This window comes from Hibiscus syriacus, unplaced genomic scaffold (genome assembly GCF_006381635.1).
Source record: "Hibiscus syriacus cultivar Baekdansim isolate YM2019G1 unplaced genomic scaffold, ASM638163v2 tig00111495_pilon, whole genome shotgun sequence".
Classification (NCBI taxonomy): domain Eukaryota; kingdom Viridiplantae; phylum Streptophyta; class Magnoliopsida; order Malvales; family Malvaceae; genus Hibiscus; species Hibiscus syriacus.
Window position 1 is genome coordinate 712,279 of NW_024063103.1, and position 72,089 is coordinate 784,367.

Genomic DNA, 72,089 nt, shown 5'->3' on the forward strand with positions numbered 1-72,089 from the left:
AGAGGAGTCCAAACTAGATAGCAAGGCAACTTTGCATTCCTTTGAATCAATTTCATCTAATGGCCACAGTTCATGCTGAATGTTAGAAGTAGAAATCAAAAGTTCAACATCATAAGCTTGTTTTAAATCCATTGGAAGTCTTCCTCGTGACGTACGGATAGTTGCAGTTCTTGATGATGAACTATCACCATTTCAAGCGGCACCCTCAGAAGATAATGGCAACATTCTACTCGTACAGATGATAGTATCATTCTACAAAAAGGAAAAATGTTACCTTAGATTATAACATCAAAATTAGATATATACGACTATCTCCGAATACATGGAAAAAGCTCTTAAATCCAACCCGCTGTTGACACATATCCGACACTGGATAACGGGCGCTGAATAACATAGAATCTAAGCATACATATCGATTCTTGGTGTATAGTCTATCAATAACCGAAAAACAATCTACAGCCTAAATGAAAATTCATTCAATTCCTAAATTCTGAAATCCTTTCTTTAAAATGATCACCTGGGTTCTGGGAAAATATCAAAGAGCAGAGAGGGGTAAAAACAAACATATCAATATCTGTAATTATCCAAATAATATAATCTATTTCATAGCATGCTTTCGATTTCCTGTGCATCAGATCCTGTTCCTTCAGCCAAAATAATCATATTTAAACACTAAAGCGCTCTATTATCGTTACTGCAAAATCAGCAAAATACAGCTTTCTTACTACCATTTTCTCTACCTAACAGTCATGAATTCAAACTACCCGAAAATACTAATCTAAATTCAATTCCCATATGTTCAGATTAACTTTTCAGCCAAAACAAGCAGGACCCAGAAAAAGTATCATAATGCATTAAAACAAAACAAAATCTTTAACTCCATGTAATGCGTATTCAATCAAGAAAAAGAACAGATCGAAGCATTAGGGGGGGAACTGTAAAATTTGGACAAATGATGAAAGCTGATAGTTTCACTAACCTAAAGCTTATTGCTTTGAAAAAAAAAGTAAAAGAAAATAAAATCGAAAGTTGAACAAAAGGAAATGATAAATGATTTGCTTGAGGGTTTTGAATGCTGTTGGTGTTGTTCAATTTGAAGAAGCAAGCAAAGAAGTGATTTATATATTGTGAGAGAAGTAGAAGAAAATAAATTAGGGAAAAATCAAAAGAAAAGTAAATATGATTAATTAGATTGTTACGTGATTCTAATTGTATGGGCGATTTGACCTAAATATCACTCTACCACCCTAATATGCCCTAAATAACATTGTTTGACTAATATTTCTCTAACTAACACACTTTCGTCTGAGGTGATAATAAGGCGCTCTGCCGATAACGTGTTTTAAAGAAATTTTAGCTGACTGGGTTGACATGCGAGTAAGGCGTATTTCCAGAAACGCACCTTACATGGGTTTCTGCTAAATGAGATGCCAAACAGGCAAGGCGCGTTTCAGGGGGAGCAATTTCACGGGATTCGGTGACACGTGGGTAAGGTGCGTTGCAGGGAACACGCCTTCCATTAAAAGTTATTAAATTCCCACATGTTTTCCCACCTAACACTCTCCTCCTCCCCCTATATAAACCCCTTCAACCCCCTACATTCTTCACACCAAAATAATTTTTTCTCTCTAATATAACTCAAATTCGTCCCTTATTTGAGTTTAAAATTTTTTATTAGTTAGTAAGAAATTTATTTTTAAATTAGTATATTTTTTAAAAAGTTGTTATATTTTTTTATAAATATTTTTTATAAATAATATTATTTTTTATAAAATAATATTTATATAATTATTATTTTTTTAAATATATTAATTATTTATTATTTGTGCTAATTATATTTGTTTGCCTATAATTATAAAGAAAATGAAAATGTCGTTGCGATTAGATGCAAATCATATCTCAAGACATTTTAGTGATATGGTAATATTTTTTTTAATTTATGTTAATGTTTATATTTTTTTAATTTAAATTTATCATGAATTCATATTAATTTTAATTTTTTGGAATGTTTATTAATTAGGAAAATGAACGTATTTTGGAGATATTTATTCGAAACACGAAGATACCGACACTAACACATATTTTACCGTATCTGTCTTCCGCCGGGTTCGGATATATTACGAAAGTTGTTGGCAGTTGCAAACTCGAACCCACCCTAATTTCTGCATTAGTTGAGAGGAGGAGACCGGAGACACACACATTTCATCTTCCATGTGGAGAGTGTACAATTACATTGGAGGATGTCTCAATGCATTTGGGGCTTCCTGTTGATGGAAATATTATGTGTGGTGTGACCGATCGTGATTGGCATTCAATATGCATGGAGTATCTTGGAGCTGCTCCGACAGATTTCAATGGAGGTAGAATATTGTTCGCGTGTTGTGAGTACTATAAAATATACGCAAATAATGTGCAAGTATACACAATCGCTCAAGTAATATAATGATGAGTGAGTATCGTCTCCACAGGGATTGGGTGAAATTACAAAAGTCTAACCAAAGCAATGTACTATTCTATCTAAGTATAGTTAGTCTTGATATATACAAATGTCACGACAATGTAAATGTGTATGCTGGTGGATATGGAGTGATGGTCTGATGGTGTAGCAAATGGAAATGCAATGGCAATGATGGATGTTTAATGTTGAGTATGGTAAAATGTCAAGGCAATGAAAAATGGTAAAAACAGTAAATAAAAAGAGAATAGAATGTAAAGAAAATAATCCTCACGTGACAAGCTTCCAAGAGAATGAATGGTAGGGATTGATCTACGGATGCTAAACTTATTTCTCAAGTATATTTAAGCTAACTGGTCTTTACTTACTCGACAGGGCTTTCCTAAAGTGTTCTAAAGAACCTAACAGAATAGGATGCCAAGGCATCTGCTCTCACATAACGATGTTGGACAGCCTACCCTATTGATAAAGACACCATTTTTAGTCGTTGAAATCCTATCCTAGTCTCTTCCGAGATCTAAGGGATTAAGTTATAATATTCCTAGGCCGGTTCAAAGCCTCATGAAAATACTATAACCATTGCTTATGAGGATCTTATCTTGCGTTTCTTCCGAATACTTACAAGTATTTTTAGTCTAGGATTCTTCCGAATACCTAACCTTCATCTAAGAAATGGACATTTCCATGCCTCTTACAAGCCTAGATGGTGAAGCATTCATAAGCAAAGAAATAAAGAACCAAAATAAACTTAAATATACCATTAAAAATAAAGTTTAAACATCCATTAAACCAACCACCACCAAATAAGTTAGTTCATGGTGGGGTTCAAAATATCCAAACACAAAGTCATGAAAATATTTGTTCCAACAACCCACAAATAAATATAAAATAGCAGCAAAAAGGGAAGTTGAGAAGAAGCCTTCGACGCGCCACCGGAGGTCTCCTCTCGGCCACCGTGAACCACCTAGCTCGCTAGCTCCTTTCGGCTCCTAGCTCGCCACTCCTTGGAGCTTTATCAACGGAGGAATATCCAAGGAAGAAGAAAGGAAGAGAGAAAATAAAAATGTGATTTTTGCTACCGTATGTGTCCTTCTCTTTTTTCTCCCCCATGAGGTGTCAAATATAATAAAAAATATCTAGGGGTAATGATGAGGTTGTTGGGTGCAAAATACCCCTCATACCCCTAGAATCACATGTTGGGTGTGAACCTTATCCTCCAAGTGGCAATGATCATTTGGTAGCTCTGGCAGGCGGTTACAACAGTCCTTCACGTGCAGAGACAGCTGTGCAGTGCCAGCTGTCCTTATGCAGAAATATTTTTTTATCTTTTTTCTACGCCGAAAATGCCAAGGCATTTCAATCTGCTTTAGCAACGTGTGATGCCTTGGCATTACTTCCTAAAGAATCCTTTTTTCTTGCTATTCCATGCACACCACAAACAAACTGCACCTTTCCCTCAAACAGCACCATTAAGAAATAAAATAACACAACCACCACAAATGCACTATATACAACTACATGATCCTAAAATGCCTAAAATGAGCTTTTAAACAAACAATAACTTAAGTGAAAAAGGCCTTAAAAGTAGCCTTTGTAGGAAGTTAACACACCCCCAAACTTAAGCTATTGCTTGTCCTCAAGCAATGGATAGCAGTTACATAAGCAGAATGTCATGACAATTTTCTACAATAGGGGCGTAGGACAAAATTGAATTTCAACCCTCAGAGAAAAAAAATAAGCTTCAACATGCTAGACTTATCAAGAATTCAAGTACTTTTCCCTAGGTCAAGATCCCTTGTGGTAGTGTGTGTGCGTGATTGTATCCAATCTATACTTAGCAAACTTAGACTATTTCTAATCAAGCCCCCTAGTTTTTTCCAAGGCATTTACTTATTCATCAAGCACATTTTTACTCCCATTTCTTTGATTTTTTTTAAATGCTGTTACGAAGGGAGTCAGCTCATCACACCTACTCTCCCACACTCTAGATGAAAGGGAGCATACCTTCCACCCCCGAGCTAGTTAAGTAGAGTCATCCCGTGACTACTTTTATTCACTCATATGCACAAGGCTGCCATTTATTAAAGAAAGTTCCAGGAAATGCCACATCAAAGAGGAGTGCTCCTCTACAACTATGCCTAAGTATTTATTCACAGTTTCATTTTTAAGGGAGTTTGTTTTTTATTTTTCTTTTAAGCACAAAACTATATTTCAATGCCAAAACTAACTAGTGTTCTTTCATAAAAATTTTCTAAATTTTCTAAGTATAGATAACATACAAATCGTGTAAAAGTTTTTCACAAAGAATCAAACCCTAGAGTGAGTTCTATCATTCTCAACAGTCATTTACATTCAGATTCTAGCCTAACATTATCATCATCGGGTATCCTCAAAACATTTCATCTAACTGTCCTACCATTTTCTGATGCCATGGCATAAACATATGCTAATGCTATCATGCATATGACCTACCAAGAACCATACCTCCCCCAAACTTAAGGGAAGCATTGTCCTCAATGCTGAAAGAGAACTATACTAAATATAAACTATATGCCATGCAATGAAATGCAACTAAATGAGAATGGATGTAAAAGAGGTACCTCAATGAGTGCGTGGTGTTACCTTGGAGATGCTAGCAGCTCCTCGTCGAGTGCGCTTGCGTATACGTGCTGGGCTGGACTCGGACGAAGTGGAGTAATAATGCGCAATATTGGAGCGTCCAGCCGTGGTTTTGATGCATTTGCCACGACGTGGTGCAGGAGAAGGTTTGGGTGCTGGGACAGGGTTGGGTGTTTCTTCGACAGGGACAGTGACTGGATACTCAGGAGTTTCAGAACGGTGCGGAGTAGGACTCGGATCATCAGTGGGAGGATTGGCTGCATCTTGTTCGGGCTCTAGAGATGCCTCGGCATTAAATGCCGACAGAATTTCGTCTGGGAAGCCAGGGAAATTTTGTTGACCGTGGGGAATAATTTCTTGAAATATTGATTCCACCTCAGCATCTCTATGCTTCACGTATCCAAAGAAGTTACGGATGTCACCGTGTAAAGCATGCAGGTGTGTCTGAGTCTGCATCACAGCTTCCTCGAGAGCAAGTAACCTTGCCTCGGCATTTGATTGTGTAGTACCTGCAGATTGCTCATGAACAGATTCTTTAGATTTAGGATTTTCAAGTCCTAATAGCAGTGGGAGTCTGGCTTTAGTGATGCCCGATAAACCAGGTAAAATTTCATCAAAAGCATTTTCCTCAACTTTTTTCTTACGACATAAAGCGGTAATTAAGTTAGGAAACACCAAAGCACTTGCCTTTTTACCCAAATAGTCGTTAACTTGCTGAACAATAATACGACCCACATCGATCGGACGAGATTCCATTATAGAATGTAAAAGTAATAAGCGTGAAAGTGATACCGTCGTGTTGTGAGAAGTAGGCATGAGTTTATGCTTAAGGAAGTGATTCCATAACGGTTGACCGAGTATCGACTCGTTTGACGCCCATTCCACTCAGTGTTTTCAAAACAAAGGTCCTCCAAGACCCCATCGTATGTGTTGCTATCAGCCTCCTCTTCGAACTTGGCATGGTTATCCATAACATCCTGCAAATGAAAATAACGATTAATAGCAGAAGGTGTAAAACATATCTGCTTACCTCGAACGAAGATGGAGTATTGGTTGGGCTTGGAAATATTTGCGTAGAACTCCTTAACCACCGAGGCATTAACCGAACCAGGATGACGGGTAAATTTCTTCCACTTGAGCGGTGTTACGATGTCCATAACATCGGGTCCAAAACCACCATCAGTTTCCTCGGTAAAAATAAATCCTAACTCAAAAAAGAGTTTCCGGTTCTTGAAGTTTTGGAACCGAGCCTTGGCCTCGTCATCTTCTAACTGTTGCCAAGCGGTAGTGTCGGTTGGAGCCGGTATTTAACGAATCGTTTTCGTGTGTATATGAAGCAAGAAAAATGATAAAGGAAGAAACTTTTGAAAGCTTTAAAAACTTGGATGTATTTTGGCTATGGAGAGAGAATAAAAAAAGAAAAAGATGAATGAAGGAAAGAGAAAAAGTAAAAGTAAAAATGAAAGAGAAAAAAAAATTAATAAAGAAAGAGAAAAGAAAAAGTTAAAAATTTAAGAGGGAAAATGTGTGATAGGATGGGTAAGAGAGGAGTGAGTTGGTGGGGGTTTGTGCGTGCATGGGGAAGGAAAAAAACTGCCAAAAGGTAATGATGGTGATAGGACAAGTCTGTGGAAAGAGAAAAAGAAATGTCAGAAATTAAATTAAATAAAAAGAAACAAATCAAAAGAATATCTCTCCAATTAATGCATTGTCCTTTCCTCCCTTTGGTAACCGCTCCTTGCACAGTTTTCAGCACTGTGGTCCCTACAAATCATATCAAAAATTAATTACAAAATAAAATAAAAATAAAAATAAAGAAAAACTTAAATTTTAAATTTTTATTTATGCACAGACACAAATTCAATGCCGTGGCATCGAATTTTGGTTCTCCTCTGGGCACGCTTCAGTATTGTGCAGACGTAACACGTCCTTGTTGTGTGGTGGTGGAGCTCCATTTTAGGCTTTCAGACGCTGGCCATTGACCTTGAAGATCGTCCCATTGTCTATTCTCTTGATGTCAATAGCTCCATGGGGATAGACATAATGCACCTCAAATGGTACTGACAATAGAGATTTGAGTTTCCCAGGAAAGAGTTTGAGTCTGGAGTTGTAAAGCAAGACTTATTGTCCCTCATGAAAATGCCGTGGCATCAATTTATGGTCATGCCACTTCTTGGTTTTCTCCTTGTATATCCGAGCATTCTCATATGCTTATGCTCTAAACTCTTCCATTTCGTTAAGTTTAAGTATTCTCTGCTCCCCAGCTAGTTGAGCATCGAAATTCAATCGCTTGATGGCCCAATAAGCTTTGTGTTCAAGCTCAACCGGGAGATGACAAGCTTTACCATACACCAACTTAAAGGGTGACATCCCCAAAGGAGTCTTGAATGCAGTTCTGTACGCCCAAAGTGCTTCATCCAACTTTGACGACCAATCCTTACGCCTTGGGTTCACCACTTTCTCTAAAATCTGCTTGATCTCTCGATTAGATATCTCTGCTTGGCCATTTGTCTGCGGATGATATGCCGTGGCAATCTTATGTCGAACTCCATATCTCTTCAATGCCTTGGCAATCAACTTGTTATCAAAGTGGGTTCCCACATCACTAATGATAGCACGAGGTACTCCAAACCGAGTGAAAATATACTTGTGCAAAAACTTGAGTACGGTCTTGGAGTCATTCCTTGATGTTGCTATTGCTTCCACCCATTTTGACACATAATCCACAACAAGCAATATATATAATTTTCCTTCAGAAGATGGGAATGGTCCCATGAATCGATACCCCACACATCAAACAGCTCTATCTCCAAAATATTTTACAGCGGCATTTCATGTCGTCTGGAGATGTTTCCAATCCGTTGGCATCGATCACATCCTTTGTAAAATGCTTGGGCATCTTTGTAACACCTCCAACCCGTATCCAACCCGGATACGAGTCCGAAGTGTTACATTGACTTTTCAAACCTTGACTCTTAAGAAAAATCCCGGGAAATTTAAAACTTTATTTAAACCAAAATATAGACTTTATTAGAGTGCTCGTACTTAATGACTTATTACATGCCAACACTTTATACATAACCAAATACATACTTTGTCAAATATTTCTGATATGATCTTTTGGTAAGGAAAACTGACCTGTCTTGCTCCGCATTACTCTTTACTCTTTTTGAAACCTACGTGTGAAACAATCACACGCTAAGTCGAAGACTTAGTGAGGCATAACAACTTATAATGCACTTTATAACATATACCGATACATGCATGTTCTGTTCTATCATGTTATAGAAATTCCATGCATTTTTCATATCATATAAAATCATATCAGATTAATTACAGTAAATACATACATACACATAATTCATCATTAACAGTTTATCATGTAATCACATACTTTGTCAATCAAACACTATACACACACAACATCATATCATTTCTATAGCATTTATCATACCACTAACATATATTTGTTCATATCTCTGGATTAGCCCATGTACATATGTGAGAACTATCGATATGTGAGTATAGAGGTTGTGCACTGATGCTGTCACCACAGCTCGTATAATTGCACCGAAGTGCCGCGTAGAATTGCACCGTAGTGCCATATAATGATGTCCATAAGGACCACATAGAATTCCTTAAGAATCATATACATATGCTAGGGATCATATATGTGTCTTTCCAGACTTCACACTTGTTCCAAAGAATATACATATGTCCCGAAGGACCGCGTAGAATTACACCGTAGTGCCATATAATGATGTCCATAAGGACCACATAGAATTCCTTAAGAATCATATACATATGCTAGGGATCATATATGTGTCTTTCCAGACTTCACACATGTTCCAAAGAATATACATATGTCCCGAAGGACCGCGTAGACCCTCGACTCTTGGCATGCCAACTATACCCCTAGCTCTCATGACACATAACATGGGCGTTATCATTTATTTCATTTCAAATATTCACATAAACTTGTAATTCACTTTCACATATCACGTATCACATAGCTTCTTTTCATATTATCACATAGTCACGTATTTCACTTACACGTAGATCATTTCCATATAATTCACATGTCACATATATCATGTTTTCATATAATTTCTATCATTTCTCACCCAATCACCTTTATTCATATAACCATACTTATCATATCTTGTTCACATAAGATCATATACTTCATATAATATATAGAAACACCTAGAACACTTTCACGTAGCTTATAGTCATAGGTCTTATCTCATAACATATACTTGTTTTCACATATATATTTCATATCATTTCTTATACCATCACATAATTCATTTAACATACATAACATATTATGTAACATTATAATAGAAATACCTATAAGTCATATCACTTAGAGCACATATATACTTATAGTCACATTGCTTATATCTTAATCTTATGCCTTCTCTTAGACATATATATTCACATGTTCAGGTAATCCACCATTTCATCACATAATTATGTATTCATATAACTCATTTCATTTCATTTCATATTTATCTATATATATATCCTCAAGATTTATCCTAATATAAATCATATAGCACTCTTATAATTCATATTCATATTCATCTAGGGCAGACTTATAAACATATCTCACTTCTATTATTTCTTTATATATAATCTAATCTGTTTACTTAATTCAATTTCATATAACTCCTATAATCTTCTCATATAACTTCATAAATTTCTATCATACAACCCATGTGTTATAGTTTTATTTAAACATATGAATCTTTCCCATCTAGCTTATCTTATATGTTCATCTTATCATTTATGTTCAAATCTCCTAGTTAGTGTACTATTCTCACTTCATCCTATAGATCAATATTATCCAGCTTATTTCACTTATCATATAATAATAATTATATTTTACTATGATCACATAGTTTATATCTCATATAATTCATAACCTTTCTTATGTAATTACTTATACTTTATCATCTAACACATAAAAGAACAGATCAATCCATATAATCAAGCATACATACATGCATATTCAACTCATGCCTTTAATCATGCATTCATGTGTAACACTTCAGGAAATAGACTCATCGCAAGTCTTATTCCCATCGCACATCATATACTATTGAATATGCACTCACCTGGTCTCACTAGTCAATTCCAATCTCTTATCTTTCCCTTGATCGATCTTACTTGCCAAACGTTCCGGAATTGCTTTATGCGTAGAATCTACATAAATGTACATTTCGAGGCAATCATTAGATACCTACACCTTGTAATTGGATACTAGCAACTTAAACGAACTTATTAAACCCATATTCCCAATTTCCTTTAGGGGGAATCGGTTCCCTACTATGGGGGTATCGATTCCCTAATGACATTCTGGAAATGTTGTTCGTTTGAAGGGGTATCGGTTCCCCTTGAATGGGTACCGATTCCCCTTGCCCAGAAATCATATTTTCAACCCGAAAATTACTTCATTTCCACTCAAACACTTCATATATCATCCCCTTTTTATTCTTAACTCTAGTACACATACTTAAACCAATATATATTCATTTATTTCATCTTAAACCTAAAAATCCTATCTTTCATATGAGATTCAAAAATCATACCAAATTTTCAATGTGTTCAAATTCCAATTCTAACACTTCATACTTCTTAATTAGATTGATGACAAGTCAAATTCATCCATAAAACTTCAACAACCATACCATATCAAAATTTCATCTTAAAACTCATATTGCAAATTCCTTCATAATTCCTTTATCTTATTGTTTAAATCCCATATAAGCTTTCCTTAAGCTTATTTAATACCCAAAGAATCAAAACTAAGCTTAAAACTCCAGAATTAACCAACTAAAATTAAACTTACCTTTGCCTTGCTCTCCCACGTATGAAGAAGAAGAAAGGAGCAGAGAACTCTGGATACTTCTCAAATTTCCCACGTTTATATTACCTTAAAAAAATTTATAAAAATCTTTCTGATCAAATGACCATAATACCCTTAATTTCCTTTAATAATTACCAAATAACCTTCAATATATATTCAAATAATCATTGAATTCTTTCATTCTTCTACTTTAGTCACCAAATTCTGAAACTTTACAATTTGGTCACTAACCCGGTATTGCGGATGTTACAAATCTCCCCTCCTTTTAAGAAAATTCATCCTCGAATTTTCACTGCACCTCTTAATAAGAACATATCTTCTAATGTTCTTATGTTGCTTTTCCTGACTTATTCTTTCTTATCATCATCAGAACTTACTTTTCAATCCTTTAGTTTTCCGACTATCTTTTTCGTTTATACATTCATCCTCTGTTGCTTATCATATCAACAATAACCAGTAATACCAATCCATTGTTGTCTTTTCTCTCATTCGATTATGCATCTTTCCTTTGACCTTTCTAAAATTCAATATAATATCACTCATCATGTTGACAGTAACATCCATCTCTATATCATAAATCCATCTATTTCTTCATAACTCTCTAATTACCTTATAATCATACCAAACTTGTATTTCGTCATCATTTGACCAAAACACAACTTTAAATCTTCTTCAATGTGATTAAACATATACTTTAAGGAGTCAAACAATATTTTCACATCACCTTGCACACTTGTCTTATTTCTATATCAAAATTGTCCTCTGTACTTCCATATTTATCGGATCTGATCCTTTTAAATCAATCCCTTTCATTTCTTTATTCCTTATACATAAATCATATATTTCCTTTCATGTTCACATACTCTTGTCTTATCACTTATACTCATCTTTATGTACCAATCTTCATTGCATCCTCATTACTCTAATAACCCATTTCTTATACCTAACTTAATTCTTCATCATTCTTATACTTGTATTTTTCTTCCTGAAGGTTCCATGAAAATACTTATCTCAGTTTCTACATCATAGCTATCTGCTCAGAATATACAACCATATTCAAATTCACATCATAATCAATTAACTCAACTTTATCTTTTCCTTCAATCTTATAACTCTATCACCTTTACTCTGACAGCTAGTCAATAACATATGTTCAATCTAGGGTACAAACCCTAATCAACCAAACACATACATCCTTTCAAATCGAAATTATCTTAAAATTTGCTTACTCAACTTATCAATTTCACCTTTATTCTCATACATCCTGAAATTTCTTTTACTCAAACTCAACATTCTGACTTCCTGTGTCCTATCATCTGATCATCGATATACATATTCTCAAACTCTTCTTATCAATCCTCAGCTTTACTTAAATGTACAAATTCTTACTTCCTTTTCCTTTACTATACCACATTACTATGATCCAAATATGCAACTGTATCCAGATCCATTGCAGATCTGGTTATCATATCCTGACAATATCTTATAATCTTATAATTCCAGTACATTTTTATCACATACTCTAGTTAGCCAATGCTAACTCCTTCCATCTTAACTGCAAACCCTTATCATAAACATACTCTTGTTTATGCGCAATACTATCACTTCGTTTCAAACTCATAAGCTCTGACTTTATACATCTTATACACTTGTCACTGATGCTCTTATCCTTGAGTTCTTCTATACGTACTCATCACGTACTTAGATCTTTTTAACCTTCTTATGGTGACACCTGTTCACCATATTATATCTTATCCACATAATAACAAAACTACTCTATATCATTTTTCCGATTCCAAACGATGAAAACTTTCTATCATTATTCAGATATGATTTCAGCTTTCTGAAATCAACTTTTGATCTTACTAGGCATTTCCTGAGGTGTCCGCTCTTCATCCTACCTGGCCAGGGCAGGTGAATAGCTATCACAATCAGGAATATCACCTTTCACTTACTTCAAAATTATCACGATCGGATTCCTACTGTATTAAACTATTCTTATTCTATTAGCAAGACAACATATTCCTTACACTATCAGATCAGAATTTTTTTTTTCAATCTATGTTGGCATGTACACCTTTTATGACACTTTGGACTTCGGTTTATGCCGAGAATCGGCTAAACCTTAGCTCTGATACCATTAAATGTAACACCTCCAACCCGTATCCAACCCGGATACGAGTCCAAAGTGTCACATTGACTTTTCAAACCTTGACTCTTAAGAAAAATCTCGGGAAATTTAAAACTTTATTTAAAACAAAATACAGACTTTTTTAGAGTGCTCGTACTTAATGACTTATTACATGCCAACACTTTATACATAACCAAATACATACTTTGTCAAATATTTCTGATCTGATCTTTTGGTAAGGAAAACTGACCTGTCTTGCTCCGCATTACTCTTTACTCTTTTTGAAACCTACGTGTGAAACAATCACACGCTAAGTCGAAGACTTAGTGAGGCATAACAACTTATAATGCACTTTATAACATATACCGATACATGCATGTTCTGTTCTATCATGTTATAGCAATTCCATGGATTTTTCATATCATATAAAATCATATCAGATTAATTACAGTAAATACATACATACACATAATTCATCATTAACAGTTTATCATGTAATCACATACTTTGTCAATCAAACACTATACACACACAACATCATATCATTTCTATAGCATTTATCATACCACTAACATATATTTGTTCATATCTCTGGATTAGCCCATGTACATATGTGAGAACTATCGATATGTGAGTATAGAGGTTGTGCACTGATGCTGTCACCACAGCTCGTATAGTTGCACCGAAGTGCCGCGTAGAATTGCACCGTAGTGCCATATAATGATGTCCATAAGGACCACATAGAATTCCTTAAGAATCATATACATATGCTAGGGATCATATATGTGTCTTTCCAGACTTCACACATGTTCCAAAGAATATACATATGTCCCGAAGGACCGCGTAGAATTGCACTGTAGTGCCATATAATGATGTCCATAAGGACCACATAGAATTCCTTAAGAATCATATACATATGCTAGGGATAATATATGTGTCTTTCCAGACTTCACACATGTTCCAAAGAATATACATATGTCCCGAAGGACCGCGTAGACCCTCGACTCTTGGCATGCCAACTATACCCCTAGCTCTCATGACACATAACATGGGCGTTATCATTTATTTCATTTCAAATATTCACATAAACTTGTAATTCACTTTCACATATCACGTATCACATAGCTTCTTTTCATATTATCACATAGTCACGTAGTTCACTTACACGTAGATCATTTCCATATAATTCACATGTCACATATATCATGTTTTCATATAATTTCTATCATTTCTCACCCAATCACCTTTATTCATATAACCATACTTATCATATCTTGTTCACATAAGATCATATACTTCATATAATATATAGAAACACCTAGAACACTTTCACGTAGCTTATAGTCATAGGTCTTATCTCATAACATATACTTGTTTTCACATATATATATTTCATATCATTTCTTATACCATCACATAATTCATTTAACATACATAACATATTATGTAACATTATAATAGAAATACCTATAAGTCATATCACTTAGAGCACATATATACTTATAGTCACATTGCTTATATCTTAATCTTATGCCTTCTCTTAGACATATATTCACATGTTCAGGTAATCCACCATTTCATCACATAATTATGTATTCATATAACTCATTTCATTTCATTTCATATTTATCTATATATATATATCCTCAAGATTTATCCTAATATAAATCATATAGTACTCTTATAATTCATATTCATATTCATCTAGGGCAGACTTATAAACATATCTCACTTCTATTATTTCTTTATATATATAATCTAATCTGTTTACTTAATTCAATTTCATATAACTCCTATAATCTTCTCATATAACTTCATAAATTTCTATCATACAACCCATGTGTTATAGTTTTATTTAAACATATGAATCTTTCCCATCTAGCTTATCTTATATGTTCATCTTATCATTTATGTTCAAATCTCCTAGTTAGTGTACTATTCTCACTTCATCCTATAGATCAATATTATCCAGCTTATTTCACTTATCATAATAATAATTATATTTTACTATGATCACATAGTTTATATCTCATATAATTCATAACCTTTCTTATGTAATTACTTATACTTTATCATCTAACACATAAAAGAACAGATCAATCCATATAATCAAGCATACATACATGCATATTCAACTCATGCCTTTAATCATGCATTCATGTGTAACACTTCAGGAAATAGACTCATCGCAAGTCTTATTCCCATCGCACATCATATACTATTGAATATGCACTCACCTGGTCTCACTAGTCAATTCCAATCTCTTATCTTTCCCTTGATCGATCTTACTTGCCAAACGTTCCGGAATTGCTTTATGCGTAGAATCTACATAAATGTACATTTCGAGGCAATCATTAGATACCTACACCTTGTAATTGGATACTAGCAACTTAAACGAACTTATTAAACCCATATTCCCAATTTCCTTTAGGGGGAATCGGTTCCCTACTATGGGGGTATCGATTCCCTAATGACATTCTGGAAATGTTGTTCGTTTGAAGGGGTATCGGTTCCCCTTGAATGGGTACCGATTCCCCTTGCCCAGAAATCATATTTTCAACCCGAAAATTACTTCACTCAAACACTTCATATATCATCCCCTTTTTATTCTTAACTCTAGTACACATACTTAAACCAATCTATATTCATTTATTTCATCTTAAACCTAAAAATCCTATCTTCCATATGAGATTCAAAAATCATACCAAATTTTCAATGTGTTCAAATTCCAATTCTAACACTTCATACTTCTTAATTAGATTGATGACAAGTCAAATTCATCCATAAAACTTCAACAACCATACCATATCAAAATTTCATCTTAAAACTCATATTGCAAATTCCTTCATAATTCCTTTATCTTATTGTTTAAATCCCATATAAGCTTTCCTTAAGCTTATTTAATACCCAAAGAATCAAAACTAAGCTTAAAACTCCAGAATTAACCAACTAAAATTAAACTTACCTTTGCCTTGCTCTCCCACGTATAAAGAAGAAGAAAGGAGCAGAGAACTCTGGATACTTCTCAAATTTCCCACGTTTATATTACCTTAAAAAAATTATAAAAATCTTTCTGATCAAATGACCATAATACCCTTAATTTCCTTTAATAATTACCAAATAACCTTCAATATATATTCAAATAATCATTGAATTCTTTCATTCTTCTACTTTAGTCACCAAATTCTGAAACTTTACAATTTGGTCACTAACCCGGTATTGCGGATGTTACAATCTTTAAATAGAGTTGGCCAGTAAAAGCCTGATTGCAGGACCTTAGCAGCAGTTCTTGCTCCACCAAAATGGCCTCCAGTTGGGGCCAAATGACAATGGTACAAAATATCACTTTGCTCCTCTTCAGGTACACATCGTCTAATGAGCTGATCGGCACAATGCTTGAACAGATATGGCTCATTCCAAAAATAGTGCATTGCATTGTGCTTTAACTTATTTTTAGCCTGACTATTTAAATCAAAAGGCACAATTCCACTAACAAGAAAATTAACAAGGTCAGCGTACCACGGGAATTCCGTGACATATAAAATTTTCTCATAAGGAAATTCCTCTTGGATATCTACAGTGTCATGGCATTTAGAATTGTATTCTAGCCTAGATAAGTGATCATCAACTTGATTCTCAGTTCCTTTTCTATCTACCACCTCTAATTCAAATTCTTGCAAAAGTAAGATCCACCTAATAAGTCTAGGCTTAGCATTCTTTTTGTTCACTAAGTATTTTATAGCCGAATGATCGGTGTGAACAATAACTTTAGTGCCTATTAGGTAGGGTCTAAATTTATCAAAAGAAAATACCACGTCAAGTAATTCTTTCTCAGTGGTGGTGTAGTTCAATTGTGCTTCATTTAAAGTGCGACTAGAGTAATAAATAACATGAAACATTTTACCTCGGCGTTGCCCCAAAACAGCTCCTACGGCATAATCGCTTGCATCAAACATTAGCTCAAATGGTGATGTCCAATCGGGAGGGACTACAATGGGTGCCGAGATCAGTTGTCGTTTCAGCTCAGTAAATGCGCCGAGGCATAATTCGTCAAACACAAAGAGTTGGTTTTGTTGAAGCATTGTGCACAAGGGCTTAGAATTCCTGGAGAAGTCTTTGATAAACCTTCTATAGAATCTAGCATGTCCAAGAAAACTTCTTATGCCCTTGACCGAAGTTGGTGGTGGTAACTTTTCCATCACTTCAATCTTCGCCTTATCAACCTCAATACCCTTGTGAGAAATTTTGTGCCTAATACAATGCCTTCAGTCATCATGAAGTGACATTTTTCCCAATTTAAGACCAACTCAGCCTCCTTGTATCTCTTGAGAACTTTTGCTAAATTGCCGCGGCATCGTTCAAAATCGTTACCACAAACAGAAAAGTTGTCCATGCAAATCTCCAGAAAATCCTCAACCATGTCTGAAAATATGGCTTGCATACAAAGCTGAAATGTTGTCGGGGCATTACAGAGTCCAAAAGGCATCCTCCTAAAGGCAAAAGTGCCATAGGGACAAGTAATTGTAGTATTTTCCTGGTCCTCTGGTGCGATGGCAATTTGATTGTACCCCGAGTACCCATCCAAAAAGCAATAGAATGCTTTACCGGCTAATCGATCGAACATTTGGTCGATGAAAGGTAGAGGAAAATGGTCATTCTTTGTAGCTTTGTTAAGTTTTCTATAGTCCATGCATATCCTCCATCCGGTCACAGTGCGAGTGGGTAATAGCTCATTATCCTCATTAGAACCACCGTCGTGCCTTCTTTCTTCGGAACACATTGAACAAGGCTCACCCATGAGCTATTTGAGATATGGTAGATCACTCCAGCATCAAGCCATTTCAAAATTTCTTTCATCACCACTTGCTTTATAACAGGGTTGAGTCTTCTTTGTGGTTCTATTGAATTGTCGTGGCAATCTTCAAGCAGAATCTTGTGCATGCAGATCGTGGGACTTATACCTTTTAAATCGGCCATAGTCCAACCAATTGCTTTTTTATACTGCATCAACACACTTAACAAACTTTGCTCTTGATTAGCAGTAAGGTTAGCGGAAATAATCACCGGTAAAGTCTCATTGCTACCTAAATATACATATTTAAGATGCCCTGGCAAAGCCTTAAGCTCTAGAGTGGGTGCATGTATTAATGAAGGCTTAGGAGGAATAAATTCATCAAAATTTAAAGGTTCAAAATTCATACCTGATCTAGCTTGTAGTAAGCTAGATTGTTCCTCCAACATTGGAAAGTTTTCGGACTCCACTAAGCTTTCATCATCCACCCAATATTCATTTTCTGCTAGCTGAATAAAATTGTTCTGGCAAAGATGTTCAGTCTCTTATTCAATCACTGAGTTCAATTTAGAAATGCCTTGACATTCTTCAGTGTCATCAACATATTTGAGCATTCAAAAAACATTGACAATCACACACTGATCAGCCACTCTCATGGCGAGTTCACCTTTTTCACAGTCTATCAAGAAACGTCCAGTGGCTAGGAAAGGTCTTCCCAGAATGATTGGTGCCTTGGCATCAACTTCGCAGTCCAGAATTAAGAAGTCGACTGGAAACACAAACTTATCCACCCTTACTATGACATCCTCGACTCTCCCTTCAGGTTTCACATGGGATCTGTCGGCAAGTTGTAAAATAACTGAGGTGGGTCTTGCATCTCCTATGCCAAGCTTCAAGAATATCGATTTCGGCATTAAGTTGACACTTGAACCAAGATCACACAGAGCCTTTCCAATGAAATTAGCTCCAATTGAACAAGGAATAATGAAGCTGCCCGGATCATTTCTCTTTAGCGGCAACTTACTCAATAAAGAACAAAATTCTGTTGCCGTGGCAACAGTCTCTACTTTCCTCTTCTTGGTACATATTTCCTTCAGAAATTTGGCATACATCGGCATCTGTTCAACAGCTTCCAAGAGAGGTATGTTGATATGGAGCTGATCAAGAATGTCCACAAACTTCTTGAACTGAACTTCATCATTATGCTTCTTCAATCTTTGTGGGAAATGTGGGGGACGTCTAGCTTCTTTAGCTGCAGGAATAGAATTTGCTTTTGCCTTGGCATCAGAATCTGGTATCTTAGTAGAATCCTCCTCCTTGTTCTTCTCAGTAACTCTATCATCATGTAATTCAACTTCAGTAGTGGGATTAGAATCATCATGTTGTGGCCCACTATCCTTGACTTGTCGATTGATTTGTGTTCCACTCCTAAGAGTTAACACATTGCAGTGCTATTTTCCAGGTGCTCTAGTGACTTCAGTATCACTTGGAACTCGTCCTTGCTGACGCTCTTGTAATGCCGTAGCAATCTGAACAACTTGACCTTCCAAAGCTCTCAGAGACGAGCTATGGCTTTAAAGTAAGGCGCCTTGACTATGAAGTAAAGCTCCTTGATTCTTAATTGAAGTAGAATGGTCTTGCAGCATTATCTTCGTAGTGGATATGAACTCTTGAATTGTAGCTTCCAATGAACTCATACTTGCTGAAGATGAAGCTCCTTTGTTGGAATTATGCCATGGCATAGCATTTTGGTAACCTTGAGGCTCATTGTGATTCTGCTGCCGAGTAGGTTGATTAACATTGTGGGCTCCTTGATTTCCCTATGAAAAATTAGGATGCTGACGCCATCCAGCATTATAAGTGTTAGAATAAGGATTGTTGTTGCCTCGATTGTAATTACCTACAAAGTTGATGGACTCATGGTTGGTTGGGCATTCGCTCTCATGATGATTGCCTTGGCATAACAGACATGCCAGGCTAGTTGCTTTCACTTCCTTCACATCAGTGGAACGTTGTAAGTTCTTCAACATATTAGTGATGGCTGAGAGTTGAGCGGACACCGAATCTTTGGTATCTAACTCAAATGCTCCAGGTGTTCTCCTTCCACTCCCAAGCCTTGAGAAAGGAAACTGATAATCATTATTAGCAATTCTGTCCAATATAACAAATGCCTCAGTAGGTGATTTATCCAGCAATGTCCCATTTGCCGAGGCATCCAGTAACATCCTCGTGGGTGCATTGACTCCATTATAGAACATGACTACTTGAGTCCAATCATGAAAACCATGATTTGAACACTTCCGAAGCAAACTCTTGTAACGATCCCAACACTCATACATGGATTCGTCGTCGCCATGGCGAAAAGAAGATATTTCATTCCTTAGCTGCGTATTCATGTTTGGTGGGTTGTACCTCAATAAGAAACTCTTGCAAAGATCAGCCCATGATTCTATAGAACCGACTGGTACACCACTCAACCAAGCCCTTGCTCGGTCACACAATGAATACGGAAAAATCTTTAATTTCAGAAAATCCTCATGCACTCCTTCTTGGAGAAAAGAATCACAAACATCCAGAAAATTGCGAATATGCAGCCTGGCATCTTCAGTTGGCATACCCCCAAACTGCCCAATAGAATTCAACATGTTGAACATTACAGGTTTTAGCTCGAAATGTGCAGCTTGAATTTCAGGTGACACAATCCCAGGATTCATATCATCCAGCATCGGATTTAAGTGATCGCGAATAACGCACAGCCTAACAACATGATCAACATTGTCTAATGCTGCGGCATTATGATTTCCATCATCCTGACCAATGCCTTGGTTTCCAATCTGATACATATTTCTTTGAGCACGTCTTTTTCTTCTAAAGAGTCTTTCAATCTCAGGTTCTATTGGTTCCAAAGGCTCTTTAGAATTTCTTCTAGGCATACACTAGATAAACCTGAAAATAAAACAAAAATATCAAGTAAACTATACACAAATAAAAATGCAAAACAAAATAAAATGCTCTGGCAAAACTAAATAACTTCAGGCTGCCAATCCCTGGAAATGGCGCCAAAAACTTGTTCGCGTGTTGTGAGTACTATAAAATATATGCAAATAATGTGCAAGTATACACAATCGCTCAAGTAATATAATGATGAGTGAGTATCGTCTCCACAGGGATTGGGTGAAATTACAAAAGTCTAACCAAAGCAATGCACTATTCTATCTAAGTATAGTTAGTCTTGATATATACAAATGTCACGACAATATAAATATGTATGCTGGTGGATATGGAGTGATGGTCTGATGGTGTAGCAAATGGAAATGCAATGGCAATGATGGATGTTTAATGTTGAGTATGGTGAAATATCAAGGCAATGAAAAATACTAAAAACAGTAAATAAAAAGAGAATAGAATGTAAAGAAAATAATCCTCACGTGACAAGCTTCTAAGAGAATGAATGGTAGGGATTGATCTACGGATGCTAAACTTATTTCTCAAGTATATTTAAGCTAATTGGTCTTTACTTACTCGACAGGGCTTTCCTAAAGTGTTCTAAAGAACCTAACATAATATGATGCCAAGGCATCTGCTCTCACTCAACGATGTTGGACAGCCTACCCTATTGATAAAGACACCCTTTTTAGTCGTTGAAATCCTATCCTAGTCTCTTCCGAGATCTAAGGGATTAAGTTATAATATTTCTAGGCCGGTTCAAAGCCCCTTGAAAATAATATAACCCATTGCTTATGAGGATCTTATCTTGCGTTTCTTCCGAATACTTACAAGTATTTTTAGTCTAGGATTCTTTCGAATACCTAACCTTCATCTAAGAAATGGACATTTCCATGCCTCTTACAAGCCTAGATGGTGAAGCATTCATAAGCAAAGCAAATAAAGAACCAAAATAAACTTAAATATACCATTAAAAATAAAGTTTAAACATCCATTAAACCAACCACCACCAAATAAGTTAGTTCATGGTGGGGTTCAAAATATCCAAAAACAAAGTCATGAAAATATTTGTTCCAACAACTCACAAATAAATATAAAATAGTAGCAAAAAGGGAAGTTGAGAAGAAGCCTTCGATGCACCACCGGAGGCCTCCTCTCGGCCACCGTGAACCACTAGTTTGCTAGCTCCTTTCGGCTCCTAGCTCGCCACTCCTTGGAGCTTTATCAATGGAGGAATATCCAAGGAAGAAGAAAGGAAAAGAGAAAATAAAAATGTGATTTTTGCTACCGTATGTGTCCTCCTCTTTTTTCTCCCCATGAGGTGTCATATATAATAAAAAATATCTACGGGGTAATGATGAGGTTGTTGGGTGCAAAATACCCCTCATACCCCTAGAATCACATGTTGGGTGTGAATCTTATCCTCCAAGTGGCAGTGGTCCTTTGGCAGCTCTGGCAGGCGGTTACAATAGTCCTTCACGTGCAGAGACAGTTGTCCAGTGCCAGCTGTCCTTATGCAGAAATATTTTTTATCTTTTTTCTGCGCCGGAAATGCCAAGGTATTTCAATCTGCTTTAGCAACGTGTGATGCTGCGACATTACTTCCCAAAGAATCCTTTTTTCTTGCTATTCCCTGCACACCACAAGCAAACTGCACCTTTCCCTCAAACAGCACCATTAAGAAATAAAATAGCACAACCACCACAAATGCACTATATGCAACTACATGATCCTAAAATTCCTAAAATGAGCTTTTAAACAAACAATAACTTAAGTGAAAAAGGCCTTAAAAGTAGCCTTTTTAGGAAGTTAACAAATATATTTATCATTGCTAAAAGCCAATTTTGATGTTTTGAATGAAAATGCTTCTAAGGATAAAGCAAAGGCATGTGCTCGAGCTTATATACTACGAATCATTGGAGGAATATTGATTCCCGACAAATATCACAACCAGGTGCATTGTATGTGGTTGCATCATTTTATTGATTTTGATGAAGCAGGAAGATTCAGTTGGGGGGCCGCAGTTTTGGCATTTCTCTTTAGAGAAATATGTCGTGCAACGAATTATAAAAAAAACTACTATCGGTGGATGTCTCCTACTTCTCCAATCATGGGCATGGTTTCACATGCCTTTCTTATGCATGATCGTTAATGAGCCATATGTATTCCCGTTATTATTGAGGTAATTTCAGAACTAAATTTTGATTTAAATATTTTTAATTAATTAGGGTGATATTTAGTTTATATTATATTTCATAGGTGGTCGATGAAAAGAAAGAATCATAGAGATATCCCTAGTTAACTAGAGGAAATCCGTTTAATTATTGATAAAAAAACTGGGTCTAAGGTACGTCTTTAAATATGAATAATTTAATTTAAAATGCTTGATATAATTAGAATATTATATTTATTAGAATTATATATTTATGTTTCAGTTTCAGTGGATACCTTATGCGAGCGATGAAGTAAAGGCTTGCATCCCACTCCACCTGAGTGGGTTATTAGATGTTTGGATGTCAGTGGTACCTCTGATATGTTATGCTATTGTTGAGTGGCATCCGGTTGATCGTGTGCTCCGTCAGTTTTGTTGTACGCAATATATTCCTGGAGCACCTATTAATTTAGACAACATGCATAACATAGACAGACGAGGAAAGAAAGCGGTCAACTGGGTGGTGAAACACAGAGATTGGATTGCGATTTGGGAGAACCGGTATGAAAGCTTGCCCCTCGACAGTTTTACGCTGAAATTGTTCATATGGTTATGGATAACTATCTGAAGTGGTTTAATGAAAATAAAAAGCCATTTCTACTTTAGGAGGAATCACGAGGGGTGAGCATTCATAGGTTTTGAGATAGAAGTCCACCGTCATAATATCATCGCCCCCGACTCGTGGATGGAGAGAAGCCACTACCGATATGGCATCAGTCGCACCACCAGAACCATCACAACGTCCATCATATCCACCGATGATGATGCCACAGGGGTACATGCCCAGTCCACCAGTTCAGATGCCATTTCCGCAAGGGTATATGCCAAGTCCACCAGTTCATATGTCATCTCCGCAGGGTTACATTCCTAGCTCACAGGGGTACAAACTCAGCCGCAAGGTTACATGCCTAGGCCGCAGGGTTTTGTGACACCCCATGGAAGTGCATATACGACTATGCTTAATGATCCAATATATAGTTCATATGCATCTTATTTGACTGGTGGTGATTCTCCACAAACACCTCCAACTCCATGTGGATCACAAACATCGATGCCAATATTTTAATAGTTTTCTCAATTCTCTATGAGCGGTGGGATTGTTAGTAACACTCCTCCATGGTTGTTATTTTATACAGGCCCTTCATCATCATCAATGCCAAATGAACAAAATGTCGATGATGATGATAGTGAAGATGAGAAGAATGAAGAGCAAGTTATACGACGAAATCGTCAGCGAAATAGACAACCACCGCCATGTGGAACTCATTCGAGAAGACGACATCATTGATCCAGTTGTATTTAAATGTTATTTAAATAGTTGTATTTCAAATTTTATGTAATTTTGCAATGTTATTTAAATGTTTAATGGTTGTTACAACAATATTTTTTAAATTTTAAATTCAAAATTCAACATTAAATGTTTGTTAAATGTTTTTAAAATACAAATCCAAATTCAACTTAATATTCCAATTAAAATTTAAAAGTGTATTTGAAATTCAAAGTCAACTTCATATTCCAATTATAGTTCACCAAGAAAGTGACATTACAACTGATGGTATCGGTACCTCTCAAGGGGTATCAATACTACTATGTAAAGAGGTATCGATACCTGTCATGGTAGCGGTACCCATTTTGCATTCTGTTATTTCTCGGTGTCAAAATCAAATGAGGGATATCGATACCTTTTGGCTAGGTATTTGTACTACTATATAAAGGGGTTGAAATTTATAACTTCAAAATTTATAATTTAATGATGTGTAATATACTTTAACCTATAATATTCATGGTCAAGAGTTGAAAATAAATAAATAAATAATAATAACTAAAGAAAGAAAATTTAAAAAAAATAAAAACTAAGGGATGGCTAAATAAGGGGTATATTGTATATGAAAACAAATTAGAGAAATATATATCATGAAAAAATATTTAGGAAAATAGATGAATGCTACAATGATCGATAAAGTTGTTAGTAACTTCGTCGATTTTGCTTCAATATTTTTTTAATTTTGGGATTAAATTATATAGAAATGAAAGTGTAATTGCTAAAATAAGAAATTTCATAAATCAACTCATTAAGTGAGACTCTGAGTTTGCGGAATTAATTTGTGTTTGAACTATAATGTAAAATTTTGACATCTCAAGATCTATGTGCCGAAAAAGAGTGAAAGCCACCTTGTCACCATTTACATATTAAAAGATATTATTTTTATTTAATTTTAATTTTTTATATTTTTATTGCACGAACCAACTTACCTTAGTGGTTAAAGGAATCGTTGTTATTTCTAGAGGGGTTCGAGCACTGCTGATTGTAGCAGGTGATTGAGAGGGTCAATATCAAATGGTTGAGAATATTTAGAACATATATTACTTTGTAATCACCTTAACTTAATAAAAAAACATTTTTATTAATAATTTTAAATCTTTGATTTCATTTTTTTAATTTGTTGGATTTAAAATTTTGAGTTATTTATATAAAAGTGTATCATTATCTATAAGAATTTGAAACATATAATTTTTCTATAAAAATACTAATTTTTTTATTTTTAGTTTCTATAATTTTAATTTTTTTTTAATTTGGTTCCTACTATGTATAATTTGGTTCACATATTTATTACCTAGCTATCAGTTTTGGTCTGTTTTAGTACCTAAATTTTTGTCTTGTTCCAAAATCATATCTAACATTTAGTTTTTATTTCATTTTAGTACATTGTCGTTAAAAGCTTAACGTGTTTAGTACCTAAACTATTAGTTTTCATGTTATGATACTAAACTTTAATTTTTTAAAATCATATCTAACGTATAGTTTAAGTATATGTGTCACACCCCAATTTAGGGGCTAGATTTTAATAAATTAAAGTCGTAACAAGGGAAATTTTGATGACCAAATTGTAATGAAGTTTTTGGGTCAATTTTAGAAAATCTAGGAAGTTTAGGAACTTGAACCCTGATTTTACCCATATTATCTGGTTGGTAAAGATAAAAAGAAAAGGCCATTTTGTAATGGGGGAACCATAACCCATTTCCCCAGTGAACCTGTGTTACGCCAAACCAAACCACCTCGTCGCTCCGTCCGACCGTCGTTCAACACTCTGTAACCATCATTCGGCTCACCAGCAGTCAATAACCAAAACCCCTTAAACCCTTCACTGTGAAACGACGCCTAACGTCGTAATTTTTTGACATAAAGTTTCGTCGGTTTCAACCCCAGTCCCCACAAATTTTTGTGATTTCGGGTGATCCGACGATCGTCTCACCTCACCACCGCACCCATCAGCCTCACCATCGTTGTGCGCACAAAACTCGCCCAATACGATGAGCCGTCGTTGCCTCTATCACCGTTCATCATCTAGGTAAGTTCCTGATTTAATTTCAAAACTTTGGCATATTATTGCTGCAAATTGGGAATAATCTTGCTAAATTAAAGTGTGTAGAAGATTGGGAAGAATCGGCCGGTCAAAACAACCCTTGGAGCAGCCGCATGCGTCACCCCTTGCTCGTGGGCGTCGTTTGTCATCTAGGGGAGTTGATGATCGAGTCGACCGGCCCGACTGAATCGCTCGATCGTGTCGACGAGCCACTTGATTGGGTCGACTAAGCCGATCGAGTCACCCGATCGAGCCAGGTTGACCGAGCTGACCCGCGTTGGCCGTTGACCGCCGTTAACATTTTTTGGGAACATCTATCCTGATATTTTTCAACATTCTGAGTTCGTTTTTGAGGTTTGTTTTGCTAAAATCAAACCTGATAAGTTGTTTTCACGGATTAATCTCCATATTCGATTCGTTTTTCGCAATTAAGTTTCATTTCTGATGTAATTTCTGTTTGTATGCATTCGAAATATTTTTGGACATTGGATTTAAGTTCGAGATTGATCGAATGGAGTTTAATGTTCGATCGGCGGAGCACGAAAATGGAGGTAATACATTACTACCTTATGCATGCTTTATGAAACATGTCGAAATTGGTAAATACAAGGATGAATATGATTGGTCTCATCTGTATAGCAAATTATTTCTAAACCCGATCCAAATACGACAAAAAGTCAGTAACCGAATATGATTCAGATAACTCGTATAATAAATTGATAGATCGATCAAAAATAAATCTAAGTTCAGTGAATTAATCAGTAAATTAATAAATCTCAGGACTCGTAAATTTTGATTTATTTCGTTAAAGGTTAAATATCGAAAATAATTGGATACGAAACTACGAAAATACCATATTTTGTAAAAGATAAGGTTTTTCCCCGAAAGTGAAAATAAACATGTTAATTGATCATGATCTTGAGATGGTAAAGGGCTTAAAATTACTAATTCCTGAGCGAACACTCAGAGGCTAAATTATCTAAGGTACCTTACACGTCTGAATTACTCGAAATGACAAAGTTGAATCGAATGGAAGTACTGTATTTATTCAAATTTACGGAAACAACCGAATTACTCTGGAAACTCCGAAGTGACCGGAATAAACTTAACTAATAAATGAACTAGTAACCTCAAAGACCTATAATTAAAGGAATGACTTGGATAAGTCTAGAAACACTGACGATCTTATATATTTATCGTCCCTAAGGGTTTTGAACCACAAATCAAGCACGTCGACTTTTCCTGATATAGTTGCAATGTAGAAATAAAATAAAGACTATTGGAATATTTGTTCATCTCCCTATGATCCATTTAGCAATTGTTTTGAAGATGATTAATTCGACAAGAGTTGTTTGTAGTAAAGAGTGAATACCTAATACCCTTGAAGTACAACGATTTGACCGGCTGACAGGTATCATTGCTGAGATGTGTACAATTCAAGTTAACTCGATATTCCGATATATCAGCACAAATCTTAAATGACATGAATCTTCGTTTGTCCCTTATTAGATCAAATCACTAAGAATTCTCCAAGAACCTAATGCCGAAAATGCCTCTGATTTATGGGATAATGGAATCACATCTGTCATATCTGAAAATACAAGTACCTTTGATGCAAAGGATTCTGAATACCTTTCTGATTACATAGTGCCTCCGAAAAATATCTGAATAATATATGATTATGATAAACCACGTTCTGAATAACTGATGATTCCATCAGCTAATGAACTATTTTGATAGTAATTCTAATTTTCGGTATTTTATCGGTATATTGAAGATACGTGTTTCCCTTCCCGATAAGATTAACAAGTACATCCGAATAATATCTAGAAACTCTAGTGTGTTCCTTTATCATAAGTATGTTTTCTATGATTTTAAAAGTATGTCTCTGTTACTTGACATACAGTCTGATCTCTGATTTCTACTCTGAACTTTGATATTTGTTCTGATCTCTGCTCTGATTTCTGATATCACTATTTACTGACTGAAATTATTTTTATACGGGGTACTATAGGACTCTGGTATAACTGAAGAGACTGTCAGGTTCAGTCGCTGTTGGTAATTCATTGTATAGGTTCAACACCAACTGGTAATTTCTTATGGATCTAAGGCGACACTTGGGTGGGCTCCTGGGCTTAATGGGCCTAGTGGTAAGACCTTATGGACCCTAAGGCACTCCCTTAGGGATGGCACCACTGTTATGTACTTTTGGGTAAGGCCTTATGGACCCGAGGGCACTCCCTTCATGTGGGCACCTACGTTTCGGCTAGGGTAAGACCTTATGGACCCAAGGTGCTCCCTTAGGTTGACACCTACGCCTTTTGGGCCTAGGGTAAGTTCTTATAGATATAGTTATGGGGAACTGAATATTGGCGTTCAGTTGGAGGGTTTTACTATTGTTTTTGAAAAATACATTTTAAATTGCTAATGTTTTAAAAAGATATGTATATTTTCACTAGTTTTGTAGGAACACACTAGACATCCTATTATGATCTACTGAACCTAGTCCTCCGAAACATTTACTCTGAAATGGAAGTTTCCTGTCCTTAACTACCTGAAATATTAGTAGGACCTTCGCTCAACATAAAAATCTGTAGATGTCTTAACCAATAAGAAAATTATGCTTACATATTATCTGCATGTCCTTCAGCATCTTTTGGCAGTACTGTATTACTGAGTTTTCAAAGCTCACTCTGTTACTCACTATTTCAGGTCAAAAGGATTGAACAGTGCATCTATTGACATTAATAAAGGAGTTACACCGGTGTTGTTTGCGGAGTACGGTGCATGTGATTAGGGGCACGTAACTTGTATTTTGTTTTTTTATCCGAGTTTGGAATCTGTTTTATTTCTGAATATTGTTAAATTTTACTTTTGTATTTATAAATTGTTTTATGATTTTACATGTTTTAATAAAAAAAATTAAATTTTATGGGATTTTTCAGTGGGTCGCTCTGGTGGCCCTAATGTGACACCCTAGATGGGATCGGGTCACCTGCATCAGTCTGTGGGTGTTACAATCCGTCTTTAGAAAATTATCAAAACTACTGAAATTTGTTTGATGATGACGTGATATTATCTTATGGTGACACGTCAACATCACAATTAAGCTTCTATCGGTGGGTACTAAAATGAATCCCAAACTAAATGTTAAGTAAGATTTTGGAAAAAAATAAATTTTGGATACTGAAACAGAATAAAAGTAACCGTTTATGTACTAAATGAGTAATTTACCCTATATTTTTAATTATAACATAAGCACGTACCGGATACTTGAACATTTTTATAACAATTTACAGCTTCGAGAATTATTTTCTCATTTGAAAAATAAAACAATTACCCCACTTTGCCCATGCCAAAAACATGCGTAATGTTGCAGCTTCAGAGTATACTGATGTCTAGTCTCAAAATTCAAACCATCGTTATCTAAATTAGTAGGATAGGGATATTTTTTTATTTAACCAATAATATTTGATTTAATAATTGATTATTTTAAATTAAATTTTGTAAATGATTATTAATGACATAACTCTTTTAATTCAAATTACTCTGTTTACAAAAGTCAAAATTTAAATTCACGATTTCACTTAAGAAATATTGTACCTCATCTCAATATATAAGAAGAAGAGATGTTATTTGGATAAAAAAATGTGAAACAAGAATATTGATATGTTTAGCTTGATTATGACCATAACTTTTATTTTTGAACTTTTAATACGTTTTTCTATTATTTCTAAGAATTTCATTTATTTATTTGTCTGGTTTAATTAATAAAGTTGGATTTATAATATTATTAATGAATTTTGGTTAAATGAGTTTGATTTTAGAAAACCTTACAAAGTTTTTTTTATAGAGAAAATCTAACAAAGTTAATGGTTTTGATTGGATTTTAATTTTATATTAGTATAAAGATTAAATTTATGAAATTAAAGAGTAGAAATATTGAAAGAATGATTAAATGTGCATTCTATTATTCATACCGGAAAATAGGTTGGATATAATTATTGGACTATGTATATTTATTTGCTTGGGATGGTTATGCATTCAAACTTTAGAACAGAAAAATTGGCGATGGATCGGGATAATTGGGGTTGTACGATTATCTCCAGAAATTGGGTTTTAAAGTTAATTGTGTTATTAGAGGCGGACCCAAATTTTTATATTACGATAGATGAATTTAAACATTTAGAGATGGTGAAATTATTTAATTTTAAAAGGAAGAAAATATATTATAAAGAAAATTAAAGTATAAAAAAATAAAAATTTTTAGGAGGGATGAATATCCCACCCACTTGCGTGAGTCCATCACTGATTGTTAAATATGTTTCTTTTTAAATTTTTCATAATTCCAATTATCATTGTGATTTGATTTTCATTGAGCTTGAGAGTTGGAGAGAATTTCTTCTAGTTTGATTTGGTCCTTGTTAATATCAATTTTTATTTAACAATAAAAATGTATAAATTAATTTAAAAATGATTTTTAAATCAACTAAAACAACTATAGAAAACAGCGCTTTTAGCAATACAAGAGTGACTTTCCACCCCATAAACAATGCTAAACACTTAAAATTAGTTTAAAATCATGGTTAAAATAGTAATTTTAACCTAACCTCGAAAACTTTATTGAATGTATTCTAGAAGCTATGTAGGTTAGTATGTTATGCCAGCTCATTGTGTCAGTTAAGGATTGGCTATAGCTTTCTAGGAGTCAGTTGTAGCTCCTATTTTTGTATAAAGTTAAGGGTGTGTTTGGTTCACGGAATTTAAAATTATCAGTGAGAATAAAATATTACCAGGGAATATGATTACTGAAAATGTTACATTACTGTGTTTGGTAGGTTTGACAGGAATATAAGATTACAGTGTTTGGTTGAAAGAATAAAAGATTACTTAAATGTATATTTTATCAAATTGTCCTTGTTCTATATTTTTTAACAAGTGAAATTCTAAATATTTTAATAAAAATTATTTATATAAAAATTATATCTGTTGATAATATATTATTTGAGTATTTAAATATATCGTGTATTATTTTAATTTTAATTAATATTAAATTTTACATAATTTATGTAAAAATATATTAAAATTTTACATCAACATTTAACTAAATGTTTACATTGTGGAAACTAGCTTCGGTTTATACGTGACGCATTCACTGGGAGGTTTCTTGTATTTTTGAATCGACAAGGTTTACATTATTCTATATACAATAATTTATCATAAATATTCATAATAATAAAAAGACGTAAATTATTTTTGTTATCTAAGATATAATATTTATTACTTGCAAGCCATATACTACAAACAACTGTTGCAACAGAAATTAGCCACGATAATTTTGACAAGACTATCCAATATACCGAATAGCAGATATGAACTCATCCATACCGAATACAATTTTATAAGTTTACATTCTTCGTTTAGCTTACATAACAAAAAGAAGTATAACATTAACCATCAAAAGTATGTACAATGTTCAGACTTACAAAAGATAATAGCCATGACATTCTAAACTTAATCATATATGTTGACTATATTAGATATACAAAAAATTATAAAAAAAGAGCTCAATAAATTCACAAGCTACTTGAAGCATTAGAATATTCGAATTTGGCTCCTTCAACTGTTCAACCTTGATTCAATAATTACCAAGAAAAATTAATAGTTTTCAAAGTAGAATCCAAATAATTTGCGAGCAAAAGTGTCGTTCTATGCCCTATTCTGATTATATGGGTGAATGAGTTACTTACTGCATTGAGGGCTTCAAGAATAGCCTTGACGGTGTTGTGAGGATTCCTACAGCCAATAACTTTGGAAGATTGTTCAGATTAGCAATACAAAGAGTTGAATTCTAAACACCATTCCCAATCACTTCTAAGTTGTTACATCTCTCATGTATATGACATATATCTATATATGAGTACAAGAAATGAACAAACTTGGGAAAATTAATAAAATATAATAGCGTCAAACATCTATATATATCCAACATACACCTGAGTCAACCAAAATGCAGAATCGATAACACTTTATTACCTTTGATTTGATATTCTTAAAGGCAGCTAAAAGCAAGATGTTTTAAACTGTTCTTCCAGATCTTATAACCGTTGTAGTTGGTGCAGGCCAGAGATAGACCTACCAAAGCATAAAAAGAATAAAATAGTGAAAGCAGAGAAACTCTATCATCAAAAGATATGAACAATTAACTCAAGGGGAAGATCTAGATTAAAAATCGTGAAAAAAAGAGAGAGTTATGCACACCTTAGTCTTCTTATATGATGTTTGAATAGGATGGCTATAGTGTGCTCCTCATGTCGTTCAATATAGTGAAGATTCTGAAAGCATTTCTCATATGCCTGTTGGTAGGTTATATTTGTCAGTACATGTCACATAAATTCATCAAGCTAGTGACATTAAAAGATGATTAATGATATTCACGAACATGTTCATTAGGGACAATATTGACGATATTAAACACCTTTCAAATTAAACTGATTTCACTACTCCAGCCCAGAAATCATAGCATCATTGTAAGAAGTAACAATATAAAAAGCAATCATAAGAAAATCCAAAAATCCTTAACATTAGCAAGACTGCCCCCAAGGAATTAGATAAAAGCCAGAACAAGGTTTATTTAAAAACATAGCAAAGAAAAAACTAAAATGTACAACTTTTGAACATACAAAACAAAACATTTACTTTACAATAATTCTAGAGTAACATTGTACGATTTTGTTGTATAAAAAATCTAAAACGTAGATATCATGCAAAACATGCACAGAAGGGCCTCTTTCAAAATATCCATATAAAAGAAAAATAAAATAGATTCTTCTTCTTTATATTTTTTTTAATGTTGCCTTTTTTATTATTGTTTTTTTTTCTTTTTTGAGGGTGGGGGTGATTGTATTATTTGTTAAAACCTCTAAAATTGCAATGTTTAGTTGAAACTTGAAACATACATTGCTCCAACTCTAAAAATATCTTGAAATACCTATGATATATATATCCATCACATTTTCCGATATGAATATAGAGATATGATCCTCTAATGAAATTTCAAATGCATGGAAAACCTTTTTTAAAAATGAATATACCCATCTCGAACACATCCACACCTGACCCTCACACCTAAGCCCAGCTGCCAATTAACATAGGTGAAACTGTAGTGGATCAACCCGTGTCAAATTTTCTTATGCTTTACCCTTATTCCCACTTACATGGCCAATTTGTAATTGCATACTACGCCTTTTCCAAAATTAAAATGGAACTATGCTGGCATAGGGATGTAAAACATGTCTGAACAGACAAGATTTACTAGCCAAGTATAAATTAAAAAGTTTAAATAAAAGCAGTGAAAAGCTACCTTTTGAAGTGCAATAGGGACTGCTTTGGCTTTTGCATATCCAACAACACCATGATAGTTTCCACACGCCAACAAAGCGGCGTACTTGACCACTTGCCCTCCCTGGACAATATCAACTTCGGATGTGCTTCATGGAAATCAATTTAACGACAAAACAAATTCAAATGAAATAAACATCTATCAACCTCATATCAAAACCCTACCATCATTCAACAAAAACCAAGTTAGTTACATGCAAGATGAAACTGTTAGAAAAACAAAAACTTGTAACTTGAAACGATACAATGCAAATATATATCATCAAATGAGTCATACTTGTAATGCTTAAAGTTGTATTAAAAATTAATGTACATACCCATAAAGGAGGGGAGTCAGAACGCAATGAAAAACAATGAATATGTGGATTCACATAATATAGAGAATATGATGAATAAAATTTGGTTGAAGGAAGTTCAATTTCTCAATGTTATAACCTATTTTAATGACAAAAGGGAGTCAAAGAGGAGAACTACAAATACCAGACCTGCCTATGAAAAACATGAATATGAATAATATATATATATATATATATATATATATAAGAAAATGTAAGAATAATATTAGCTTAGAATTCTGTTCCTCAACCATTTCAAAAATAACTAATTTGTTTGACCTTTGAAGCAAAATAAATGAAGAAGCTCTGGTATACACTTACCTTTTTGTAAAGAGGTCTTATTTTCTTTTCTGTCAAAGAATTTCTTTCCTCTGCAAGGTCTCTGATTTCCTCCTCTATCGGTTTTCCCTTCCAGCTGAATGTATAATCCAACTCTACTAGATTCTCTTCCAGTTTCTTGTCAATAGCATTGAGCTTCTTTAATAGTATGTTATCCTTTCATGTCATCAAATTCTTCTTTATCCTCATCCGTACTAGCTTTTCTTATTATTTTCTTCTCATTCTGCTCTTCAGCTTCTTCCTCTCGATCAACAGAATGACCAAATTGATAATCCTTCATAATTCTATAATTGGCAGGATTATTAGGATCGTAGGCTTCCTTCCATTGAAGGAGCCTCATTGCCCTATTCAATTTTGGCTTAAGGATAAATTTCTCCTTTTCTTCTGTAACTTTAAGTAGATTCATCAAGTCACCAATGGCCCTATATTCAGGGCGAAGTTTAAAATGCTTTTCCTCAAACTTATCAATTTTATTCATCCATTTAAAAGCATCATCTAGTGTCATTGTCAATTTCAAAAATGTAATTTAACAATGGACCAATTGATAAAATTTCATAAATATCACTTACAAATCAAAATTTTAGCTGCAATTAATGTATACATGTCATTTTTGTGTTTTTTGTCGATATAAATTTTGAGACGTTCATGAATCCCTGTGGCAATGGAGTTTTTTTGTTTGAGTGTTTCATTTTTATCGATAGAGTGTCAAATATTGTCAACTCTAGTGTGTTTGAGTGCAATAAGCATTCTACATAATGTGCACCCATATACATGTTATACTAGCATTAGTAAGCGTAAATAAGCAACGCAACAAGTAAAACAAGGCTTGTTATTTACCTGACTCGCAGAAGTTCTTTATCAAATGCTTATGCATCTTTTGTCTCCTCTCAAATTAGTTTTCCCACGTCTCCTAATTCCCCTCATCCTCGTTTTTGAAATTCGAATCCATGCGCTGCTCAAATGCTATACGAAAATTCTTTTCCTTTAACGCCCTCTTTTCAAGCTTCTCTATCAGTGGCATAACACCCATATAATATTCTTTGTCCTCTTCATCAATATCCTTTTCATCCAAACCTTTTCTCTTTCTATCCTCTTTTTCTTGCTACTTCTCGAGTTCTATTTCAGCAAATACATCAGCCAAAAGATCATCATCACGTAGCTCATCGGAAGAGAAGTCTTTAGAGAAATGCCATCTCGTAAAAGAAAGTGGAGATTTTGGCGTTTGATTGTAGCGGAAATAGGAAAAGTTTGAGACACTTTGACAGAATGAGAAATGGGGTTTAATGGGGGTTTTAAGGATACGATTTCGAGTTCAAGTTTCAATATTATATTTCGAGTTCGAGTTGAACTTGATAATTTTTAGCTCGTGAGTTTGAGTCGAGTTGAGCTTACTTTTAAAGTTTTCAAGTTCGAGTAGAGCTCAGCAATACTCGAGTTCGACTTGGCTCGTTTAACAAATGACGTCGTTTGGTTTAATTAAAAAAAAAAACAAAATTGACGGTTTTTCCCGGTTTTCAGCCGGTCTGATTCGAACGGTTCAGTGGTTTCGGCCGGTTCACTAGTAGCGGTTCAACCATTGTAGATTGAACCAGACTAGGCAGCGGTTCCCGGTTGAACCGGCCGGTCCTATCCGGTTTTCAAAACACTATTCATTAAAGAAAGTTTGTTCACAGATAACGTCTTAAATTGTTTTCTTAATATGGTATCTTTCGCCGTTTGATCTTGGAGCCTTTATTCTCCGCTACTGATCTGCGTTGTGTGGTTTTCTTTGTGATGAGATCTTCAAGAGTTTTCTTAAGATGGTTGACAACAGTGTTAGCCAAGTGTTTGATCTAGCAGAGTTCTCCAAAGGTGGCAAGGTCTTCACGAACAAGGAGATCAATCTTTGTACTCGATAAGATAAACTTTTTGCTATAAAAACAACATGTCCTTTTAACTGTTAGGAGTCTCTGACTGAAAAAGATACTCACCGGAGAACTGAGTCCCCCACCAGAAAAATTCTAACAGTGACAAAAATTTGGTTATTAATGGTGATTATGAAGTCTTTGTGGCATAAGATAATGCACTAGTGTCTTGTTTGCTTTCCACTATTAGTGATCACATTTTGCCTCAATTTGTGGGTATTGAAACAACAGTACATGCATGGGAGACGGTGTTACAATTCTTTACAAACTGCTTGACCATGAGTGTGATGAGTCTTCATTGCAAACTCAGATCTATCAACAAAGGGGATGAGAGAATACAATCATACCTTACAATTCTTTACAAACTGCTTGACCACGAGTGTGATTATCTCTTTATCCTTGAAAAAGAAAGAACAAATTAGTGGATTTGTTAGAAAATCTTAAGTGAGTAGCTTAGGTAGTGGATGTAGACTTTATTGAGGAAGTTGAACCACTATAAATCATTGTGCAATTTTTTCTATCTTTATACTCCTTACTCCAAAAATAAAAAAGCCAATTCACCCCCTCTTGGAATATTTTGGTTGATCAAATTAGCTTCATCGAGCATAACAGTTAGTATAGAGCGGGTCACAAATCGAAGGTCTAACAACCTTGTGAAGATCCTTGAAGGACCCTATCAATTTCATAAAGAACTGAGAAGATGACTTTTTCCTCCGACGCTTACTACATCGAAGATTCTCAATCGGTTAACAAGCTACCCTATTTCAATGGAGCAAATTATGCTTATTATAAGAATAGATGCTTGGAGCTCTATCTTGACGGGTCACTCTACTCCAACTAGAGCTATGGCAGAATGGAGTGAAAGAGAGAAGAAAGAGTTCCAATGCTAAGGCCATGCACATTTTATTTTGTGCATTAGGCCCAGATGGTATGGAAGTGCCTTCTCTTGTTCAAATGCCAAAGAGATTTAGGACAAGTTCCAAATCACTCATAAAGGAACTGATGACGTGAAGGAAACGAAAAATCAGTATTCTCAATCATAGCTATGAGAATTTCAAGATGAAACCGCATGAAGACATAAAAGCTATGACGGATAGATTTTACGTGTTGGCAACAGTCTCAAGGGATATGGAGATATTATCCTTAATGAGAAGTTTTTTAGGAAGATGATATATTCTCTTTCAAAATCTTGGCAATCGTAGAAGGCGACGATCATTGAAGAGAAGAACTTAAAAACTCTATCGCTCGATGAACTTATTGGGTCCCTTCTCACTATGAGATGATGAAAAATGAGGAAGAATAAGAAGAAGATAAGAAACAATAAAAGAAAGAAAAAGGTGTTTCCTTGAAATCCTCAACTCAAGATGAAAGCACCTTAAGTGAAGAAGAGGATGAAGAATAATTCTTCAAGAAATTCAAAAAGATTCATTACAACCAAAGAAGACAAGAAGCATTAATCGAGCAAGAAGAGAGATCCCCTAGTGTACTTTTAGTTCCAAAGGATGAGACATGTCAAGTAGGAATGTCCTCTCTTAAAGAAGAAGGGATCAAGCAAAAAGAAGACATTTGTTGCGGCTTGGAGTGATGAAGAAAACTCTAACGATGATGAAGTAGCCAATCTATGCCTCATGGCTATCGAAAAAGATTCAATGGCAACTTCTAACTCTTTTGATTCAAATTCTTATTCGTTTAAAGAGTTACAAGATGCTTATGATGAGTTGTATTTTGAATTTGAGACCATGAATTCCAAATAAAAGAAATTAGTTTCAAAATTTAAAGTATAAAATGATTTAATTTTAAAAGAAAAAGTTGATTTAGAAAAACAAAAACAAAAATGTTGAAAAATGATTTTGAGCTTTCAAAAATCAAAATCAATGATTTAGAAAAAGGAAATTTTGATTTGAAAGTTAAGTTTGAAAGCTTAACAAAAGAAAAAGAATTAATTTCTAAAAACAACTCATTATGTTTAAAAATGGCAAAATGCTCACATTCCATTTTCATGGCAATTTGGAGCATACTTGTCCTTCAAAGAAAGGAAAACGTTTTAAAATTAGACAATTATGGGTTCCTAAAGGAACAAGGGGCATTGAAACTAATGTTCAAGGATCCAAAGCAATTTGGATACCAAAATCCAAATAAATGTCTCTTGTAGGTATGTGGGAGCAATGGTGATAAAAGTGAAGATAGTCAAATGCTCTAGCCACTCTTGATATGGAATAGGTAACCTCTAAACTTATTTTGATTATCTTGCATAATTGGTTGCTCATTTAGTTTAAGCATGCATGAGTTTTGATTTTTAAATAATTTTATGTTTTCTATCTCATATATATTAAAAAGTGTTGTGATGAACATTTTCTAAAGTTTTAATGATTTCTCATAAATGTTTGTTCATCATAATGAATTTTGGTCAAAATTGGTTTAATTCTTTATTTTTTCAAATTTTAATTTTTGACCTTAATTTAAATGTTTATGCATGTGATTTTTTTTGCAAATGATATATCTCTAACAATTGATATCAATTTTTCAAATGCATAACATTTTTGGATTGCTTTATGCACATGTACTTAAATACAACAATTGGTATTGCATAAAGTATATTAGACCTGGATATATTGAGTTTATTGTTCTGCTAACTTGTTTGTTCATCTTTTTTGAAATTCAATGTATTTTAAGTGTCAAGCTTTTAAAATCAAATTTTTGTTTGGAATGCATTTGTTGAGGGGGAGCTTTTGATTTTTCAAATGATTTTAATGCTAAGATTCTCTACTTACTCTCTATTATTATTTTTGAACCTAAAGTTTGAATTATTTTTGATATAACAAAAAGGGGAGAAGTATAAGTTTGAAAAAATTAATTTCAATAATGAAAAAAATGAGAGCTTTAATATCTTCTACTTTTTTTCATTAAATGTTTTGATAAGGGGCAGTTTTTTCCAAAACTATTTTTCAAAGGTTTTATTATATCAAAAAAGGGAGATTGTAGAACTAATATTTTGATATAACAAATAAGGGCAAAAATGTTTTTGGACTAAATTGAATTTATTTAAAGTTTTCATCAAAATAATTCAAAGTCCAATCAAAACCTTAAAATAAGTATTTTGACCAGAAGTTTTGAAACTTCTACAAGAGTTTCAAAACTTTTCAAGACAGTTTCCCAAAAAGTTTTTATACTTTTCAAGAGTTTCGAAACTATCTCAAGAGTTTTGAAACTTTACCTAAAGTTTCGATACTTTGTGTCTAACGGTCAAATTTTTCCAACAGTTTTTTCGAAAAGTTTCGAAACTATCCCTAGAGTTTTGAAACTTTATGTGCATAAAGTCTTCCAATGAATCCAAACCTTCCCAAACGGCTAGAACTGCCTAGTAACTCATTCTAACATATAAAAACAAGTTGATGATACTTGAAGAAGGTTACACAACGTCTATCCAAGCAATCAAACACATTAAAAAAGCTTTTAATTCTTTATTTTCTTTCTTTTGTAAATAGTTGTGTTTTTGCGAGCTCTAATTTGTAAACACCTTCCTTTTCAGAGGTTTTCTTATTTACAATTCTTTTCCTTTGTAAAGGGGTTTTGGTTATAGCTAATCGTTTGAAAAGCTAGGGAGTTTGTAAAGGTTATCTTCTTATCCTTGAAAAAGAAAGAACAAATTAATGGATTTGTTGGAAAATCTTAAGTGAGGAGCTTAGGTAATGGATATAGACTTCATTGAGGAAGTTGAACCACTATAAATCATTGTGCAAATTTTTCTATCTTTATACTCCTTACTCCCTAAAAATCAAAAAGCTAATTCACCCCCCGCTTGGCATATTTCGGTTGATCGAACGAGCTTAATCAAGCCTAACAATAGAGATTTCAGAAATAAATACACGAGTATGTATTAGAGAACAACATATTGGATTGATTCACTATGAGCATTTTTTATGATGTTAGAAGTAAATACACATGTATTAGAGAACAATATATTGGAATGACTCGCTATGACATGTCTTTTGGATTATTATGTGACAGTCACGACATTGTTTATGGTGATAACTTCATATATAACCCTATGACTTGGGGTCATCATTATCTCAGCATTTATTGTCACATGTTTTGATACAGTTAAACGTTTGTCGTGATAGGTTACACCATAAAGACTGATATTGGACATGCCACAATTTATGTAGTGAGATATGGTTGATCAACAAAGGATTTATCCCTCTTACATAATAGGAGTTTTATATCAAGCCATTTGATTGAACGAGACTAGAAACACGCGACTATGCTCAAATAATTTGATATGAGATATCATAGATGATTTGTTTGTAATAGTCTGTTTTGAATATCAAGAAACATTATATGAATTATACAAGTGTTACTGTTCCATGGCTTGTGTTCAATCTAGATATAAAGGATAAAATGATGTAATATATAAAAGAGAGTTAATCACGAATGGTTTATATAAAATCATGATTTATTGTAACTTAGGTGACATTAATATATTTCTAGATGTCACTCGTTGTTTGTAATATTATAATTGTTTATAATATTAAACGAACTATATATGGGAAAATTTGTAGCACATGAATATAAATAAAATCAATATATATATTTAGTATATATATAGATGATTTTAATTATGCCGAAAATATTATAATTATTGTAATTATAATATTGAATATATATTAAAAGATAATAATTATAGTAATTATAATTCTTTTAATGTGTATTTATAATATATAATTCAAACTATAGTGTGAACCCAAATTAGTTTATATGGACTATAAAAAGAACATAAAGGTCTATGAGCTGTTTTTCATGCCTACTACAAAATTTCTCTGAACAGTTTAGAGAAATAAAATATTTGCTCACATTCTTCCTCCTGTATTTGATTAATTATACATGGATCATTAGTTTGGATCGTCAGATATTTTTTCCCTTGCGCAATAGGGTGTATCGGCGGCCGCAAAAGGAGGTAGGACTGGAGGACGAGGCTATAGAAATACGAGACTTCAATGCAAACTATGTGGAAAGAATGGGTACTCTGTGGATCGCAGTTGACATCAATTTGATCAGACATTTCTAGGAGTGTTGCTTGATAAAGGAGAATCACCAACAATACATAATAATTCTTTGGATACAAACAATGAATGGTACGCGTGCAACAATAATAGTCGTATGCAAGCTCATGTTGCCTTCATAAGCTCAAATCGATGGGTTGTTGACTCGAGGGCTACACATCATGTAAACCCTAATGCCTGAAACGTTATTAACAATTCAAACTACACATGGCCATGTAAATTAGTTGTGGGTAATGGTTATAGTTTGAACAATAAAAAAGCTAGAAGTTCTAAGATTCCTGCAGAGTCTCGAGCTTTAATCTTTAATAATTTTTTGCATTTTCCTTCTATTACTAAAATCATGCTTTATGTGTCCAAGTTTGCTAGAGATAATATGTTTATTTTGAGTTTCATACGAAGACTTGCTTTGTTAAAGGTGAAGTGACAAGAGAAGTGTTATTACAATGACAGCATAGTACTGACCTGCATCACTTTGCTACTAGGGTTGATAAAAACAGAATTTGTAATCACGTAGAAATTGATGAAGTTTGTAGTACTAGTAAATCCTATGATTTATGGAACATGAGGCTTGGGCATGGGCATCCTGGCCATTCTATTCTTATGTAAGCATGTAAACAAATTGGTGTTTTGTTTTCTTCTCAAAGCCATAAAATTTAGAATGATGTTTGCATACCTTGTAGAATGAGTCGTAAATACCTTTCACTAAGTCTACAACATTTCGTTCAATTAGTTTTTAAGATGTATGGGGTTTTTCTCATACAGTCTCGAATGGATTTAGGTATTATGTATCCTTTGTCAATGCATGTACTAAACACTGTTGGATTTATCTACTTAAGACTAGAGATCAAGTGTTACAATCGTTTCAAATGTTTTATAATATGGTCAAAAGTCAGTTTGATGCAGTAATTAAGGAAGTACAAAGTGACTAGAGAGGAGAGTATAGACCTCTGTCTTTGTTGCTTAAATCAACGGGAGTTATTCATCGTCTTTCATGCCCACACACTTTTGAGCAAAACGATGTAGTTGAACGAAAACACTGCCATATTATTGAGTCATCTCTTGTTCTAATGGCTCAAGCTTCTTTCATATTCTGCTTTTGGTCGTATGTTGTGAGTACAGTGGTGAGTCTTATAAATTGAATACCCTTTCGTGTGTTACGTGGGAAGTCATTCTTTGAACTATTATATAATAGACATCCTGACTATGAGTTTATGAGGGTATTTGCGTGCGGTTGTTTTCCCAATTAACGGTCTTATCAAAATTATAAGTTGTGTTATATGTCTCAACCATGTATCGGGTATAGCATAGCACAAAGGTTATCAGTGTATGGTGTCGAATGATCGAGTTTATATTTCCAGACATGTCGTGTTTGATGAAAAGTGTTTTTGTTTACAGGTACCTACTCAAGACGGTGGTGACCTTGAGACTGGGCAAAAGTGAATGCGAACTGAGTTACTAGTTGGAGGTGTAAGTAGGGTTTGCATAGCTTTAACTTGAATGGAAGATTGTCGAATAGATCAAAGCTTACAAAGGTCTGAAGAAATTTTATATGAATCACACACTCCAATTCAACCAACTCCGTTCATGAATCCCTCTAATCATTAGCACACAAAGGTTGATGCTATGTAGTAGTCTACTAATGGCACAGTCAGTGTGCATATTTACTCTGAAAATGTGGATACTCTTGGGCCTGTTGATTAAGAGGTTCCACTTAATAAATCGTTGAATCGAATAACATCAAGTTTTGATCCATAAGGAGAGATATCAGCTCTAGTGAACAATCATCATATGATCACTCGAAGCAAGCATGAAATATTCAAACCAATAATGTATATGGCTAAGTATACTATTTACCAATTAATTATTTAACACTTTTATTTTATCATTAATCTTTTAATCTTGTCAACCAGACCACCTAACTATTTAGTTGTATTTAATCAAGTCACATGTCGTTAATACTTAACAGAACTGTTGACGTGAAAATTAAAAAACTAATATAATTATATATTTAAACCTTAATACTTATATATTCTATTAATTTTTTTTCATAATTTTAATTTAATTCAATAAATTTAATAATCTAATCAGATTGTGACACATGTTATCATTTTATTGAAGTTTTTTTTATAATTTTGATCTTGGTTCGATTTTTTATATTTTTATTATAGTTCAAATTGATATATTTCATATATAACTAGTTAAACACGGGCTAGTTCAAAGATCTTTGGGCTTCGATTACCAAGGAATAAAGACTTTACAAATAAACCCCGAGGATTAACATTCCATTGTTGTTTTTTTATATCTATATGGTTACAATCATCGTCGTTCCCAATGTTACTATGATGTAGCACTAGGCGGACTGTTAGCCAGTGTGTATCATCTTACGAGAATAAAGTATGATGTAGATCAACCGGAGGAAGTATATATAAAAGTATTTGCTCTAAGGAGTAACCCTAGAATTCCGTCTGTTTTCTGGGTTTGGAAAAGTGCGAATTTTCAAGAACGAAAATCTTATGACATGTTGAGAATATCTTATGAGAAGCATCCATGACTGAAACATATATTAATACCCGAAAGTTGGATAGGGTGACCTTTACTTATATTATTTTTGAACGGTTAAAAAGATAAATATATCATTTAAATTATGTTATTTTAAATTTTAAATTTTAAATGAGTGATTGCAGTTGAATTGTAATAATTAAAATATTATCTTAAATTTCAAATTTTTTATTTTGGTTAAATTAGAATAATTAAAATATTATATTAAGATTTAAATATTAAATGAATGATTGTGGTTAAAACAAAATAGATTTTTTATTCATCTTTTGGATATTTTTGCCCTACCTCACACCTATAAAATGAGGCTACTAATCATTCATTTTCGCTCATTCAATATTTTTTTTATTCATCTCTTCTCCTCTCATCATTTTCTTCAGTATTACTTTTTTTTTTAATTTTTTTGCTTCGACAAAAATTATGATTTATGGTTATTTTCTTATCACTAAAGAAGAGAGGACTACCACAATGCAGTAACATTCTTTACTTATTTGTTTGTGTTATTTTGTACTTGTTAATGCTAATTCAGTACTTAGTTCTTAAAAAAACTTTCAACAAAAAGTAGGCTTTACAAATCTCATGAAAATTTTGATATATAAATAGATTTTTCTTTTGATTGGTATATATAAATAAATTATATATAAATAAGGTTATTCTAAAGTTTTCAAGTAAAGGATAAAGTTAAATGTAAACAAAGAAGAAGCAATATGTTGCTCAACTATGCGTATGTCAGATGACATAAAATAGTAGAATAAAAATTTATAATTTTTGGTTATATATAAATTTAATGAATTTACATTACATCAAAACTGTTCTACAACGACGTTTTGAGAGTAAACACCATTAACTTTAAACATATATCGGCGATTTCATTCCAAATCCACAAATGGTAAATTTAGCGGCATTTTTATAAAAACGCCGCAATATGGTTAATCTATAGTGGCGTTTGGAGTACAAACGCCACAACAGAGAAGTATTGTAGCAGCGTTGTTATACAAATGCCGCAATAGAGTAGTACTTTAGCGGCATTTTTATACAAACACCGCAATGAGTAAAATGTATTTTTCATCCCGGATGACCAAAATATGATAGATTTAAAATAAAAGTGACATTTGGTGTATAACGACATTATTTGGTGGCATTTTTTGATCAAATGCCGTAAAAGACTCAGACTTTAGCGGCGTTTGTATACAAACACCACTATAGACTCGTATTTTAGTGGCGTTTTTATAAAAACGCCGCTAAAGACTCGTACTTTAGGAAACACATCCCAAATAAAATTAGTAGTAGCGTTTATGGAGTAGCGCCGCAATAGGTAGGTATCTTAGCAGCATTTTTATTTAAAAACGCTGCTATTGAATAGTATAAGGCGACATTTGTCGGTAAGCGCCACGATCGACCTATAGTTTAGTGGCGTTGTAATACCAAACGCCACAATTGTCATATAACCTAGCGGCGTTTACGTAAAAGAAGGTCACCACTTGGCAATTCTTTAACATATCGGGATCCAAATCCCTAATTTTATTCGAACTTTGTTCTTCCTTTCAACTGTTATCAGAATTCCGACTGTGCATCATGCCGTCTCACCAATCCGGTCACCAACTGCTGACCATCAAGTATGTCGCCAATTTGTTCCCTTCCATATTGGTCTAAGTGTTAAAAATCACGCTGCTATGGAATTTGCCAGGAATTATTACGGTTCTAAGAAGGTAAAAAACCAACCGTTTTAAAATCTGTTGAACCTCAGCGAGAACCCCTTTTCAGTGTGCTGGGGAGAGGGGGAGTTCTCGGGTAATATGTGCATTTTGGTGAGTGTATTATCTGAGCATAAATAAGGAAATGCTAACTATGTTGATTTTTACAAATTGAAGGATGCTATTATGCTTATCAGTGGTCTAAGCATGGCAGTAGTATCAAGTGATTAAGAAGCAATTCATCGATAATTTCTATAATCAACGGAATGGTTGAGTTCCTTTTATTAACCGAGGCCTAAAATAGACATTCTTGTTTTGAACATGTGAAAGAAATTCTTCTTGCAAAATTCGTAATCTTCTGAATCGTTCTTAAAACACTATGTCGAATTTTCTAAGCTCCTCTCTGTTTTGTAAGTGATTGGAAACTGAACTTTGAAGTCATACGTAAACTCACACTCTTTTTTTGTGATTTTACATGCCAAGAATGTTATTTGCCTTTGCAGTTCTTTCTATGGGTTGTTAGCTTTCCCACCTCTGTACATACTTGGTCGTTCTAGTTACCTAGTTTCTAATCTTCAGACAATTAAATCTTCCCCCATGATTAATGTTAGAAACAGTTTTGTACGTCTATGCTCTGTTCTTCGATTTTAGTTGTACTCTCTTTACTAGGTTTGGAATGTACTGTTTAGCCTTGTTTATATTTTAGCTTTCCCTTTTATTACATTTTTTTTCTTGTGCATGATTGTATCATTATATGCCTTTTTCGCTCGGATCTAGTCAATCCACTCTTTGGTTACATTTGGTATTAAAGAACATTTAGCTCATTCTTGATTCTAGTTTTTTCTTAGAGACTAGGAATCTAAATAAAAATTTACCTGTAATTTGGTTCATGGAACTTAACATGTGAGGGAGTAATGGCGAATGTGTCTTTGTCCTAGGACGAACATGGAATTTTATGCTGGCGAACTTGAAAAATTTTAGGATGAAAATATATTATCAATAGAAAATACAAAGAAAACATGTAAAATATATGAAATTCTTAAACTTAGATCAAGGAGTTTCCAATACCAATAGTCCATATCATTTAAACCTCTAATCTTGTACAACTTTGAGCACAAGCTTCCTTGTTAGCTTCTTTAGCCATAGTATATGCATGGATGCTAATTCTTAGTTTTGGAATGCTAAATTACTCTCTTTTTTAATGTTTAGCCATATTACTATTATTATCCAAAATTTAGATTTCTTTCTTCAAGACAACATATTTTGAGGTTGAATCATACACCTTAATCAAAGATTAGTTCTATGAACATCTCAATGCAATTTTAGTTTTGCACTTCTTTAACACTCTTTCAGTGCCTTTGTATTGTTTTACTTTTTACAGCCCAAAATTTTCTATTAGATTCCTTTTGTACTGTTGTTTATGTTTACATGCATGATCGACACTCTTAGTGTATTCTCATGTTTGAATTATAAAAGATGGCACTAGTTTAGTATTTTACCTTGACTATTTAAAATGTCAAAAGAGCTTACTGAAATTCTCAACATTTTTGGTGGTGTTTGTTTTTACTGTGTAAGGTCTGCAAAGCTCTTATGTTTGCGCCATGCAGACTACGCGCAGACATTGGGCTTCGTAGACTGTTTGTTTTTTAGAAGACAGAAGCTCTTCAAACGTCTGTGCGAGCTCTTCTTGGTGCAGACATGATTTTATGTCTTCAAAGGTCTGCGGGAAAATTAAAAATCATTTAAATCTATTTTAAAATTTATTTTAAAATATGGATTGATTTATTTTAAAATATGGATTGATTTATTTTAAAATATGGAAAAATTTATTTTAAAATATGGAAATTTATTTTAAAATATGGAAATTTTATTTTAAAATATTAATTGATTTATTTTAAAATATGGATTGATTTATTTTAAAATATGAAAAAATTTATTTTAAAATATGAATTGATTTATTTTAAAATATGAATTGATTTATTTTAAAATATGGATTGATTTATTTTAAAATATGGATTGATTTATTTTAAAATATGGATTGATTTATTTTAAAATATGGAAAAATTTATTTTAAATATGGATTGATTTATTTTTAAAATATGAAAAAAATTATTTTAAAATATGGATTGATTTATTTTAAAATATGGATTGATTTATTTTAAAATATGAATTTTATTATTGTAGTTGTATGGATTATTTAAATTCCAGTATTATAAAACTAAAATTATTTAAATTTCAGTATTGCAAAACTCTTTTAAGTTTAAAAAATCAGTTTATTTTATATTTCAGTTTATTTTAGCAATCTGCAGACGTTAAAAAATAAACAGTCTTCTTCTTGCAGACTGCAGACTTTTAGTCCACCCTTCTGTTGCAGATGTCTGTAGATGTGGTCCGCAGACTGTTGGCCTTTTACCTCTACAAAAACAAACACCACCTTAGTTTCTAGAATATGTCTGCATGGAGTTTCTTGAAAAGAAAAGGCCTTTTCTTTGTTGCATTAAAGTAATTATAATTTTTAATTTAGTATGGGATGTTGTGAATTTCAAAATAAAAATTTCAAGTTGTCTATAAGTATTTGTATTGAACAATAATGAAAAGATTTTCAGGTCAACTTTTGTCATCGATGAAAACCGTTGTTAAAGTTCCCATTTCCCCTAAATGCATTGGTTGGAGCTCTTCACTGTGTTTTCTAGTATTCTGCTATGATAGACTCGAAAAATGTATCTTTTAGTTGCTTACATTTGAAATGGATATTTCAGAAATATGAAATGGATAAGAGTTGGATGGATTTGTCAAGGGTAACTAACGACTATCGAAATGGAGTAGAAACTTTTCTTAATTTAGCTTTTGAAAATGAAAGCCAGGAGAATATGATTATTTCCCTTGTAAGAAGGTGCTAACATTAATTGACACATTCGTAAAGTTGTCTACGAGCATCTAATTATTTTTGGCTTTGTTCGGGGCTATAAAAAATGGATATTCCATGGAGAGTGTACACTTCATAGATCTTATTCCGTGAGTAATTCTGCTTATCCTTCTAATTATCATCATCGATCTACTAGAGAAGATGCCATGGAGGGTATGTTGGGAGATGCATTTAATATACATAATCATAACCAACCTATTAGAGAAGATGATTGTGATTTTTGTGGTAATGATTTCACTGATAGGAGAAGAAATGGATGTGATGAAGAGCCAAATGGAAAAGCGGCAAAGTTTTATAAGTTGCTTAATGAAATGAATGAGAAACTTTATGAGGGATCAAAATATTCAAAACTCTCATTTTGCATTCGTATTTTCCACTTAAAATGCTTGGGACTTTGGATCGGTAACTCTTTTACACTATTATTAGTGTTTTTGAGAGACATGTTTCATTTTGCTAAAATCCCTTAATCATGCAAAGATATGAAGAGAATGATAAAGGATTTGGGTATTGGTTATGAGAAAATTCATAGTTTTCTGAATGATTGTATGTTGTATTGGGGTGATCGAAAAAATCATGAGTCTTGTCATGTATGCGGGAAAATCTCGATGGATGAATGGAGATGTAGAAAATGTGAGTGAGGATGAAGTTGGAGCATAATCAAGAAAGAAGTCAGTAAACATTCTGCGATATTTTCCTCTAATACCTAAGCTTCAAAGACTTTTTATGTCTTGAAATACTGCAGAGTCTATGATGTGGAATCATGATAGGCGAACCAATGATGGATTATTAAGGCATCATACGGATTATTTAGCTTGGAAGTCATTTGATCAAAAATTTCCATGTTTTGCAAGAGATCCCCGAAATGTCAGGCTCAGTCTTGCATCTGATGGGCTTAATCATTTTAAAATCATGAGTACTTCGTATAGTACTTGGCCTGTTATGCTTGTTACCTACAATTTGCCTCTGTGGATTTGCATGAAACAATCATCCTTTATCTTATCAATGATAATCCCTAGTGAGAAAGATCTCGGAAATGATATTAACATCTATTTGTAGCCTTTTATTGAAGAGTTGAAACAATTATGGATGGGTGTCGAAACATATGATGTGTTGAAGAATGAGAACTTTAATTTACATGCAACTTTATTGTGGACTATTAATGATTTCCCTATTTATGCAAATCTATCTGGTTGGAGTACGAAAGGTCGTTATGCTTGCCCTTGTTGTGCTGCGCAGACATGTTCAAAGTGGTTGTATAATGAAAAAAAAAAATCTCTTACATGGGACATCGTCGGTGGTTAGGTGAAAATCACATATTCAGATATCAAAAAAATTTGTTTGATGGTACTGAAGAGCTTAGAAAAGCTCTTGAACAAACAATCGGGTCTGATATCTTGTCAATGTTGAAACATATCAAGTTCACTTATGGAAAGATGAATCAACCACCAAATAAAATATCAAAGAAAAAGGCCAAAACATGTTTATGATTATGATGTTGAAAAAAAGAGTGATGATGAATTTGATGAAGAAGATGATCCAAATGAAGTGGATTTGTGGAAAAAGAGAAGTATTTTCTTCAAGTTGCCTTATTGGAAGGATCTCATTTTAAGACATAATCTTGATGTCATGCACATTGAGAAGAATGTTTGTGAGGATATTATCGAGACCATTCTCAATGTCAATAGTAAATCTAAAGATAATCTAAAGAGTCAACTTTACTTAGTTAACATCGAAATTCGACGTGATCTTCATCCTCAATTACTTCCTACCTAATGGAAAATATTGGTTACCGCCTTCTATTTTTGCAATGTCGAAGAAAGAAAAAGAAGCCTTTTGCACGATGTTGAAGGATATAAAAGTCCCAGATGAGTATGAATCAAATATATTTGGATGTGTTAGTGTTAAAGATCGAAGACTTTATTCTCTAAAGTCAAATTATCATATATTGATGCAAGATTTACTGTCAGTTGCTTTACGTGGTTGCATGTTGAATAAGGAGACGTCTTGTATAATTGAACTTTCCAATATAATAAAATCTATTTGTGGGAAAGTTCTGATGGTTGAAGAACTTAAGTAACTGCAAGATCGAGTCACCTTGACTTTATGCAATCTGGAGAAGATATTTCCACCTTCATTCTTCACAATTATGATGCATTTGCTAGTTCATCTCCCTCATGAAGCTAAAGTTGGTGGACCATTTTTTTATTGGAGGATGTATCCTATAGAGAGGTGCTAATTGACTTATATGTATTCAATATATATTCATTATATCTTTTAATGAAACTATTAATATAATGTTGTGTTTTATGTCTAGGTTTTTGTGTAAGTTGAAGTCTTACTGTCGTAATAAGCGTTATCCAGAAGGATCAATTGCTAAAGAGTATTTGGTAGAGGAGTGTATGACTTTTTGCTCTAGATATTTGGAGGATGTTGAAACAAGATTGAATAGACCAAATAGAAATGAAGTGAGCAATATGAATAACTTAGCTGAGACTTATTTGTTTAAAAGTTATGGTGAACCACTCAACAAAGTTAAAATTGCACAGTTAGATGAGAAGTCTTAGGTACGAGCACACCGATATACCTTTTCCATCACAATTCATTAGATTCTTTACGCACGTACATTTTACAATAAAAATCCTAATGTAATTTCTCATGAACTTTCATATTTCTTGTTCTTTAACCACATAATATTCTTTATAGTGAGTTTAAAGAAGTCTTAAGATCTCATTCACGCTCCAGAAGAATACATCAGCGACACATTGAAAAGTTATTCACAAAAACTTTTCATGAATGGTTATGGCATACGGTAAGAAAATTAATCCTTGCACGACACGTAAATTATGTATAACTCTTATGGTTTTAATATATTGATATAAATGCTAACCGATTCACCTTTCATGCGTAATAGGTTTGGAGTGGGAGAGTTAGTGAAGAGGTTAAATGACTTTCTCAAGGTCCGAATAGAATTGTTAAAAAAATATAATGCCATTATCATTAATGGGTTCAAGTTCGACATAAAATCTCATGAAAGATTAAGGAGGACACAAAATTGTGGAGTAGTTGTTACTTCTTCAATTACAAGTTATGCTAGTGCTAGAGACAACCATCATGCGGAGGGAGATGTAGAATATTATGGAATCCTTACGAATATCATTGAGTTGGATTATTATGGAAAATGAAAGGTTATGTTATTTCGGTGTGATTAGGCTGATGTAAATACTACTCAAGGTATTAAAAGAGATCAATTAGGTTTTACAATGGTGAACTTTTCTCGATTAATTCACACTGATCAGCACTTGATGGACGAGCCATATGTATTTTCTTATCAAGTCAAACAAGTTTTTATTGCCACGATCGAATGGATGAGGGTTGATATATTGTACTTTGTAACACCCCTAGAGACTTGATAGGCATAGGGGATGGAAGTAGAGATGACATTTAAACAAGATTAGAAAATTTGCCTTTTGTAGAACATAATTTAGATAAACCTATTACTGGTACTAGTTCATAATTCCAATGGGTTCGGGATGACATGGATGAAGATATTTATGAAAATTGGTATGATATAACAATGTAGTTAGAGTTTATATCTTAATTGATTAATTTATAATGTTATCATTTATATATGTTGATGTCCTCGAATATATATTGTTAACTTCCTAAAAAGGCTATTTTTAAGGCCTTTTTCACTCAAGTTATTGTTTGTTTAAAAGTTCATTTTAGGCATTTTAAGATCATGTAGTTGCATATAGTTGCATTTGTGGTGGTAGTGCTATTTTATTTCTTAATGATGCTGCTTGAGGGAAAGGTGCAGTTTGCCTATGATGTTCAGGAATAATAAGCAAAAAGGATTCATTGGGAAGTAATGTCGTGGCATCACACGTTACTGAAGCAGATTGAAATGCCTTGGCATTTCTGGCGCAGAAAACGACAAAAAGATACAGTTGTATGAGGACAGCTGGCACTGCACGTGGAATGATTGCTGTAGCCACCTTCTAGAAGACTAAGGCCACCTGGAGAATTAAGTTCATGCTTATGGTGTGATTCTAAGGGTATGAGGGGTATTTCTCACCTAACAACCTAATCATTACCCCTAGATCCTTTTATTATAATGACACCTAAAGGGAGAGAAAGAAAAAAAAGGTGAAGAGGCACACGCATAGAGCAGAAAAAAATCAGATTTTTATTTCCTTTTCCTTTTCTTTTTCCTTGGGTTTTCCTCCATTGATTAAGCTCCGAGAGGAGCTAGCGAGAAAAAGGTGATTCATGGTGGCCGAGGAGACCTCCGGTGGCGCGTCGAAGGCTTCTTCTCACTTCCCTTTTTGCTACTATTTTTTGATTTATTTATGGGTTGTAGGAACGAATATTTTCATGACTTTGTGTTTGGATATTTTGAACCCCACCATGAACTAACTTATTTGGTGGTGGTTGGTTTAATGGATGTTTAGACTTTATTTTGATGATATATTTGAGTTTATTTTGGATCTTTATTTGCTTTGCTTATGAATTCTTCACCATCTAGGCTTGTAAAAGGCATGGAAATGTCCATTTTGTTAGATGAAGTTTAGGTATTCGAGAGAAACCTAAGCTAGAAATACTTGTAAGTATTCGAGAGAACCGCAAGTTAAGATCCTCATAAGCAATGGGTTATAGTATTTCCAAGGGGCTTTGAACCGGCCTAGTGATATTACAACCTAATCCCTTAGATCTTAGGAGAGACTAGGATAGGATTTCAGCGACTAAAAAGGGTGTTTTTATCAATAGAGTAGGCTGGCCAATATCGTTGAGTGAGAGCAGATGCCTTGGCATCTTATTCTGTTAGGTTCTTTGAGAACATTTTAGGAAAGCCCTATTGAGCAAGTAAAGACTAGATAACTTAGATATACCTGATAAATAAGTTTAGCATCCTTAGATCAATCCCTACCATTCATTTCATTGGAAGCTTGTCACGTGAGGATTATCTTCTTTTCATTTTATTTACTGTTATTTACCATCTTTATTGCCTCGACATTACATCATTTTCAACACTAAACATCTTATCTTGCCATTATATTTCCATCTGCTACACCATCAGACCATTCATCTACATCCACCTTCATACACATTTTTATTTTGCTGTGACATTTGTATATATAAAGACTAACTATACATAGATAGATTAATGCTTAGCTTTGGTTAGACTTTCGTAATTTCACCCAATCCCTGTGGAGACGATACTCACTCATCACTGTATTACTTGAGAGATTGTGTATACTTGCACATTATTTGCGTATATTTTGTAGTACTCACAACACACAACAAGTTTTTGGTGCCATTACCGGGGATTAGCAGCTTGAAGTTATTTAGTTTTACCAGAGCAATTTATTTTGTTTTGTATTTTTATTTGTGTATAGTTTACTTGATATTTTTGTTTAATTTTTCAAGTTTATCTAGTGTATGCCTAGAAGGAATTCTGAAGAGTCTTTAGCACCGATAGAACCTGAGATTGAACGACTCTTTAGACAAAGGAGACGAGCACAACGCGCTAGAGGAAATATGTATCAGATTGGAAACCAAGGCATTGGTCAGGATGATGGAAATCAGAATGCCGCAGCATTAGACAATGCTAATCTTGCTATTAGGCCGCGAGTTATTCGTGATCACTTAAATCCGATGCTGGATGATCTGAATCCTGGAATTGTGGCACCCGAAATTCAAGCTGCACATTTCGAGCTGAAACCAGTCATGTTCAAAATGTTGAATTCTATTGGGCAATTTGGGGGTATGCCAAATAAAGATGCCAGACAGCACTTAATTTTCTGGAAGTTTATGATTCTTTTCGCCAAGAGGGAGTACATGAGGATTTTCTGAAGTTAAAGTTGTTCCCGTATTCATTGCGTGACCGAGCAAGGGCTTGGTTGAGTGGTGTACCAGTCGGTTCGATGGAATTATGGACTGATCATTGCAAGAGTTTTTTTATTGAGGTACAACCCACCAAACGTGAATACGTAGCTAAGGAATGACATATCATCTTTTCGCCAGGGAGACGACGAAACCATGTATGAGTGTTGGGATCGTTACAAGAGTTTGCTTCGAAAGTGTTCAAATCATGGTTTTTACGATTGGACTCAAGTAATCATGTTCTATAATGGAGTCAATGCACCCACGAGGATGTTATTGGATGCCTCGGCAAATGGGACATTGCTGGATAAATCACCTACTAAGGCGTTAGCTATATTGGACAGAATTTGTAATAACGATTATCAGTTTTCTTCCTCAAGACTTGGGAGTGGGAGGAGAGCACCTAGAGTATTTGAGTTAGATACCAAGGATTCGGTGTCCGCTCAACTCTCAACTATCACCAATATGCTGAAAAACTTACAACGTTCTACTGAGGTGAAGAAAGTGAAAGCAACTAGCTTGGCATGTATGTTATGCCAAGGCAATCATCATGAGAGCAAATGCCCAAGCAATCATGAGTCCATCAACTTTGTAGGCAATTACAATCGAGGCAACAATAATCCTTACTCTAACACTTATAATGCTGGATGGCGTTAGCACCCCAATTTCTCATAGGGAAATCAAGGAGCCCACAATGCTAGTCAACCTACTCGGCAGCAGACTCACAATAAGCCTCAAGGTTACCAGAATGCTATGCCATGGCATAATGTTAACAAAGGAGCTTCAACTTCAGCAAACATGAGTTCCTTGGAAGCTACAATTTAAGAGTTCATATATACTACAAAGACAATGCTGCAAGACCATTCTACTTCAATTAAAAATCAAGGAGCTTTACTTCATAGTCAACGCGCCTTACTTTAAAGCCATAGCTCGTCTTTAGGAGATTTGGAAGGTCAAGTTGGTCAGATTACTACGACATTGCAATAGTGTCAGCAAGGGCGATTTCCAAGTGATACTGAAGTCACTAAAGGGCATGGAAAAGAGCATTGCAATGTGTTAACTCTTAAGAGTGGAACACAAATTAATCAACAAGTCAATGCTAGTGCGCCACAACATGATGACTCTACTCCCACTACTGAAAGTGGTGAAGTTTAATTGCATGACTATACCATTACTGAGAAGGACAAGGAGGAGGGTTCTACTGATGATTCAACTAAGGCATCGGATTCTGATGCCAAGGCAAAAGCAATTCCTACTACTACAGTTAAGGAAGCGAGACCTCCACCACTCTTCTCGCAAATATTGAAGAAGCATAGTGATGAAGTTTAGTTCAAGAAGTTCGTGGACATTCTTGATAAGCTCCATATCAATGTACCTCTCTTGGAAGCTATTGAACAGATGCCGATGTATGCCAAATTTCTGAAGGAAATCTGTACCAAGAAGAGGAAAGTAGAGACTGTTGCCACTGCAACATAATTTTGTTCTTCATTGAGTAAGTTGCCGCCAAAACGAATTATTCCAGGCAGCTTCATAATTCCTTGTTCTATTGGAGCTAATTTTGTTAGAAAGACATTATGTGATCTTGGCTCAAGTGTCAACATAATGCCGAAATCGATATTCTTGAAGCTTGGCATAGGAGATGCAAGACGCACCTCGGTTATTTTACAACTGGCTGATAGATCCCATGTTAAACCTAAAGGGAGAGTCGAGGATGTTATAATACGGGTGGATAAGTTTGTGTTTCCAATCAAATTCTTAATTTTGGACTGCGAATTTGATGCCGAGGCACCGATTATTCTGGGAAGAACTTTTCTAACCACTGGACGTATATTGATAGACTGTGAAAGAGGTGAACTCACCATGAGAGTGGCCGATCAGTGTGTGACTGTCAATGTGTTTCGAACGCTCAAATATGTCGATGACATTGAAGAATGCCAAGGTATTTCTGAATCGAACTCAGTTATTGAAGAAGATACTGAATATCTTTGCCAGAACAATTTCATTCAGATAGCAAAAAATGATTATTTGGTGGATGATGAAAGTTTAGTGGAGTCTGACAACTTTTCAATTTTGGAGGAGCAATCTAGCTTACTACAAGCTAGATCTGGTATGAATTTTGAACCTCTGAATTTTGATGAATTCATTCCTTCTAAGCCTTCATTATTGCATGCACCTACTCTAGAGCTAAAGACTTTGCCAGGGCATCTTAAATATGTTTATTTAGGTAGCGATGAGACTATACCGGTGATTATTTCTGCTAACCTTACTACTAATCAAGAGTAAAGTTTGTTAAGTGTGTTGATGCAACATAATAAATCAATTGGTTGGACTATGGCCGACTTAAAGGGCATTAGTCCCACAATCTGTATGCACAAGATTCTGCTGGAAGATTGCCATGACAATTCAATTGAACCACAAAGAAGACTCAACTCTATTATGAAGCAAGTGGTGACGAAAGAAATCCTGAAATGGCTTGATGCTGGAGTGATTTACCTTGTCTCCAATAGCTCATGGGTGAGCCCTGTCCAATGTGTTCCGAAGAAAGCAGGCACGACGGTGGTTACTAATGAGGAGAATGAGCTATTACCCACTCGCACTGTTACTGGATGGAGGATATGCATGGACTATAGAAAACTCAACAAAGCTACAAAGAAGGACCATTTTCCTCTACCTTTCATCGACCAAATGTTGGATTGATTGGACGGCAAAGCATTCTATTACATTTTGGATGGATACTCGGGGTACAATCAAATCGCCATCGTACCAGAGGACCAAGAGAAGACTACATTCACTTGTCCCTATGGCACTTTTGCCTTTAGGAAGATGCATTTTGGACTTTGTAATGCCCCGACAACGTTTCAGCGCTGTATGCAAGCTAAATTTTCAGACATGGTTGAGGATTTTCTGGAGATCTTCATGGATGACTTTTCTGTTTGTGGGGATGATTTTGAACGATGCCTCGGTAATTTAGAAAAATTTCTCAAAAGATGCGAAGAGGCTGAGTTGGTCTTAAATTGGGAAAAATGTCACTTCATGGTGACTGAAGGCATTGTATTAGGCCACAAAATTTCACACAAGGGTATTGAGGTGGATAAGGCGAAGATTGAAGTGATTGAAAAGTTATCACCACTAACTTCGGTCAAGGGGATAAGAAGTTTTCTTGGACATGCTGGATTCTATATAAGGTTTGTCAAAGACTTCTCCAAGATTTTTAAGCTCTTGTGCACATTGCTTCAACAAAAACAACCCTTTGTGTTTGACGAGTTATGCCTCGGCGCATTTACTTAGTTGAAATGACAACTAATCTTGGCACCCATTTTAGTTCCTCCCGATTGGAAATCACCATTTGAGCTGATGTGTGATGCAAGCGATTATGTTGTGGGAGATGTTTTAAGGCAACGTCGAGGTAAAATCTTTCATGTTATTTATTACTCTAGCCACACTTTAAATGAAACACAATTGAACTACACCACCACTGAGAAAGAATTACTTGCCGTGGTATTTGCTTTTTGATACATTTAGACCTTACCTAATAGGCACAAGAGTTATTGTTCACAGTGATCATTCGGCCATAAAATACTTAGTGAACAAAAAGGATGCCAAGCCTAGACTTATTAGGTGGATCTTACTTTTGCAAGAATTCGACTTAGAGGTGGTAGATAGAAAAGGAACTGAAAATCAAGTTGTTGATCACTTATCTAGGCTTGAGAACAATTCTGAATGCCATGACATTGTAGATATTAAAGAGGAATTTCCTGATGAGAAACTTTTATATGCCGCGGCAATTCCGTGGTACGCTGACCTTGTTAATTTTCTTGTTAGTGGAATTCTGCCTTTTGATTTAGATAGTCAGGATAAAAAGAAATTCAAGCACGATGCAAGGCACTTTTTTTGGGATGAGCTATATTTGTTCAAGCATTTTGCCGATCATCTTATTAGACGATGTGTACCCGAAGAGGAGCAACGTGATATTTTGTACCATTGTCACTTGGCCCCATGTGGAGGTCATTTTTGTGGAGTAAGAACTGCTGCTAAAGTCCTGCAATCAGGCTTTTACTTGCCAACTCTGTTTAAAGATGCCCAAGCATTTTACAAAACTTGTGATCGATGCCAACAGACTGAAAACATCTCCAGACGGCATGAGATGCCGCTGCAAAATATCTTGGAGATAGAGTTGTTTGATGTGTGGGGCATTGATTTCATGGGACCATTCCCATATTCTGAAGGAAAATTATATATATTGCTTGTTGTGGATTATGTGTCAAAATGGGTGGAAGCAATAGCGACAACAAGGAATGACTCTAAGACCGTGCTCATGTTTCTGCACAAGTACATTTTCACTCGGTTTGGAGTACCCCGAGCTATTATAAGTGATGAGAGAACCAATTTTGATAAGAAATTGATTGCCAAGGCCCTGAAGAAATATGGAGTTCGACACAAGATTGCCACGGCATATCATCCGTAGACAAATGGCCAAGAAGAAATTTCCAATCGCGAGATCAAGCATATTTTGGAGAAAGTAGTGAACCCAAGGCGTAAGGATTGGTCGCCAAAGTTGGATGAAGCACTTTGGGCGTATAGAATAGCATTTAAGACTCCTTTGGGGATGTCACCCTTCAAGCTAGTATATGGGAAAACTTGTCATCTCCCGGTTGAACTTGAACATAAGGCGTATTGGGCCATCAAGCGATTGAATTTTGATGCTCAACTAGCTGGGGAGAAGAGATTACTAGAACTTAATGAAACGGAAGAGTTTAGAGCACAAGCATATGAGAATGCTAGGATATACAAGAAGAAAACCAAGAAGTGGCATGACCAGAAACTGATGCCACGACATTTACATGTGGGGAAACAAGTCTTGCTTTACAACTCCAGACATAAACTCTTTCCTGGGAAGCTCAAATCTCGATGGTCAGGACCATTTGAGGTGAATTATGTCTACCCCCATGGAGATGTTAACATCAAGAGAATAGACAATGGGACGATCTTCAAGGTCAAAGGCCAGCGTCTGAAAGCCTACAATGGAGTTCCACCACCGCACAACAAGGATGTGTTACGTCTGCACAATGCTGAAGTGTGCTAAGAGGAGAACCAAAATTCGATGCCATGGCATTGAATTTGTGTCTGTACATAAATAAAATTTAAAATTTAAGCTTTTGTTTCATTTTATTTTGTTATTAATTTTTGATATGATTTGTAGGGACCACAGTGCTGTAAAACCATGCAGGAGCGGTTATCCAATTGGAGGAAAGGACATCGTATTAATGGGAGAGATATTTCTTTGATTTTATTTCTTTTTAATTTACTTTAATTCTAACATTACATTTCTCTCTCCACAGTTTTATGCTATCGTCATCATTTCTTTTGACAGTTTTTTTCCTTCCCCATACAAGCATAACCCCCACCCACTAATTTATCTCTTAACCGTCCTATTAACCCTTTTCCCTCCTAAATATTTAACTTTTTCTTTTCTCTGTCATCCTTAATATTTTCTTCTTATTTTTTACTTTTTATCTCTCATATTCTTCATATTCTTTCCTTTTTTTCTCCATAGCCGAATCTCAACAAAGCTTTTGAAAGCTATTTCCTTTTCCATTTTTTCTTACTTCACAACTGTTGAAAATGGTGCGCACAAGACTGGCTGTACCCGAAGGTTCCAAGTTCCAACAGTTTGAGAACGAAGAGGCTAAGGCTCGGTTTTAAAACTTTAAGAACCGCAAACTCTTCTTCGAGTTAGGTTTCATTTTTACCAAGGAGACCGATGGTGGTTTTGGACCCGATGTAATGGATATAGTTACGCCGCTCAAGTGGAAGAAATTCGCACACCATCCGGGTTCAGTGAATGCCTCGTTGGTTAAGGAATTTTACGAAATATTTCAAAGCCAAACCAACATGCCATTTTCGTGCGAGGTAAGCAGATTCGTTTTACATCCACTGTGATTAATCATTATTTCCACTTGCAGGATGTAGTGGATGGGACTGCCGCGTTCGAAAATGAAGCTGATAGCCACACTTATGATGACATTCTTGAGGATTTATGCTTTGCAAACACTGAGTGGAATGGGCATCAAACAAGTAGATACTCGGTCAACAGAGAGCGTCTTCAGCCGCGTGCTAAATTATGGAATCACTTCCTTAAGCACAAACTCATGCCCACTTCTCACAATACAACGGTATCACTTTCACGCTTACTACTTTTACATTCGATAATGGTGTCCCATCCTATTGATGTTCGGCGAATTATTGTTCAGCAAGTTCATGACTACTTAAGTAAAAAGACAAGTGCTTTAGTGTTTCCTAACTTAATTACTGCCTTGTGTCGTAAGAAAAAGGTTGAGGAAAATGATTTTGATGAAATTTTACCTGGATTATCGGGCATTAATAGGGTTAGACTTCCACTGCTATTGGGAATTGAAAGTCCCAAGTCTAAAGACTCTGTTCATGAGAAACCTGTAGGTACTACACAATCCAATGCCAATGAAAGATTGCTTGCTCTCGAGGAAGAAGTGATGCAGATTCAGACTCACCTGCATGCTTTGCACGGTGACATTCATAACTTCTTTGGATATGTGAAGCATAGAGATGCTATGTTGGAATCAATGTATCAAGAAATTATTCCCCATGGTCAACCGAATTTCCCTGGCTTCCCAGACGAAATTCTAACGGCATTCAATGCCGAGGCATCTCCAGATCCCGGACAAGGTGAAGACGATCCTCCAGTTGATGACCCAACACCTGATCCGCACCGATCTGACACCCTTGAATATCCACCCACTATCTCTGTAGAAGAAACACCTAGTCCTGTCCCTGCACCCGATCATTCGCCTGCATCCCGTAGTGGTCGACGCACCAAGACCACGGCTTGACGTAAAAAGATTGCGCATCACTACTCTTCTTCTTCTAAGTCCAGCCCAGTACCCCTTCGAAAGCGCACTAGGTGAGGAGCTGCTAGCACCTCCAAGGCTACACCACCACGCAATCATTGAGGTATCTTTCTTGCATTCATTTTTATTTAGTTTCATTTCATTGCATGGAATTTAGTTTATATTTAGTTTATATTTAGTTTAGTTCTCTTTAAGCATTGAGGACAATGCTTCCCTTAAGTTTGGGGGAGGTAGTGTTCTTAGTAGGACATATGCATGATAGTATTAGCATAGTATTATGTCATGGCATCAGTAAATGGTAGGACAGTTAGATATAATATTTTGAGGATACCCGATGATGATGATTTTGTTAGGCTAGAATCGGAATGTAAATGACTGTTGAGAATGATAGAACTTACTCTAGGGCTTGATGCTTTGTGAAATTTTTTTACACGATTTGTATGTTCTCTATACTTAGAAAATTTTTATGAAGGAACTCTAGTTAGTTTTGGCATTGAAATATGGTATTGTGCTTAAAAGAAAAATAAAAAACAACTCCCATATAAATGAAACTGTGAATAAATGCTTAGGCATAGCTGTAGAGGGACACTCCTCTTTTCCGTGGCATTTCCTGGAATTTTCTTTAATAAATGGTAGCCTTGTGCATATGAGTGAATGAAAGAAGTCACGGGATGACTCTACTTAACTAGCTTGGGGGTGGAATGTGTGCTCCCTTTCACCTAGAGTGTGGGAGAGTAGGTGTGATGAACTGACTCCCTTCGTAACAACAAGTTAAAAGAAATCAGAAAAGAAAAAGACAGTAAAGAAAATGTGCTTAAAGAATAAGTAAACGCCTTGACAAAAACTAGGGGACTTGATTAGAAATTGTTTAAGTTTGCTAAGTATAGTTTGGATACAATCATGCACACACTCTACCACAAAGAATCTTAACCTAGGGAAAAGTACTTGATTTCATGATATGTCTAGCATGTTGAAGCCTATTGTTTTGAGGGTTGAAATTTGATTTTGTCCTATTGTCTTATTGATTGAAAATTGCCATGACATTCTGCTTGTGTAACTGCTATCCATTGCTTGATGACAAGCAATGACTTAAGTTTGGGGGTGTGTTAACTTCCTAAAATGGCTATATTAAGGCCTTTTTCACTTAAGTTATTGTTTGTTTAAAAGTTCATTTTAGGCATTTTAAGATCATGTAGTTGCATATAGTTATATTTGTGGTGGTAGTGCTATTTTATTTCTTAATGATGCTGCTTGAGGGAAAGGTACAGTTTGTCTATGATGTGCAGGAATAGCAAGCAAAAAGGATTCGTTGGGAAGTAATGCCGCGACATCACATGTTGCTGAAGCATATTGAAATGCCTTGGCATTTATGGCACAAAAAATGACAAAAAGATACAGTTGTATGAGCACAATTGGCACTGCACGTGGAATGATTGTTATAGCCACCTTCTAGAGGACTAAGGCCACTTGGAGAATTAAGTTCATGCTTATGGTGTGATTCTAGGGGTATGAGGGGTATTTCGCACCTAACAACCTAATCATTACCCCTAGATCCTTTTATTATAATGACACCTAAAGGGAGAGAAGGGAAGAGAGGTGAAGAGGCACACGCATAGAGCAGAAAAATTCCATTTTTATTTTCCTTTTTCCTTCTTCTTCCTTGGGTTTTCCTCCATTGATTAAGCTCCAAGGAGTGGTGAGCTAGGTGCCGAGAGGAGCTAGCGAGCTAAGGTGATTCGTGGTGGCCAAGGAGACCTCCGGTGGCGCGTCAAATGCTTCTTCTCACTTCCATTTTTCTACTAGTTTTCAATTTATTTGTGGGTTGTAGGAACGAATATTTTCATGACTTTGTGTTTGGATATTTCGCACCCCACCATGAACTAACTTATTTGGTGGTGGTTGGTATAATAGATGTTTAGACTTTATTTTGATGATATATTTGAGTTTATTTTGGTTCTTTATTTGCTTTACTTATGAATGCTTCACCATCTAGGCTTCTAAGAGGCATGGAAATGTCCATTTCTTAGATGAAGTTTAGGTATTCGGGAGAAACCTAAGCTAGAAATACTTGTAAGTATTCGAGAGAACCGCAAGTTAAGATCCTCATAAGCAATGAGTTATAGTATTTTCGAGGGACTTTGAATCGGCCTAGGGATATTACAACCTAATCCCTTAGATCTCGGGAGAGACTAGGATAGGATTTCAACAACTAAAAAGGGTGTTTTTATCTATAGGGTAGGCTGGCCAACATCGTTGAGTGAGAGAAGATGCCTTGGTATCCTAATCTGTTAGGTTCCTTTGAGAACATTTTAGAAAAGCCCTGTCAAGTAAGTAAAGACTAGATAACTTAGATATACCTGATAAATAAGTTTAGCATCCTTAGATAAATCCCTACCATTCATTCCATTGGAAGCTTCTAACGTGAAGATTATCTTCTTTTCATTTTATTTACTGTTATTTACCATCTTTCATTGCCTCGACATTACATCATTTTCAACACTTAACATCTTATCTTGCCATTACATTTCCATCTGCTACACCATCAACCATTCATCTACATCCACCTTCATACACATTTTTATTTTTTCCGTGACATTTGTATATATAAAGACTAACTCTACATAGATAGATTAGTGCTTAGCTTTGGTTAGACTTTCGTAATTTACCCAATCCCTGTGGAGATGATACTCACTCATCATTGTATTACTTGAGCGATTGTTTATACTTGCACATTATTTGCGTATATTTTATAGTATTAACAACACGCAACAAGTTTTTGGTGCCATTGTCGGGGATTGGCAGCTTGAAGTTATTTAGTTTTGCCAGAGCTTTTTATTTTGTTCTGCATTTTTATTTGTGTATAGTTTACTTGATATTTTTGTTTAATTTTTCAAGTTTATCTAGTGTATGCCTATAAGAAACTATGAAGAGCCTTTAGAACCGATAGAACCTGAGATAAAGGAGATGAACACAATGCGCTAGAGGAAATATGTATCAGATTGGAAACCAACGCATTGGTCAGGATGATGGAAATCATAATGTCGCGACATTAGACAATGGTAATCCTGCTGTTAGGTCGCGTGTTATTCGTGATCACTTAAATCCGATGTTGGATGATCTGAATCTTGGAATTATGGCACCCGAAATTTAAGCTGCACATTTCGAGCTGAAACCAGTCATGTTCAACATGTTGAATTCCATTGGGTAGTTTGGGGGTATGCCAAATGAAGATGCCAGGCATCACATTCGCAATTTTCTAGATGTTTGTGATTATTTTCGCCAAGAGGGAATAAATGAGGATTTTCTGAAGTTAAAGTTGTTCCCATATTCATTGCATGACCGAATAAGGACTTGGTTGAGTGGTGTACCAATTGGTTCGATAGAATCATGGGCTTATCTTTGCAAGAGTTTCTTATTGAGGTAAACCCAAGAAACATGAATACGCAGCTAAGGAATGGCATATCATCTTTTCGGCAGGGCGACGACGAATCTATGTACGAGTGTTGGGATCGTTATAAGAGCTTGCTTCGAAAGTGTTCAAATCATGGTTTTCACAATTGGACTCAGTTAGTTATGTTCTATGATAGAGTCAATGCACCCACGAGGATGTTATTGGATGCCTCGGCAAATGGGACATTGCTGGATAAATTACCTACTGAGGCGTTTGCTATCTTGGACAGAATTGCTAATAATGGTTATCAGTTTACTTCCTCAATACTTGGGAGTGGGAGGAGAGCACCTGGAGCATTTGAGTTTAATACCAAGGATTCGGTGTCCGCTTAACTCTCAACTATCACCAATATGCTGAAAAACTTACAACGTTCTACTGAGGTGAAGGAAGTGAAAGTAACTAGCTTGACATGTCTGTTATGCGAAGGAAATCATCATGAGAGCGAATGCCCAAGCAATCATGAGTCCATCAACTTTGTAGGCAATTACAATCGAGGCAACAACAATCCTTACTCTAACACTTATAATGCTGGATGGCGTCAGCACCCCAATTTCTCATGAGGAAATCAAGGAGCCCACAATGCTATTCAACCTACTCGGCAGCAGACTCACAATGAGCCTCAAGGTTACCAGAGTGCTATGCCATGGCATAATGTTAACAAATGAGCTTCAACTTCAGCAAACATGAGTTCCTTGGAAGCTACAATTCAAGAGTTCATATCTACTACAAAGAAAATGTTGCAAGACCATTTTACTTCAATTAAAAATCATGGAGCTTTACTTCATAGTCAAGGCGCCTTACTTCAATGCCATAGCACGTCTTTGAGAGCTTTGGAAGGTCAAGTTGGTTAGATTGCTACGGTATTGCATGAGCGTCAGCAAGGATGATTGCCAAGTGATATTGAAGTCACTAAAGGGCATGGAAAAGAGAATTGCAATGTGTTAACTCTTAGGAGTGGAACACAAATCAATCAACAAGTCAAGGCTAGTGCGCCACAACATGATGACTCTACTCCCACTACTGAATGTGGTGAAGCTGAATTGCATGACTATACCATTACTGAGAAGGACAAGGAGGAGGGTTCTACTGATGATTCAACTAAGGCACCGGATTCTGATGCCAAGGTAAAAGCAATTCCTACTACTGCAGTTAAGGAAGCGAGACCTCCACCACCCTTCCCGCAAAGATTGAAGAAGCATAGTGATGAAGTTTAGTTCAAGAAGTTCGTGGACATTCTTGATCAGCTCTATATCAATGTACCTCTCTTGGAAGCTATTGAACAAATGCCGATATATGCCAAATTTCTGAAGGAAATCTATACTAAGAAGAGGAAAGTAGAGACTGTTTCCACGGCAACAGAATTTTGTTCTTCATTGAGTAAGTTACCGCCAAAACGAAATGATCCGGGCAACTTCATAATTCCTTGTTCTATTGGAGCTAATTTTGTTGGAAAGGCACTATGTGATCTTGGCTCAAGTGTCAACTTAATGCCGAAATTGATATTCTTGAAGCTTGGCATAGGAGATGCAAGACCCACCTCGGTTATTTTACAACTGGCCGACAGATCCCATGTTAAACCTGAAGGGAGAGTCGAGGATATTATAATACGGGTGGATAAGTTTATGTTTCCATTCGAATTCTTAATTTGGACTGCGAAGTTGATGCCAAGGCACCGATTATTCTGGGAAGACCTTTCCTAGCCACTAGACGTATATTGATAGACTGTGAAAGAGGTGAACTCACCATGAGAGTGGTCGATCAGTGTGCGACTGTCAATGTGTTTCGAACGCTCAAATATGTCGATGACACTGAAGAATGCCAAGGTATTTCTAAATCAAACTCAGTGATTGAAGAAGAGACTGAATATCTTTCCCAGAACAATTTCATTCAGCTAGCAGAAAATGATTATTTGGTGGATGATGAAAGCTTAGTGGAGTCCGACAACTTTTCAATTTTGGAAGAGCAATCTAGCTTACTACAAGCTAGATCAGGTATGAATTTTGAACCTCTGAATTTTGATGAATTAATTCCTCCTAAGCCTTCATTATTGCGTGCACCTACTCTAGAGCTTAAAACTTTGCCAAGGCATCTTAAATATGTTTATTTATGTAGCGATGAGACTTTACCGGTGATTATTTCCGCTAACCTTACTACTAATCAAGAGAAAAGTTTGTTAAGTGTGTTGATGCAGTATAAGAAAGCAATTGGTTGGACTATGGTCGACTTGAAGGGCATTAGTCCCACAATCTGCATGCACAAGATTCTACTGGAAGATTGCCACGATAATTCAATTGAACCACAAAGAAGACTCAACCCTGTTATAAAACAAGTGGTGATGAAAGAAATTCTGAAATGGCTTGATGCTGAAGTGATTTACCCTATCTCCAATAGCTCATAGGTAAGCTCTGTCTAATGTGTTCTGAAGAAAGGAGGCACGACGGTGGTTACTAATGAGGAGAATGAGCTATTACCCACTTGCACTGTTACCAGATGAAGGATATGCATGGACTATAGAAAACTCAACAAAGCTACAAAGAATGACCATTTTCCTCTACCTTTCATCGACCAAATGTTGGATCGATTGGCCGACAAAGCATTCTATTACTTTTTGGATGGATACTCGGGGTACAATCAAATCGCCATCGCACCAAAGGACCAAGAGAAGACTACATTCACTTGTCCCTATGCAATTTTGCCTTTAGGAGGATGCCTTTTGGACTCTGTAATGCCCCGGCAACGTTTCAACGCTGTATGCAAGCTATATTTTCAGACATGGTTGAGGATTTTCTGGAGATCTTCATGGATGACTTTTCTGTTTGTGGAGACGATTTTGAACGATGCCTCGATAATTTAGCAAAAGTTCTCAAAAGATGCGAAGAGGCTGAGTTGGTCTTAAATTGGGAAAAATGTCACTTCATGGTGACTGAAGGCATTGTATTAGGCCAAAAATTTCACACAAGGGTATTGAGGTGGATAAGGCGAAGATTGAAATGATTGAAATTTTGCCACCACCAACTTCGGTCAAGGAGATAAGAAGTTTTCTTGGACATGCTGGATTCTATAGAAGGTTTATCAAAGACTTCTCCAAGATTTCTAAGCCCTTGTGCACATTGCTTCAACAAAACCAACCTTTTGTGTTTGACGAGTTATGCCTTGTCGCATTTACTGAGTTGAAACAACAACTGATCTCGGCACCCATTGTAGTTCCTCCTGATTGTATGTGTGATGCAAGCGATTATGCCGTAGGAGCTGTTTTGGGGCAACGCCGAGGTAAAGTCTTTCAATTTTTTTACTCTAGTCGCACTTTAAATAAAGCACAATTGAACTACACCACCACTGAGAAGGAATTACTTGCCGTGGTATTTGCTTTTGATAAATTTAGACCTTACCTAATAGGCACAAGAGTTATTGTTCACACTGATCATTCGGCCATAAAATACTTAGTGAACAAAAAGGATGCCAAGCCTAGACTTATTAGGTGGATCTTACTTTTGCAAGAATTTGACTTAGAGGTGGTAGATAGAAAAGGAATTGAAAATCAAGTTGCTGATCACTTATCTAGGCTAGAGAACAATTTTGAATGCCATGACACTATAGATATTAAAGAGGAATTTCCTGATGAGAAACTTTTATATGCCGCAGTAATTCCGTGGTACGCTAACCTTGTTAATTTTCTTGTTAGTGAAATTATGCCTTTCGATTTAGATAGTCAGCCTAAAAAGAAATTCAAGCACGATGCAAGGCACTATTTTTGGGATGAGCCATATTTGTTCAAACATTGTGCCGATCAGCTCATTAGAAAATGGTACCCGAAGAGGAGCAACGTGATATTTTGTACCATTGTCATTCGGTCCCATGTGGAGGTCATTTTGGTGGAGCAAGGACTGCTGTTAAGGTCCTGCAATCAGGCTTTTACTGGCCAACACTGTTTAAAGATTCCCAAGCATTTTACAAAACTTGTGATCGATGCCAACGGACTGGAAACATCTCCAGACAACATGAGATACCGCTGTAAAATATCTTGGAGATAGAGTTATTTGATGTGTGGGGCATTGATTTCATGGGACTATTCCTATCTTCTGAAGGAAAATTATATATATTACTTGCTGTGGATTATGTGTCAAAATGAGTGGAAGTAATAGCGCCAACAAGGAATGACTCCAAGACCGTGCTCAAGTTTCTTTACAAGTACATTTTCACTCGGTTTGGAGTACCCTGAGCTATTATAAGTGATGAAGGAACCCATTTTGATAACAAATTGATTGCCAAGGCACTGAAGAAATATGGAGTTCGACACAAGATTGCCATGGCATATCATCCGCAGACAAATGGCCAAGAAGAAATTTTCAATCGCGAGATCAAAAAGATTTTGGAGAAAGTAGTGAACCCAAGGCGTAAGGATTGGTCGCCAAAGTTGGATGAAGCACTTTGAACATACAGAACAGTAGTCAAGACTCCTTTGTGGATGTCACCCTTCTAGCTAGTATATGGGAAAGCTTGTCATCTCCCGGTTGAACTTGAACATAAGGCGTATTGGGCCATCAAGCGATTGAATTTCGATGCTCAACTAGCTGGGGAGTAGAGATTACTAAAACTTAATGAAATGAAAGAGTTTAGAGCACAAGCATATGAGAATGCTAGGATATACAAGGAGAAAACCAAGAAGTGGCATGACCAGAAACTGATGCCACAACATTTTCATGTGGGGAAACAAGTCTTGCTTTACAACTATAGACTTAAACTTTTTCCTGGGAAGCTCAAATCTCGATGGTCAGGACCATTTGAGGTGAATTATGTCTACCCCCATAAAGCTGTTGACATCAAGAGAATAACAATGGGACGATCTTCAAGGTCAATGGACAGGATCTGAAAGCCTACAATGGAGTTCCACCGCCTCACAACAAGGATGTGTTACGTTTGCACGATGCTGAAGCGTGCTAAGAAGAGAACCAAAATTCGATGCCATGGCATGGAATTTGTGTCTGTAAATAAATAAAATTTTAAATTTAAGTTTTTGTTTCATTTTATTTTGTAATTAATTTTTGATATGATTTGTTGGGACCACAGTGCTGCAAAACCAAGCAAGAGCGGTTATCCAATTGGAGGAAAGGACATTGCATTAATGGGATAGATATTTCTTTGATTTTATTTCTTTTTAATTTACTTTAATTCTGACATTACTTTTCTCTCCCCACATTTTTATGCCATCATCATCATTTCTTTTGACAGTTTTTTTCCTTCCCCATACACGCATAATCCCCACCCACTAATTTATCTCTTAACCGTCATATCAACCCTTTTCCCTCCTAAATATTTAACTTTTTCTTTTCTCTTTCATCCTTAATATTTTCTTCTTAACTTTTACTTTTTATCTCTCATATTCTTCATCTTCTTTCCTTTTTTTCTCTATAGCCGAAACTCTACAAAACATTTGAAAGCTATTTCCTTTTCCATTTTTTCTTACTTCACAACTGTTGAAAATGGTGCAGAAAAGACCGGCTACACCCGAAGGTTCCAAGTTCAAACAGTTTGTGAACGAAGAGGCTAAGGCTCAGTTTCAAAACTTCAAGAACCGCAAACTCTTCTTCGAGTTAGGTTTCATTTTTATTGAGGAGACCGATGGTGGTTTTGGACCCAATGTAATGGATATAGTTACGCCGCTCAAGTGGAAGAAATTCGTACGCCATCCGGGTTCAGTGAATGCCTCGTTGGTTAAGGAATTTTACGCAAATATTTCAAAGCCAAACCAACATGCCATTTTCTTGCGAGGTAAGCATATTCGTTTTATATCCACTGCGATTAATCGTTATTTCCACTTGCAGGATGTAGTGGATGGGCATGCCGCGTTCGAAAATGAAGCTGATAGCCACACTTATGATGACATTTTTGAGGATTTATGCTTTACAAACACTGAGTGGAATGGGCGTCAAATAAGTAGATACTCGGTCAACAGAGAGCGTAATTATGGAATCACTTCCTTAAGCACAAACTCATGCCCACTTCTCACAATACAACGGTATCACTTTCACGCTTATTGCTTTTACATTCGATAATGGTGTCCCATCCTATTGATGTTGGGCGTATTATTGTTCAGCAAGTTCATGACTGCTGAAGTAAAAAGGCAAGTGCTTTAGTGTTTCCTAACTTAATTATTGCCTTATGTCGTAAGAAAAAGGTTGAGGAAAATGCTTTTGATGAAATTTTACCTGGATTATCGGGCATTAATAGGGTTAGACTTCCACTACTATTGGGAATTGAAAGTCCCAAGTCTAAAGACTATGTTCATGAGAAACCTGCAAGTACTACACAATCTGATGCTGAGGCAAGATTGTTTGCTCTCGAGGAAGAAGTGATGCAGATTCAGACTCACCTGCATGCTTTGCACGGTGACATCCGTAACTTCTTTGGATATGTGAAGCATAGAGATGCTATGGTGGAATCAATGTTTCAAGAAATTATTCCCCACGATCAACAGAATTTCCATGGCTTCCCAGACTAAATTCTGCCGGCATTCAATGCCGAGGCATCTCTAGAGCCCGAAGAAGGTGAAAATGATCCTCCAGTTGATGACCCAACACCTGATCCGCACCGATCTGACACCCCTGAATATGTGCCTACTATCTCTGTAGAAGAAACACCTAGTCCTGTCCCTGCACTCGATTCTTCGCCTGCATCCCGTAGTGGTCGACGCACCAAGACCACGGCTGGACATAAAAAGATTATGCATCACTACTCTTCTTCTTTCGAGTCCAGCCCAGCACCCCTTCGAAAGCGCACTAGGCGAGGAGCTGCTAGCACCTTCAAGGCTACACAACCACGCAATGCCATAGGTATCTTTCTTGCATTCATTTTCATTTAGTTGCATTTCATTGCATGGAATTTAGTTTATATTTAGTTTAGTTCTCTTTAAGCATTGAGGACAATGCTTCCCTTAAGTTTGGGGGAGGTAGTGTTCTTAGTAGGACATATGCATGATAGTATTAGCATAGTATTATGTCATGGCATCAGTAAATCGTAGGACAGTTAAATAGAATGTTTTGAGGATACCCGATGATGATGATTTTGTTAGGCTAGAATCTGAATGTAAATGACTATTGAGAATGATAGAACTCACTCTAGGGCTTGATGCTTTGTGAAATTTTTTACACGATTGGTATGTTCTCTATACTTAGAAAATTTGGAAAATTTTTATGAAGGAACTCTAGTTAGTTTTGGCATTGAAATATGGTATTGTTCTTAAAAGAAAAATAAAAAACAACTC

General features: G+C 35.2%; 2 pseudogenes; both read right to left on the reverse strand.

Annotated features, from left to right (window-relative positions):
- Window positions 1–419, reverse strand: part of LOC120163758 — a 1,378-nt pseudogene extending 959 nt beyond the window's left edge.
- A 23,310-nt stretch (window positions 420–23,729) lies between these two features.
- On the reverse strand, window positions 23,730–36,654 carry LOC120163790 (annotated as a pseudogene).
- Window positions 36,655–72,089: the final 35,435 nt, after the last annotated feature.